Source organism: Mytilus californianus, unplaced genomic scaffold (assembly GCF_021869535.1).
Source record: "Mytilus californianus isolate M0D057914Y unplaced genomic scaffold, xbMytCali1.0.p SCAF_6, whole genome shotgun sequence".
NCBI lineage: Eukaryota > Metazoa > Mollusca > Bivalvia > Mytilida > Mytilidae > Mytilus > Mytilus californianus.
Window position 1 is genome coordinate 35,338,157 of NW_026262712.1, and position 72,089 is coordinate 35,410,245.

Genomic DNA, 72,089 nt, shown 5'->3' on the forward strand with positions numbered 1-72,089 from the left:
GAAATCATTCATATACAGGTAGAGCGATGATTTACATTAAAAAAAAGATAGATGCCATGAACTCAAACAGACCTAGGAAATCGTTATTACACACATATTATGTCCTTCTCTTTCTGGTTATATTTATATTATATTTGTGTTTATATCGGGCCAAATGACTATCGGCGGTCTTCAGATGTAATCATATGGTTGATTAGACAACATGTAGTCTAAAATATGCCCGAAATGCTGATATATTATAACGAGTCTATGCATTGTTATTTGTTTCTTTAGGATTGTTTTGTAATTTCGATCTCCGTTTTAACATGTTATGAATCAAATATGTGAATCTTAGTCATATCGGTGATTACAAATTCGACATACAATGCCATTTTAATAAGTAATGATACAATAAGAATTGATTGAATTGAGTCACATGTCCATGTTATTCAGACCCTAGTCAATTCGTTTTTTTTAATTCATAAAACATAAAAGAACCATTGCGTACAGGTACATGCTGACAGTTAGACCCAAACAGTTACCATGGAATTGATAATATCTGTCGTATTTCAATCAAACTCAACGGTCGAAAGACTTCGTGTCCATAAAGTTTATGGGTAAAATGCCGACTATATATATCTGTAACTTTACAATTCTCATTATCATTATACTATATAATATAAACATGAAATCAATGTAATACACTTTCAGAATGATTTTTAACGGTTGTTTTAATGTTTGGTGTTACGCCGCTGTTCCAGATGTAGGGAAGGTTGCGCGCTTACAAGCATGTTAAAATCGTCACAGTTTGTAATAAAGTATGCGCACAGGATCGTGTGATTCAGTAGATTTCGTTAGTTGCTATTTGTCAGATTTTCTTTTCGTTTATTGGTTTATAGTGAATCAGAATTTGTTTTTTATTGAATAGTAAGTTATATTGCCATTTAGGGCCTATCATAGCTTACCGACAGTATTGAAAGCTCTTGTTGTAGGCCGTACATATATTGTGTGTATTTGTCTTACTGGAGTCATCTTCTTTTCCGAAGGAACACATAGGGAATTTCAATATCACCAACATAACTTTGAATTTAGGATAGGGTTCAATAGCAAACATTTAATGCACTTTCAGGACGAGACAACATTAACATAGTTTACAATAAATAGATACGTTCTAAAAGGTAAATCGTCCAGAATGAAGGGTGATACATTTTTTGATGCCACCGGAAAAAGACTTCAATTAAGAATGGTTCTTTAGTGTACAAAGAGCGTAGAGCGCATACTACTGAACATCGAATCTAATATCCCTATTCCTAACAAACGTGGTTCTGTATTGATACATCTTCAGTGTTATGTTCATGTTGATGATGATTGTAAAGTCTGACATTCGCGTTAATACATCCGTAAATTAGCTTTTTGCTTACAGCAGATCACTAAGACTTACATTTAAATTTGATTTTCTTTAAATTAATACACGAGTAGTTTCTATCTCAGACACTATAAGTAGAAGGATAAGCTCAACGTGTTTTCTACCTTAAAAGGATAACAGGAGTTAACAAAAATATTTGACTGCAAACCATACCAACAACCGGCCGCCTTATAAATAGGTACAAACTACACATAATCCAGATAACCAGACTTGGTGCAGGGAAAACAAATGGGAGGATAAAACAAGTGTTAATGTGTACGCACAGCTGCCCATTTTCCGTTGTTGTATTCAATATGTAAGTAATCTTTGGAATACAGCAAAGATCTGATCACTAACACATATTGTCCCAGGTTAGGGAGAAGGTTGGGCACCAGCTAACATGCATATCCCCGCCACATTCTGTATGTGGCTGTCCCAAGTCAGGAGCCTGTAATCAGTGGTTGTCGTATATCATATTTGTAGTTCGTTCATCAATTTTTCACATTAATCAGGCCGTTGGTTTTCTCGTTTGAACTGTTTTACATTTGTCATCTGGAGGGAATTTAAAGCTGACTATGCGGTATGGATTTGCTCATTGTTGAAGGCCAATAGTTGTAATCTTCTTTGTGATACAGTCTCTGGTGGAGAGTTGTCACATTCGCAATTATACCACAGCTTTTTTTTTGTATGTTTTGTTTCATTGACTTTGGTCAATTTTAATAAATTAAGTCAGCATTTGTTTAGTAGCATCAAAGTAGCTAACTCACGAAGAAGGTTAATCGATGCAATAATCTGTCAAAACTATTTTATATACAACTTATAAACTAAGATGTCGGGAATAAACATCTCTGTACTTTAAAACATGTTGTGGAAACTTCGAGAGAATGTTAACAAAAGAGCCAAAGCAGGATCTGGCGGGGTAATATAAAAAAAGAAGAATTGGTGTTATTGCCAGTGAGACAACTCTCCACTAAAGACCAAATAACAGAGAATTCGTCAACTATACGTCACCATACGGCCTTCAATAGTGAGTAAAACTCCTACGGCATAGTTAGCTATAAAAGGCTCCGAAACGAAAAATGCAAAACAATTCTAACAAGAAAACTAACATTCTGATTTATGAAAAAAAAAACAATGAACCAAAAACAAATTTGATATATATAGCAACAAACGACATCCACTGAATTACAGGCTCCTCACTTGACAGGCACATACAGAATGTGTCGAAGGTAAAGCATGTTTGTTAGCACTTATTCCTATTAATAATTGGAGACAAGGGTGTACAAACTTCACGTCATGAGAAAACTCTTAAATGAATTGTCGAAAAATGCTTGACTTGTTAGTTTTACACGAAACAACTATATCAGAAAAAAAAAAACAACAATCACAAAGTATCGATATAAACCGACAAAGATGAATGTAAACCGGTACAATATCCTGTCCGAACTTTTTTATATAGATGGGTTTGCTTGTTATCTAACTTTGAAATACAAAACCACAAAGCAAAGTTATGCTGATATCAATTATATGTGCTTTGAAACGTTAAACTGGTACTGCTACATTTATCAAAGCATATTGTATTGCAATGGATTGGACACTAGTACACAGTACAACTTTATTATGTGCATGCAACAAATTTAAAATATACAATATTTTACGAGTCTAAATCTATTAATAAAAGATGACAAAAGTAGATACTGAAAAATCGGAAATGATGATGTTGTGAAAATTCCGCAGATACATTTTTTCAAAATTACACTACATTTACCAATTGGTCCTAGGGTAAACGTTGAATATTTTGTTTCTTCTGCTGAAATATATATGATATATGTCGCAGTATTATAATATGTCCAGACAGATATTGTTTCCTGCCTTACCAACGGCAAAAGAAGGTAGAGTAATCGCGTCTCTTCAATCCTCCGTTGGTCCGTTCGTCCGTCCATAATACCTTGAGAGTCGAACTTAAATTTATATTTGGCTCTAAAGAAGGGAATGAATGAATATTTGGTATGTAGCTTTATAATGTTGAGTTGTAGCATGTAACGGGGTTTAAAATCTGTTGTGTGTCCATCCCCTGTATGCCGATAGTTTGAAATTAAACAATGACAATTTTCGTCAATTTTTTTCTAAGCTTCAATGGAAGGAAATGATTTTATATTTTGTATGTAGCTTTATCATGTTCATTGTCTTAAGTTTAACGCATACAATTCATAAAGTGTTATTTTCCTTTTTATGTTGTTCTGTTACGCCACTAGACATGTCCCAGGTTAATGAGATGGTTAAGTGTGATAGGCATGTTCAGCCCGCCATGTCCTAGGTTATGGAGATGGTTAAGTGTATATAGGCATGTTTAGCCTACCATGGCCCAGGTTAATGAGAAGGTTAAGTGTTGATAGGAATGGTCAGCCCGCCATATTCTGAAAGCTCTTGTACCATGTCAAGAGCGGTGTCGTTGATTGCTGCCATAATTTTGATTGTTAATTCCTTTTATGGTTGTCTCTTGTGATTTTGTCATGGATTCTAAAGCTTAATAAAAGGCATGAGTTTTGCTCATTGATAAAAGTCATGCGGTAGATAGATACATACTTTATTCTCTTTAAACTAAGTTTACAGAAAAACTATATCAATATAAAAATTAAAATACAGTTCGATGACCTATAATTGTTTACAAATTCGGTCACTGATTGAATATTGTCTCATTGACAGTTATTCCTTATCGCTAATATTTTTTTTAAATTTCATTAATATGCATGTAGCTACAAATATGAATAAAATTTCAATTTCATTGTGCAAATATTTTTTTATATCCCCTTTTAACATTTTTCCAAAGTGAATCGATATCATGTTAAACCCTTAATGTATTGGTATGCAGCAGCCAATTATCGAATATATATCGTAGTCGTTCATTAATAATTTCCGATTACTATTAACTGTACATGTGTACATGTTTGGTCTATCATATATGAGTCTGTCTATGTTTTTGTGAAAGAAGAAAACATTTTGCAAAATCGGTAAACTTTTAAATCTCAATATGAATGTTAAGTTCACCATGCAGTGATTATCCAAACATTTTTATATTGACTACCATCCTACATATCATGAAATTATTATTGCTGTGTTCATACTGTAACCTAACTAATTTTTGCGCGCAATTTATTTTCACGACTTTCGCGAGTAGAAAAATATCGCGAATATAAATCGTTGCGAATATGTATAACTTTGATTTTCCTTACTTAACTACATCAAGTAAATTTGAGAATCGCAACATTGAATCGCTGCAAAATGGGCTAGAAAGAATAAAACGCGAAAAAAGTATCCGCGAAAATAAGTTGGTTTACAGTATTTACGTCACAGTGTTTATTCATCGACCTATACGATTCAAGGTATCATTTATTCTGTACATAGTACTATCTGATATTTGAATAAGGGGCGATAATCCTAGCGTTACTCCCATTACAATGCTAAATGTGGATTAACTACCTAAAGTCTGCTTCGAAAAAGCATATAACCCCACCAGTGCAATCTCGAAAATCAGATTAGCACTAAGAAAGAATATTAGCACCTTCTTTCGCAATAACTTGAATCCCATTTCCCTGTCTTTGATTGATATTCCCTTTGATACAGATGATCCTATAACGTTGGAGACCAGTTCTTCCCAGAATTTAAATTCAATTTGGTTGAAGTCACTAAAACTAAAATATGATGCACTCAAATTTTAAAGAAAGGTTTTGTCAACTGAAAAAAAAAAAAAAAAAAAAGATTTCGCTAAAATTTTACCAACTGCTAAACGAAGTTTGAAAAAAAACTCAGCAAAGTCCTGTCTTATTAAAAAAAAAAAACAAGTGATAGTTTAGTAAGTGTAAAATATTCTAATTACATTACACTCACATTCTTTTATTTAGTACTGCAAGTAGATTAAATGCATCTCATATCGATTACATTCTTTACAACCGTTTCGTCACTCTTTATTTGGGCTATAAATCAAAGCTCCGATTTATTCGTTATCGAATTGATATATCGCTGAAACGATTTTCATCAAACGCCCAGTAAATAAATATCAATATCATATATTTAGTTGTTAATGATACTTAAGTAGTAAATTTTTGGGAGCCAAATAATATTAGAAAAGACGCGCATTTGTATTTTTCAATTAACTATCATCAACTCTACCTGTATGCGTGACAAGATTAGTGAAACTAATATGAGATGAGTTTTATTCATTGTTTAAGGCAAAACGACAATCTATAGTTGCTTAAATCGAATCTGTTATGCAGTTTTGTCATTGACAATTATACCACATCTCGTTATTTGAAATACGAGTAAGAAAAACTACAATTGTTACAGCAGACACGTGCGACAAATTCTTGATATGGTCACTAATGATGCATGTAATGAATCATCAGTACTGATTAGAGGCCCTTCAAGGGGATATCAGAGTAATCACACTATCACAATATAATCATATAATCATTAATTATTTTTTTTAAAACAAGATAATCAAGTAATCAAACATACAGTCCTAGATTATCAAATAATCAAATAGTCATGAAATATTAATATTTGGTCTGGTTATCAAATATTCACTATAAAAATGACCAAGTAATCACATAATCAAAAAACCCATGAGGAGGGTCTGATTTGTCTCCGTATTCGAATCGTCATAGAATCTGAGCTAACATGCTGGATATTATAAAGGATGAAACAATAGTCTATTCTTATCAATATCGGCGTTTGCTGTGCTTTTTTTACTGTTCCATTTCTTCTTTATTACTTACGAACATATGTAATTAAATTGAAAATAACACATGCATCAAATGCACTTCCTGGCTATACCTTCAACAGAAACTATCCAACCCAAACATTTAAAAAAAGGACGTATAAGGCATAAACATGTAAATAGTTATATGACCATGAACATACCGAACCCCTCCCCCTAAATAAAATAGCCGAATACATCTAAAATCAATTTTGCATGAAATAGTTGGAATCGGCAAAATGGATTTAAATATCAAAATGGTCTTCGGTATGAATTGACAAGTTTTTAAGTGGTAAAGATATTTAAAACGGTTACTGTACATGTGTATTTGTTGGGTCTATTATATATAAATCTGTCTATCTTTTGTGAAAGAAAAAAAAATGTTTGCACAGTTGGTAAACTTATAAATCTCAATACGAATGTTAAGATCAACATGCAGTAACATCCCAACCGTTGTTATATCGACTTCCGCCATACATATCATGACATTATTACTGCTATATTTACGTTTACTTTACAGGTTTATCATTCGACCGATACGATTCAAGGTATTATTAATTCTGTACACAGTACCATCGGATATTAGAATAAGGGGTGATAATCCTAGCGTTACTCCCATCACATAAAAAAAAACCATGTTGAGCTTATGTACCTTGTTGCAGTTCCAGTCCTTTCTTTATTTCCCCTTACTGTTTGGTAGCTGCAAAAACATATTACATGAATACGTATTTGCATTTAATATCATTGTTGTACATTTGAAACAGCACAAGCACTCCATACAAGTAACCGCGTAAACATCCAAAATAAACAGTTAATCAGGAGGAAGAAATAACACAATTTCTAATACATGTTTCATTTGCAAAGTTTGAATGTTTTATCTTTAGTATTTTTAATGGAAACACTATACTTTATGAAAAATTCACAGTTTAATTTTGTATATTACAATGCCAGTGAAATCATCTGACTTTAATTACTAATGTTCGTGAAAGAAACACGCTACTGGGAAAGTTATTATTTTTATCTTTTTAATACTTTTTCGACGCTGATTTATGATATCTATTTGGATGTGTGTCAGATGGGCAGAATACACATTTTCACTTACAGTACCTTATAATTGTACTCAATTATCGTGAACGGTGTGCTGTTTGTAGCTTTATAACGTATCTGTCTACTAACGGACACACGGAGAAAATGTGAAAGTTCAGTTCGCGTAAATCTAGTGCTCAACTCTTCTGCATTCTTATGACTGGTGTAAAGCTGTGTAATTCAGACTGCTTCTACTATTTAAATCACATTTTTTTTCAAATCATGCAATAGTTTTTGTATTATAACAAATAAGTTTTAAATCTCTAGACAAAATTACTGCAATGCACTAACATTCAGGGAGGAACTGATCAATTTAAATTCATTTATTGTTGCTGGCCTAATGTTTAGATCCAAATGTTGCATGTATGTTCAGGACGTAAAAAAGATATTTATCTTTTAAAAGGTAGGTCTTACATTAGAAAGTCGACATCGCCGAAGGGTGTGGCACTAGCAGATGAGGATATATTAGATAGGGGCAACATTGTAGTTTTGTAGTTTTGTAACAGGCCAACTACGGACCCCTCAAGCAATTATCAAACACGTTCCTAAAGTGCAGAGTGAGTGGCCATTTCTTTTCACGAGGCATCTAATTCAATGTTCTCATTCTGACCAGTCGTGGTTTAAATTTATACATCATGCACAGTAAAACAGACTTGGTGAGGGCTTTACTGACTGTCGAAAAAAAACGAAGCGATAACCATATTTATTAACCCAAGTCAAGCCTCTGCGTGTCTAAGAAAAAAATAAATTGTTTAGTATCAATTGAATTGTAAGTAAAATATATACACTAAATCCGTTGGATGTGGATATTTTAATCCGGGGAAAACATAATTATTTTGTTTAATGTTATAGGCAATTAAAAGTACTTTTTTATTCAGTCCTTTTAATGTCGTTTAATTTTGCCATCATCTATGTCATTTGATCACTGGTAGAAAATTGTGTCACTTGCAATCATGACGGATATATTTTTATATTTGTAAACTCGTGCCGATTTAATGCGTCAAGTCTTTGACAGTTTGTTCCTATTTTGTGCTGTTACGCCAATGACCAAACTTATGATACAATGTAGCGCTCAAAAACACGTTTCACCCAACCAAACTCTTTATGTGTTTGTCCCAAGAGAGGAGACTGTAATTCAGTAGTTGTGGTTGGTTTCTCAATGTCTTTTTAAATTTATCATTTAAGCAAAAATCAGGTTATTTCATTTCATGTATTAAAAAGAAGATGTGTTAAGGATGTCATGAGACAACTCTGCACAAGAGACCAAATGACAAAGAAATTAACAACTATAGGTCATCGTGCGGCATTCAACAATGAGCAAAGTCAGCTATAAAAGGCCCCGAAATGACAAATGTAAAATAATTCAAACGAGAAAACTAACGGTCTAATTAATGTACAAAAAAAATTGAACGAAGTATAAATATGTAACACAGCAACAAACGATAACCACTGAATAACAGATGTGTCTTGTTTGTATTGTTTGCACTTTGTCATATTGGGGCCTTCCATAGCAATATAGCAAACAATAGCAATATAAGGCACATATATGTAGACTGTTCCTGCCCCGAAGACAATGATTAACATTTTTGTGATGACTAATTGTATTGTTGAAGAAACTTGGCTGAGTAACATCAAGCAGTAGGCAAACACTAATGCAACGACCGCAGGAGCTACAACGATGAAAGGTGCACCAGTCGCCATTTCGAAACCGAGCTGATCTCGAATATCTCAATTTCCATTCCTTCAACATCATCAACGTACACATCCATCTGTCTTCACCTGTATATATAATTGAAAGTAACTAAATAGTTGGTATGGGCTTTGTTCATTGTTGAAGGCTGTACAGTGACCTGTAGCTGTTAATTTCTGTGTCATTTGGTCTCTTGTGGAGAGTTGTCTCATTGGCAATCATTGCACATCTTCTTTTTTATATAGAAAGTTTAGTTATGTTTAACACTTAGTACAAGCATTACATTGATGTTATCATATTTATCATGTATATATGTATTTCATTTCTGTAATTGACTACGGAAATATTTTACTGTCTGCGTGAAATTAGTTCCAAATGTATGTAATATAAAAATCTACAGCTGAAGATTTCAAAAAAAATAATATGATTTGAAGGTTAATTAGCGTAAACGTGAAAGTTAATGGAAATTTATATAGAGGAATGATTTTGAAGAATTTCGAAACGTTAAATATTGCAATTATATCCTCCAAAAACTTAATAGATTTTAATACCGTTGTCTTTTGTAAAAACATCTTCAATGTTTCCCACTGGTACCGAATATTCTGCAACCACTTCTTTGACAGCTTCCAGTGTGTACATACTAAATCACCCAGGACAACACATAACTGAACCAATAATATTCTGTGATCTTTTAATTATCCATAAATCTAAAAGTACAATATTTCGAATTTTTAACTACTCTGTTATTGAACTTAATATAATGAAAACTGCCTATCTTATACACAAGTGTAAAGTCTGCCAATACAGAATAACTCGGCTAATATTTTTTGCTTTGCTTTGGACTAGTTCTGATTCGACCAATACGGAATTTCGGAACGTCTCTAGTTTTTAGATCGAAAGTCATGATGAACACCAAGTTTAAACTTAATGTAAACTGTTGTTTGGAAGACGCTGATTTATTTGAACACCATAAACATGCCGAAACGTTCAGTTTGGCAAATATTGCAGGTTGAAGATCTAAACGGTCAAATTTATTCATAGAAGCCTTTTGTAGTCAGAAATTATTATTATTTTAGCCAAAAACAGAAAAAAATAAATGAACAAATTGCTTTCAAATCGTATTCAAATCTCTTTGAAATCGTGATTTTGTGATATGTTAGTACCATTTGCTTGCGATTCATTAAACGTGTTAAACAAATTATAAACAAATCAGAATTCGCCAAATTCCCTAAAGCTTATTTCTTTGTGATTTCTTTTAATTGTATGATTTGTAAACAATTTGTTTCTGTTTTTGCGTGATTTCTTTATGATTTGTTTACTTAGAATATCGTATGAAATGATTTGAAAAAATGTGTTAACTTTGTTAGCTAAAATGATGTGATTTCATTATGATTTGTTTACTTAGAATATCATATGAAATAACCTGAAAATGATTTGTTAACTTTTGTTGCTATCATGGTGTGATTCATTGATGATTTGTTACAATGAATACAATGTTGTTGCATTAGGATTTTCTGGGTTTATCTATATCTCTGACATCCGGTTGATATCAAATTCAAATTTCAAATACTGTTCTATATTAACTCAACAAAGAAGGTTGCAAGATGCAAAGTAAAATATACCATCAATGATGATATTCCGTGGTAAATATCTCAGTCATTAACTTATTTTTACACACATTCAAATAGTACTATTCAAACATATTAAAGTTGTTAACCTCTCAAATTCAGAAACAGTGCATTTCAGTATCTCGTTATAATTTTGTACTGTCAGGATTAATTTTCAAAATAAAAATGTGCCAAAGACGTGTAAATTTAACAGATAGAGACATGCAAATAAAGACTAGCTTCCCGAGTCAGCAGCCAAAATTCACGGGCAAGTTTTATGTTTTAATTGTTCATGATGTTTACTGGCCAGGTCCATGGCAGTAGGGGCAAATCTACATTAGCAGATTTGGACCCAGACTAAGATCTATCGCCTACTCGACATCCTTCTTGTGAACGTGGTTGCCCATGTGTTTGTCAAATCTCGTTAGCGTCAAATTCGGGAGAAGTAACAGAAACCTTTCACAGAGGGAACAATTCGTCCCTCATGGCAACCAGAGATAGTAATCCCTTAACATTAATAATAATCAGAGGAGAAGCTAAGGTAAAATGAAGACAAGTGCACTTGAAAGTTTGGGGGTCTGAAGGGCAGAAAATATTTTTGATCTAGATGTAAATGATTGAATCTGTGAATATATGATTGATGCAAATTAATTGACGATTTGATTGCGATTTGTTTGAGGTAGGAATATGATTAACTGCTGATTTGTTAATGATTTGTTAACAATTTTTTATAATTTCTTCATAATTTGAAAACAATTTGTTTGTGATTTGCTTGAGGTAGGAATATGATTTTCGTCTGATTTGTTAAAGATTTGATAACAATTTGTTTATAGTTTCTTTACGATTTGAAAACAATTAGTTTGTGATTTGCTTGAAGTAGGAAAGCAATGACCTCTGATTTGTTAATGATTTCAAAACAAGTTCTTGACATTTTGTTTGTGATTTGCTTGAGAATTGGAGGCAATTTGTTCGTGATTTGTTGTTGTAATTTGTTAGCTCATTTGCATGTGAAATTTTATCACTTTCAAATCATAAAGAAATCGTACAATATGGTTATCATTTGTTACCATGATTTGTCCCTCAATTTTTTGTTTGTTTGGGAGGTCTGGGCAACAAGTCTATCAAAAAGCTCTTTTCTTGTCGCCGCCTCTTAATTATTTAAAATATTTTATCAGTTCAATGGGTGCAAATCGATTTACTGTTTACTTTCCTTTCTCCTTTTTTATCAGGTGCCATTTATTTTTCAACCCGAATTAGGCGTATTAATTGTTGAAGGGTGACCTGTAATGGTTCAAGTCTTTGTTCTTTGGTCATGGTCTATATATGCGTCCTTGGCAATCATATTTAACTCCTTGTTTTATTTAATCTTTTTGTTTCTGCATCTCTTGTTCCTTTCCAATTACTATTCATGTGTTGCGTCTATATATGAATTGTAACACTTTATAGTGACTGAAAAGATGTTAAAGACACTTCAAAACAGCACCAGATCATTTGACATTGCAGCTTATAAAAGTTAACTCAGATTTGGATAGTTCAATTTCAGGGTAAAACTAATAAAAATCTTGTGAAAAGAAATAAAAGACAAAAAAAAAAAAAAATAAGAAAAAAACAGGTAAACACTGTAGTTATTTAATAAAGATATCATTACGTGATTATTAATTTATTGGCCTTGTTATATATCCTCGATCGGCCAGCTGTATTGGCCTTCGGCTTTGCCTCATACGAACATTTTTCAGTTGAGCTCGCATCGCCTACAAATATTTTGACGTCAGGCACTACTGTCGCTTTTGTGTCAACAATGGTTTACAAAGTACTTGCATTTGTAGTTTAGAACTGTCTAATCATGTAGAGTGGTTTCGTGTATCTCTTCTGACGAGTTTATTGAATCTATAGAAAGCAGACTGGCGTAGGATGAGCTTTTCGACATATTTTCAGAGGACCTCCGAAAGTTAGACGAACGGTAGTTTAAAAGATATTCCATATACATTATTTGACAACAACGCTTTTTGCCTTGACCTTTGAGACATCTTTCAAGTGAACAAATAATTGTATTCCATTGTCAACCTTCAAAAAAAGCTGTATTCCGTATGGCGTAAATAGCATTATTCCTTGGTTAGTGTCTGTTATAATATTGTCTTCAATCAAGCTAAGTAACTGAAGACCAAACTGCTTAATATTGTGTCCATCAGCACAATTATCTAAGAATATATGAGATTCCAAAACAATGTGTTCCTTTTTCAAAAGCTTTGAAGCTGAAACCTTTCTTATACTAACCAGTAATCTGTCCATTTCTATTTGTGACTCCTGGTGCATTGTAGTACAGACAAATATTCTCCTGATGTTTCATTTATTATTAGCTGACATGTTGCATGTTAATATCTCCGATGTATTGAAAGTTCTACTGACTAAATATTGCAATGTCAATATGGCTTCATGCACACTTAAATCATTACACCTTATAATTTTGTCATTCCACATATCCATATATATATAATATAATATTGGATACCGGCATTATATAAGATTATTGCACTTATTGTTGATAGAAAATGGACGATGAAATACATCATTGTGAATTAGCTTACACTTACTATTTGTTACAGCATAATTTGTGTTTAGCATTTATTATAAAAAAAAAAAGAAGCATCAATTGTAAATAAAAAAGCATGCACCAATAAGGGTTGCACTAACAATATTCTCATTATCATTTTCGATTATCAATTATTTTAACTACTGCAAGGAAAACGTTTTCGAATTATAAAAAAAATCCAGATACATTTCTATTTAAAGCATCGACAATTAGCAATATATATATTCCTTAAAAACGACTTGAAAGATAAAGACTACAATACACTAAGCTCCACCTACTAACGTGACCTACTTTTTAGAAGCAAAAGTCTTACATAATGCATTATTATGTGTTATATAGTACCATATATTGCGGTATAATTCTAGTTTAAAATCTATAGAAGATGTATGACGAGGCCACTCCGCGTTATATTCCGAAAGACATAAAGTATAATAAATCTATCAAGTTATATCCTTAAGATGTTGATAGTATATCAGTGTATTCAATACAAGTACATGAGGTAATTGTTCTTTGCAATTGAATCTTACATGATTGCTTTTCGGCTCCAAACTCTCACATTGTGAACTGCATAAAAAGGCTCAGTGTATGTAAATTATCTGTTGGATTGACGCCTTGGTTCAAAATTTGTATGCCAAAAATTAAATGTAATTTGGCCTTTTTAGGGGTAGTACTTTGTCAATTTTCACATATTTATGACATCATATTGACATTTCTGTGTCCAGACTATGTCAACCTGTTCATTTATCAATGAAATAAATATAAATTTTTTCATTGATAAAGATACATTAATTATCGAAATACGAATCTGGTAGAGTTTTGTTGGAACTTGTAATATTATTTATACAACAAGGTGAATACTTCTGCTGGTGGGCTGTTAATCCCCGAAGTTATGCAAATTGCTTTCATAAATGTTGTAAATATTTTTTTTAACAAAGAATGTATTCCTTTCATGCAGAACTCTATCTACTTGTCCGGGTTTGGCTCTTCTTTGTGTCGTTTTTTTGCGTATCAGCTCTTTAACATTTGAATCAGGATTTAGATTTTCAAATACTTTGTCCTCGAGCAGCGATAAATAGAAAGCAATTGCCGAAATACTCACCAAGTTAATTAGAGTTTGTACTGTTAATGATATATAGACACATGCATGTCGTTATTACATCCTAACTGTTCAGCTAGTGACTGTTCCTATTAGTCATTTGTAAATATTGCCAAATACTTCATTTTGATTTTCTTCAACTTATGTGTTTTGATTGTCCCGTTTGTGCTGATTTGGATTGTTTGATGTATTCGTTTTTATTCTGTAGTTAGTCACCACATCGGTGTTAATATGTATATCTATTATATAGTCATGTTTATAAATTTACAGTTTGCAAAAGTATGAATTATTCTAAATACTAAGGATGTTCTTATCCCAGGCATATAACCTTAGCCGTATTTGGCACAACTTTTTGGAACTTTTGATCCGGAATGCTCTCTAACTATGTACTTGTTTTGGCTTTCGAACTTTTTTGATGTGAGCGTCACTGATGGGTCTTATGTAGACGAAACGCGCGTCTGCGTATTAAATTATAAGCCTGGTACCTTTTGATAGCTATTATTTGTGGGTGTCTCTGTCCTGTATGTTCTCCCATTTATTTGTTTTGTAGTCCTGTCATGTAATCTTGTCATTTTAATGTTATATTTAACATTGCCATAAAAGCGGGAGGTTTGGCTAGCCCCAAAACCAGGTTCAACCCACCATTTTTTCTTAAAATGTCCTGTACTAAGTCAGGAAAATGGCCATTGTTATATTATAGTTCGTTTCTGTGTGTGTTGCATTTTAGTGTTGAGTTTCTGTTGTGTCGTTGTTCTCCTCTTATATTTGATGTGTTTCCCTCCGTTTTAGTTTGTAACCCGGATTTGTTTTTTTTTTCTCAATCGATTTATGAATTTCGAATAGCGGTATACTACTGTTGCCTTTATTATACATGTTGCCTTTTTTTGCTAATTTCGAAAATTGATATAGATGCAACTGTATAAGCACATCCCATTGTATATTTCATTTTTTTTTTGTATTTTGAAAAGTTTTGTACATAATAAAAGTATTTGATATATATTTCTGAGAGATTTCTTTAAAAAAAATTACGATCAACAAATTTAACATTTAAGAAATCAAAAAAAGTGTAAAAATAAGATTTAGTAATTTAGTCTAGAATATGAATCACCGAAGGAGACCTATCACCGACCTGTTAGTTTTTAATATCCCTTTGGTGCATTCCGTCTTTTTTTTGTAAATGATAAATGAAGATAAGATATGTAAATCGATTCTAAAACATGAAGAGAACGATTTATTATAATACTATAATGTCGATGAGCCAATATTCCAGTTTTAATACACGTATTTTACCTTAAACATATTCAAACATCTACAGCCAGACAATAGGACGACAATGAACTCCAGTAGGGAACTATTTCAGTCATAGATACGTTCTATAATCCTTTATGTTACTGGTTTAATAAGAAATATGTCAAATTTACTGGTTACTCGTGTGATGATTAGAACATTGAACAATATAGATATTTCACCTCGGTTACCATTTAGTCGAAGTTTTCTTTTTTTTTTTAATATAAATTAATAACATTAAATAATTTCATTAGGAATCGAACAATACTAATCTACATGTACACAGGTCTTGTTAAAACTTATCTCGTGATTAGGTGCCATGTTTGTTTTCTTTTATCAAGTGGATGACTTAATATCTACTTAATCTAGCTATGTCCTTGGGCACTGTAAATTCGGATATTATTGCGATGTTTCTATCATTGCGAAAAATGCGACAGGGTTATAATCGCAATAATTTAAACTCGCATTTAAAAAAAAAAAATACTCTCAATATCGCAAAAATTAAAATCGCATTTAAGTCTAAAATGACGAAATCGCAATAATAAATGCACGCAACTACTGAATTCACAGTATTAGTAAAGTGACAATAACGTGTCATACTTAATTGCAATATGACAGTGAAATCAAATTGAATTATTTGCATGGGTAAAATTAGTGTCGATTATCGTCTACGTTTGAAAACTATTTGGTCGCCATTTTTTACTTCGAAATTTTATCAAAACAAACAGCATGTATCTACTTTTACAAAGAAGCAAAATGTTTGATTCTATGCTGCTTTAAGGTAAGACAATTACTGAAAACGCATGCATCCAACATTTATTCGATTTTCATCGTAAAAATCTTATAAAATATATCTTCACAATTCGGCCATAGCTGTCAATGTAAACGGTAAATACATATAAATCTTTATTTTGAGTGCGAGAGACTGTTTCTAATAAACATATTAAAGAAAAGGTGAAATAAGATATTTCTTGAATACATTAAAACACACTTCAAGAAATATTTGAAATATAACTTTTTTATTTATAACTAAATGAATACCGGCATGTCGTGTCGTTGTTTACTTCCAACAGCGGTCGTAATTTTTGAAATATTGCTAACGAATGCCAAAATGTGAATTTCTCAATCAAATTCTGAAGCAAAAGTTTTGATACCTAAACAGATATGGTTTTCGATTTCATTTATATGAATATGTTGTCGATCTGTTTAGGGGTTAGGAGGATATAAGCAACAATAAATACGATGAGAAAATAAATAATATAAGAAGGTCCCTTTGCTATTTATCAAGTTTTAACGAAGAATTCAACTATGAGGTTGTGTCACCTCAATTTTCAAACTTATTTTTTAAGCAAGAAATCATATATCTGAACTGAAACTTAAAACATTTTTAATTGTAAAAATGAATATACTGTAAAATGCGGACTGGGAGGTAAAATACACAATGTAACAAAAACGTTATGACCGTTTATTATATATGTACCCCGTTCTTTTTCATTGATAATCACTTGGCAATTAATGATATAAAACTGAAGTGTAAAAGTCACATGATGACGGAGATAGTTGGATATGGTTGTGCCCCCCCCCCCTCTCTCTCTCTCTCTCTCGAAAGTATACTTCTACAGGCAAATATAAATATTCAATTACAAAATCAAAATTCAATTTCTATGTTAAAACTGAGAGTTTAAGAATAAACGTAAATGAAAGTGTAGTAATTATGAAAATCTCCTATAACTATAAGCACTGTAATGAAATTACAAAAATGTATATATATATATAAGGACATTTTGTATGATTTCAAACCATCCGCCAGCTACCAAATGATATGGATGTGAACCATGTAGTTCACTGTATAGCCTCCATGAAAGAGCAAAGTCAATTAATATGTATCGTTTGGAATTAAAGTAAGTTGTTTTTTAGAGACACCAAACATAGTTAGTTGTGTACTCTTAGAAAATTGTGTCAGAAAGGTTATAAATTTCAGAAAGGTCATAATTGTAAAAAATAATATACATGTCGGAAATGCCATACATTTTAAGGAAGATTGTACATTTCATTGACATATAAATTTTAGAAAATACTTTCTATATATGTGATTGACTTAAACTAGGAAGTTGGGCATATAGTATGAAATCATGACAATACTACAAAATCCCCAGCAAACTTTCCTGACCTTTTTTAAGATGTAATCTGTGGAAAATTTTATAAAAAAAAGTAAACAACAAATTAAATATAGATATGATTGGTTTACCTTTTAGTTATCTTACGAATGTTCTATGAATTAAGATATTTAAAAAAATACTTAGATAATATATATATATTTAATATACATGTGTAATTCATATCGCATGCATTAGAAAATTATGTTTTAGTAAAACTTAAAATATATCTTTAGTATTGATTTAATATCCCATATATATATATATATATATATATATATATATATATATATATATATATATATACATATCTTGATTAATAAAGAGATTTATAAACGTTACTAAGAAACTTACTAATGGTCCAACTCCCTCAGGCAAATTTGACCTACAATGAACTTATATTTTCTTTTTAGGTTCATTTTGATCATATAGCGCCTAACATTTCTACTTATTCTACATCCTGGCATTCGAACGTTTGGGTTTGAGCGTTCCTTATCAAGGTAAAACCAGAAAAAAGCTTCGGACGCATGGAATTTGTAGTTTTTTTTTGATTTACCAAGAATAAAAAGACATACGAATGATAACTTACACAATGAGAGGTTTATAAATTCAATACAGAAAGGTCCTCCATAGCACGAACAGACTCACGCTTCTTACAAACATTAATGAAAAATAACCATAACGAAAAACCTCAATCGAACAAAACAAACATAATAGATAATTTGCATCATGAACAGAATGATGATAGATAACTGTTCATTTGTAAATTATGAGAAAATATGCAGTGAGCACACACACATCTCCAATCGTAGGTTCAATATTAGGAAACAAGACACATATATGTCATCGAAACCTCCAATACTAACTGCGGACACTTACATACATACTTGTCAATACAAGCGATGGTTTCAGTTTTTGTCGTCGATATGCATTTTCTCTTTGAGACTGGTGTGCATTTTACCAGATAAAACATATACATATTAGCAGAATAGGTCACTGTGTCAGTCAAAAGCAAATTGAATGTTAGTTCATAACAGGAATTGTTTTGAACTACATATTTCGCATTAAACTGTTCTTGTATTAATTCAGATGTAAAATGTCTAAATTCTCTTCATATACAACACAACATGGTAATGTCTCAATTAATTTAAAAAAAGATATGTCAGCTGTCGGATATTAATCGTTACTATGAAAGACAAGTACAACTCTCTAGCGGCAAAGAAAATACTAAAAATGGTTCCTTTCCATGTTCACGTATTTTAAGCAATTTGATTGGTTGTTGATATAGATATCTGGATTACTGCGTGAAAACAACCACTTACCACAGCTCCTTCTCTGTAAGTTAATATCTATTACTATTACATTTTAAGCTCGGAAAACAAATAGATAGTTTTAGGTACTGTAATTTAAAATTTGACCACGCTGACATAAAAACTATTTTATTTTGTAACTTAAAGTCAAAATTACGAGTTCTTACATTATGTATATGATAATACCTGACTTTTATTGAGTTTCAAAATTTATTTCTTACACGATTACAATTGCCGTTGTTATTGTAAATCAAAATAAAAAGATAACGCATTTACTTTGAAAAAGTTTGAACTATATAAATTTCTCATCAGCAGTGCTCGAAACTCAAACATAACATAAATTCAAAGTATCATTTTATATTTTGATAAGAAAACAAGTTTTTTGTAGTAAAAAAAAAAGATTTCAAGTTTGACTTTTTTTGTTTATGTTTTTTACTAAAATATCGTTTCACGATTCGAGACATTAGAACAAATATTCATCAAATAAAACATGGTCCTATATGCAGTCAAAATCGCTGTTCAGATTTATACTCGAAGGAAATACACACAAATGGAAAATCTCGCTGTTAAAGTACAAACTCTTCACGTACAAAAGTTTAATAATTTATCTCTGAACTTGTCACTAGTTCAGTGTAGTAATGACATGTTCGAAAAAGTATATGCATGTGCCCATGCAGCAAATATTCGTCTACTAAATTAAGATACTTATCTTTTATCTTATGTTGCTGGGTTGTTCCTTGGTGTAAATTGCTTGTTGCTTCTATTGGAACAGTTTGTCCTCCAGTGTTCAAATTGGTGGCATTCATAACACATGTCATAGGAAGTCGCCTCTCGTCGACTATTCCTCCGAAAGAGCGGCTGGTTGTACTGTTGATGAGGCATATCTTCAGTATTAGTAGGAGGTCTGGAAACAGTAGCTGAAGGCTTAGTGTAAGGTTCAGTACGACTTTTCTTCTCCTTGATGGTTTTGAAAGCTCTGCTTTCAGCTTTGGAGAGTCTTTTCTCGTCAGCAGAACTTCGAATAATAACATTATAAATTACATTAACCACATTTAATTTTTATCAAACAACAAGCACGAGAAACACGAGCCAAAATCATACGATACATAGAATACCTGTTTAAATTAGCAATGCGACAAATTTCATCCAATGGAAAACCATTGTAACCATTACAGGTATTCTAAAACATGTGTTTATGAAAACAAACACACGTGTTTTACCAAAACAAACACATGTGCTTCCGTACTATTATTTAATATATTGAATCGCTCAAATAGAAAAAGAAAATTCGTCATTTCTATCACAATTGATCGTTTAAACTTTTCATATTACTTATGAATTTATTCTACTTTGTTTCCTAGGTACGAATGACAATGAACACGGAGATTCAATTGTGTGTTTGTGTTGCCCTGGCGGTAGTATGCATTGCCGGCGTAAGATCAGCAGGTAGTTATGGTGGAGGAAGTTATGGAAGAGGTGTTTATTGACGTACTGTATCATACGGCAGTGGATCCAACAGAGGATACAGCAAAGGATACGGCGGAGGTGGATACAGCGGTTACGGAAAAGGCTGTGGTTATCGTCCTACTAGGCGTGGGGCGGTACCTTGTATTACCCTTATAACTACCCGGTACCCTACTTTGTAGGTGGAAGTCGACAAGGATGAGGAAATGTGAGAGTTACTCCAGCCATAATTGCAAGAACAGGATGAAGGCGTATAGGAGGTGGAGGTGGTTGATTTGGAGGAGGTCTTTTCGGAGGTGGTGGAGGTGGATTCGGAGGCATTTTTAATTTGATCAGTAAGTTCCATTACACATATATATTTAATATTTATCCTATCCAAGGTTCTAGATAGGGTTTACAAAATAGAGAAAATGGACAAAATGAATAAAGAAAAGAGAAAATCGTCTTAAAAGTAATTAAACAAATAAAAGTAATGAAGAAACGACGCCCAATGGCCCATCCAGACCCTCATAACATTCAGGAATGAATAGACATTATATGTTTATAAAAACTGCTGTATATTATTACTACATAATATCACGACTGGTGCCGGCTTATGCTAACCCTTCCAGAGCACCTAATATCACACCCATTGTTGGTGGGGTCCGTGTTGCCATGGCATTGCTAGTTTGTTTCCGACTTATGAGTTTGAATATCTCTTTGGTACCTTTCACCTCTTTTTTACATACTAGGTATTATTCTAATTATTATTATCATTATTTTTGCATTATTTAAACAAAAATGTTCTTAGATTACTATTTTCAGACATAAATTATTCATGCTATTCAGTTAACGTTTTAGGCACACGACACAATTTTTATGAAGCTAAATATGCAAAAAAGTATTGATAACAGCAAGAACACTTTGAATTAGTGAAAATAGGTTAAAATATTTCAAAATAGTTACTTTAGAAAATAGATATTTAGAAAAAAGAGGACGGGGTCCATTCCCAAAGCGACGATGGTTCCTACGTGACGATTTTTGTTCTCTGTATTCATATATATCTAACTAAAAAATCTGTAGTATGGACTAGAACATTGTAGAAGTACAATTATCCAGGGAAAATGAAAACTATACATTGTATTTTTTTCTTTTTCAGTCATGCTTTTCTCCGTTCAATATATTCTTGGTCGCATAGGATAGACTGTATAAATCAGGTAAATTTTATCTTTCATATCCTTACATGTATATACATATATTCCGAAATGTATTGAAGCTTGTAGAATTTTCTATTTAAAGAATCACATTTAGAATAATATCATAGATTACCATGACATTCGTTTATTTTCCCGCTCATTTCCAATCACAATGCTTATGTAATAACCTCAATGTGATAATCGATTGTTGAATGACGTCATTTAATTGTAGACTGATTGATATTTTTTATGAATGAATACGACGGTTGGTCTAGAAGTCAATCGGTGTTTAGTAAGGCAATGCAAAAACAAGAAAAAGAGGGGCCACAGATACCAGAGGAACAGTCTGATTTTTGAGACCTGAGACACCGAACGAAATAAAAATTTATTTTCATATAAACAAGAAAAGGTGTGAAGAAACGAATGTTTTAACAAATATGAGGATGGTTAGAAAGTAAAAAAATAGATCAAGGATGTCAAATTGTTCACTGTTACGGTTAATACTCTTTTAAATATAATATTCAAAATTGAATCACACATTGAACTGATATAAAAAGACTGCGAAATATGAAATTCATATATTTCAACAATATTAAAATATTATAACTCAAACATATAATACAAGAACTCAACAAATGCAAACAAATTATGACCGGGAAAAGCAAGATTTAAAAAAAAAACGCTGCAAGTAAAAACACGCTAATATCCATATTTGTTTATTGAATTACTACAGTAATGATAAGATTTGTGTGTATCTAGTTTTACATAAATTTTATATTTTATTAATGCTTGTTAGATGTTGCAATCTAAGTTTGATCAATGTAGATGTTGATACTTTATAAGATATTGACATGTCTGAGCTTTTCATATTTGACAATGAACCAAATCTATGCAGTTATATATGTTTATCTTTTGTTTCTATTTACAGCCGGAAATAAATCTAAGGAAAGTAATCATGGTAATGATATACTAAGAGCACACAAAGCACAGTCGTTGTGTACACACCATATACTACTGATAAAATAGATCTAGCTTAAATACGAACAAATTGTTTTAATCATTTAGAAATGGCAATTATTATGAGGTCGGCTTAAAATAATACATTTCGTCATACTAAAACTTATTGCATGATTTCCAATACGATGTAAAGCAACACAACTGTTTACTTTTGTTATGTTTTAAATAATCCGGCAAATTAATCTGATACAATTTGGCTTTTTTTAATTTTTGTATTTCAGTCTTATAAGTGGAGGAAAGAGTATTTCTGTTTAAAAACCTTTTCAAGACTACACTATAGATTGATATTTTACATTTAACAACCAATTGGCCTCAACAAACGATGATTTTAAACAAATATAATGATTTAACAAACTATATACGTATATATCTATTTTATTATTTCAGAACGATATATTATTTTTGTGTGGGATCAAACTACCACAATTTGTTAAAACAAAATGTGATAGTAATCGGGTGTTGTTGTGAATCGGGATTTTTTTTTATACCATTGCAATCTTAAATATTCAAAGGATCCTTTTATTTAAAAAATATATTTTTCTTGACATTTTGTATTTTAACATCAAACTTCCTGTAACATAGTCGTTCATCCTTCTATATCATTTTGTACATACTTTAACAAATTGTCATACATGATTTGTAGGAACAATAAATCGTTACACATATTGATTGTATCATAAAATCTGATTTAAATGTATGTTTATTTACAGTTAAATATTAAAACCTACAGTGTTTTTAATCGCTACACACGGGTATTGAAATTGAATTGATCCTAAGGTATCTTACAAATTCCTTAGTCAGCAGTCAGTCAGGTCAGGATCACTATATTTCCTGACGTCAGTACATATTTGCATTGTACTTCTACAAAAAGAAGGTAAACATAGCCTGTGAAAACGGACAACAATGCATTGTGGGCAACTTCGAGTTTACTTATACTTAAATACGTCAAATTAGAGTTACAACTGTCTTGTATATAATGTGTGGGGTTCTCATAATACATAATTTTGTTCAGCAAATGTATTAAATGTAAAATATATAAAATAATCTTCAATTTGTATTCACAGATTGAAAAAAAAAAGTTTACTGGCTACTAGATTCTATTACCTTTTTCGCTCTGTACATGTTGGACAACTTTTTTCCCGTTTTGATGCATTGTATCTGTGCAATTATTTAATATAAAACAAATAAGTGTCTATTGAAATGACCTCTGTCCAGTATAAAACATCTTTGAGCTCTCTCTCTCTCTCTCTCTGTATGCTGTTGTATATCTGGTGTAAAAACAGTATAAAATGCAGAAAAAAAACTATAAATTAAGATACTCTTTACTGAGAAAATCACCTTCCCTCAAAACATTAACTCCTTACTTGAAGGAATCGAATATACGAATTAACCGAGACAAATACATGAATTCAAATCTGAAAGGAACTTGTTTTGAACAGAAGTAAGAAAACCATCATGATTGAATTTAATAAATGAAAGAAATATAATAGGTTTAGGTCCGACGCTGCAAATTTCATAAATCTTATCAAGGTTCACGTCCTTGTGGCACATACACATGGATAGCATTTTCAATTGAATTAAGATTGACAAATAACCGAGACTTTCAAACATCTACAATAAAAGAAAACGAACTCGTCAAAACTGAAAGACAAAACCAAACAACAGCTTCTTGCAATGATTGAATAAAAACAAATAGTAAGCAATATTCTCTAGGTCTGTTTAATCTCATATTATAGATTAAAAGTATAGGTTAATCATCGCTTTTACCTGTATAAGAATGTTTTTTGTGGATCGAATCAGTCAATCAAATGATTTACCTTTGTTCCACTTTCAATGTTGACATTCTTTACCTTTAAATAACCAAACACGCACAATGCATGCGTTATCCATCTGTAGCTAATTGGATATATTGAAGTGCACATGAATACGGAATCAATGAGGTAGAATTATTTACTTGCAAGTGAATAATACATTAGCAATGTTTCTTAGCTTAATTTGACAAAATTGAACCATACTGGCTGTTAAAAGGGAATTATCATTTTATTATTTCACTATTGATTGAAAACAAAATCATACTGTAGATTTATTATATATCTCGTAGCTAGTAACTCTATAAATATGTTGCAATGAGTATGTATATGTTTTATAAATCATTTGAATAAAAGATAAAAATGTTGGAATTTTTTCAAATTTCAAACATGGACTGAAATGATCATAAACGTGTCTCTTGGAGATATTGTATAAATGACAGAAAATAGTATATATTCATGGATATATGACTTTCTAGACCTTAAACATAGTTTTAATAGTTGCTCAGCAACTAAAACAACCATAATGACACACTAATGAAAGAAGTACATTGTACGTAGAAATTTATACAATGCCTACAAAATAACGTAAGTTCAACATCACACATTCTAATTCTTCCATTTTTAACAAAGCAGTATCCCTTAGTTTTAACTACCCGAATTCGATTTTATCCTACACGTAATTGTATTTCTTTTTTCATTTCGTTTCGTTGCTGTCTTGTTGACGAATATCTGAAATCTTCGATAAAATATAGTGGCTTTATTTTAGATTAATCAAACACTCGTTTCTTCCTATAAATTTACTATTCTATATCTGAGCATAGAAAAATCATTTCTTTTATGGACTATAAATGACACAGAATATGAAAAACTCAGAGAAATTGGTAATGCCGCAATGCATGCAACGTTTCACCAAATAGCACGTGTTTTCGAATGGTTGTGTACTTCAAGTAGTCCTTCATGCATTGTTACTTATTAAATAGATTGTTTAAAAACCCAGGTAAAATAAATTGGGTCGTATATGAATAAACAATTATTAACGTGCTGACATTAGTTCGCTAATTTAAGCATTTTCATATATAATTAGTGTTCCCGACCTTTTAAAAATGATCTGAAAAGTGATTTATCACAGGAGGTGCCATATTCTTCTTATTTCTATGTTAACTTAGTACTTAAAGAAAATAATCATGGACGTTCTACTGTTGTGTAGCATGTGTTTAATATTTTATCATTTGCCAGTTGCAGATTGTAAGTATATATAAATATATGTAAACAATACTCAACTTATATTGTAATAGAAACTTAACCTAAGCTTTTGGTGACAATAATGTCAAAAATGTAACTTTAAGTTTACTGCTATTCTCAACGGCTTTGTTATTTTTTTCGCTATTTGACATTTGTTAGTGGATATTTAATATGAGTACGGAATGTACGCCGCAAACTTTTTGTACGACAAATACAATGTCTTGATTTTAATTTTGTGTGGACAATTAATAATGAAATTGGCAAGGTTTTTTTTACAACCATGTATCTCGCCTATGATTGCTGCAATCAGTGTAAAACTGTAATGTTGATTTAGAACATTAGTCTATTTATCACAGTGTGAGTAATAAGATACAGAAAAAAAATCATATGTAGGCATTGTTTAAGTTCTAGAATGTTGTTTGATACTTCGTCATCAAACAACCATAAACAACACTGGTAGGCAAAATTATTATCGATTTTAAGTAGCGATGTAGATCGTAATCAAGGGTCATTCTGATTGATAGAATAATATAAATTATCTGAAAGGTCACAACAATGAAATGACCTTACAGTGAGGGTCATATATTTGAGTGACATATTATAGGTCTAACTTGGGAGTTTATTATTCTGGCTCTGCTTTTTCTTTAATAATGAGTTATGAAATATATTTTTTTCCGATTCATTTGAAAAGTTATATTTTGACATTGAGAAAATGGTCGTTTTTTTGTTCACTTTCCTTTTGCACCACAACAAAATGTAACCATTGGTAACAGGACATTATTGTAAAACAATCCAACGCAAACATTACACATATTCATCGTATCATTACATTACTTTTAATTTAAATGTTTGTTATAAAGTTTCATACAAAGGAGGAGTTTAAATCATATTGTTTACTCGGTCTGTTAAACATTCCTCAGTTAAAGTATATTTGAAAACTGGTTTGCCACAAAACACGATCTTGTTGACCTCCGTTTCTTGGCATATTTTTTATTAAAAAATAACAGGATCTAGAGAACTATATGGAAATGAAAAATGTCTGGTGCGAGTCCTTGTTGGTTATGCCACCTTATAGACAACTGAACATTTTGTCAAAATACTAGTCGTTGAAGATTGCACTTTGTAACAGTCGGTTTAGAAATAACTCATTTCATGGAGAACAATTTACTGCTCATTGCTATTTTGTTTTGCTCACTTACTGGTTTCCATATGATCTTGATGTTGCATATCATAGAGACAAAACTTGGGAAGTTTACTAGTATATGTAATGTAAGACATCGGACACATTGATTTCGCAGGAAGATTTAAAGAAAAAGGAGGAAAAATACAGAATTTTAGTATTAGTTTAAAATAAAGTTCGCGGCATATACATGCTGAACATATTTCGCAAAACCCTGTGTTTTCAACTTTACAAAATAAGTAGTGCTTACGAACTATACATTACAGGGTTTATATTTTTCTACATAACCTCACAGTGCTACATATTTAGCCTTTAAATGTTTTTAGTTAGGAAAATTACATTTTTTACATTTATCCAAGTGCCACCTTTAACATGTTTAAGTTGCAAATACATAATTGATGCGTATTCCAATGTGTATTAGAAACATGCACATTGCATGATAAAAAGTACAAAGTAAAACAGTATTATTAGGATTTTCCACTTTTCTGTGGAAAGACCTATTGTATTTGTTCAGCTTATTAGGTCTTTCCACTTTTCGGTTGAAAGACCTATTGTATTTGTTCTGAGTATTATTATTAGGTCTTTCAACTTTTCCGTGGAAAGACCTATTGCTTTTGTTCTGAGTTTTTTCTTTTTTCTACCGCCACATTTTGTTCTTGCGCAGTATTGTGGTTTCGCAAGATGTCGCTTTGATTTTGTCGCATATGGTATCGAAAAAATATTGCGCTTTTGAAACTGACACCGTTTAACCGTATACTTTACGTTGTAAGAGTTATCTCCCCAAATACTGTTTTTTTCTTGTGTCCACTACTCCTTTGCAACTGTAAAAGTTTATAACAAAATTATTTCAATAATTTGCTCGTTATATCCTCAGGATCTGACTAAAGTTTATCCGGAGACTCCATATGAGAGTTATTTCCCCTTATGCAGTTGATGTAAATGATATGCATATGAACTCATGAACCGTAAGCCGTATGATCCTAAAGTCGTTTTATTTCAGGCCCTTGGGTCCCAAATTAAAAAATGAGGTCAAGGTCAAAGGCCAAGGTCATGTTCTAAATTTTGACATTCACTTCATGCTGCTTTTACTCAGAAAAAAGTAAGGGGTCACATGAAAAAAAGTGTGATTAAAATGTTAGTCGCGACATGATTTAGCTGGGAGAGTTTTTGTCGAAATGGTACGCGTCAGTTTTAGGGGGGTTCCATGCCACTGAAATGGAAAAATGAACAAATTAACCAAATATAGCGTCAAAATTTACAGCTATCATGATGCGTACATGCAATTTATCTTTGTTAATCACCCAAGGCCCATAACCACCCCTCTAGCTCCCTCCCCTCTCACAATCTTTTTTTAAGAATCCCATTTCAATTTTATTATAATGCTAATCCTTCTTTTTTATGAATAAACTTCTTTCTGAAATACAAATCCATTCCTGCAAAAGTCTGCTCCAATTCATGTATTTCTGAAAATTAATCGATAAACGTTTTGTTAAAGTACTATAACATCAGCATTATTTTTATGTGCATGCAATGCATGTAGTCCAGTGGTCAGCGATTGGACAATATTTTACCTGTTAAATGAATAGAGAAAAATATATTTCCTTTAGCAGTATAAATCACGTGCAGTCCACTTGACGTTCCAATCTGGATTGAGAAATCAAAACCAATGACGTAGAAACCTCTCCAAAGCTCGAGAATATTAGAAAAATCCTACAATCAAATTTCTAAACATGCATTAAAATACAATTCTGTGTTCCCGTAAATATGTGTACGAAAAAAAGCACGCATGATCCGACATCAATGACCTGTAACATTGTTACATCCTCGGGAATTTTAGGCTAAATTGAATCTAAGTGATCCAGAGAAATCTTATAGGAGTTATCTATCTTAACCAAAAAAATTTGTCAATATGCTTTTGTAACACATAAACCGTAAGACGTATAAAAAGAAATTGACCAAAATTTTAGTCGCGACATAATATAACTGGAAAGTTTTGTTCGAAATGATACGCGTCATTGAATTAGGGGTTCCATGCCACTGAAACGGTAAAATGAACAAAATTAACTAAGTATAGCTTCAAATTGCAGCTATCATGATGTATACATGCATCTTATCTTAATTTATCAACCGAGGTCCATCATCCTCGACCCCCCCCCCCCCCCCTCTTTTTGTAGGAATCCAATTTCGCCAAGAAGTTTAGTCCCGTACATTTTACTGTAAAATTGCAATACCTCTTCTGTACAATGTTCTAAAATAGAAATCAATCCCTACAAAAATCTGCTCCAATTCATGTATTTTCTGAAATTAATCGATAAATTTTGTAAAAATACTATTATTAGACAATAGAATTAAGAAAATTCATGTTAGACACGTGCGGTCCAGTTGATTGAGAAATCAAAATCAATGACGTATTAATGGCTCCCAAGTTCCTCTATTTTACTGAAATCTTAAAATCAAATTTCTAAACAAGCATTAAAATACAAATATGTGCTCACGTGAACATGTGTACATAAGATGCATGCAGGCATAATCCGACATGAATGACCGATAAATACATGTAATAAAAACAATAGTGATCGTGTTTTATCCGATCAATACACATGTGCTCTGTTATGTCTGCCTTGAAAAGATATTAATAGGCATTTTCTACAACACTTTTAAAGATATATATAAAACAACAAGTGCAAACTGTTTGCTTAATTTTAACGAAAATTTGTTACATTTGGTCTGAAACAATCTAATGGCAACTTATAGGAGTTAGTGCCCTTGAAATGTCTAATTATAAGGTTAATTGATTATTACTTCAACTTGAATCATTATTAAGCCATATGACCTTTATAAAAGGTTAGGTGCCATATGACCTTGACAAATGACAACCGGAAGTGACCTTGAGAAAACAGGAAGTAGCCATTTTTGCACTTTCTTATGGACAATATATTTTTTAATATAAATACATAAATTTATCACTTAAGACGAGAAGTGACTTTCGATAAAACGGAAGTGGCCAATTATCTGCTGTTTTACAGGCAAAAGAATATAGAAACTATATTTTTTGGAATCAGTGTGATAAAAGCTATCATATGAGACCGGAAGTGACATTTTACTTCACCGGAAGTTGCACATTATCTCCCTTATTTCATTTATAAGTATATAGAAACCATTTATGTATGTCTTCAGTATGAAGAAACTTAGGATTGGATGCCAATTTTAACTTTGAGTAAATAGGAACTAGCCTTTTTTAAAAACTTAGAAAACTGATGTGGAAAGACCATCAATTGTTCTCTGAAGAATTGGTTTTTAATTATTTATTTTATTTTTTTTTCCCGCCAAATTTTGTTCTTGCCATAAATATTTGTTAAGCAATATGTCGCTTAGATATTTCTCATATTGTATTGTATAGTTTATGCGCTTTTACATTTCACTCTGCTAAGCCGAACAATTTTCTTTGTAAGAGTTTTCTCCCTATTCACTGTTTATCAAGTGTGTGCATCTCCTTCGTAACAAAAATAGATATCGACAAAGTTCTATTTCTGAATAATTATAAGGTTAATTGATTATTTCTTCAACTTAGTTCATTATAAAGCCACATGACCTTGAACAAAAGGTTGGGTGACATCTGACCTTGAAAAATGACAACTGGAAGTGACCTTGAGAAAACCGGAAGTAACATTTTTTGCTTTTTTTTCATGGAAAACTACTCGGAATCCATATATTTTGTAATTAAAATACATTAACTTATCAATAAAGACTAGACGTGACTTTCCATAAACCTGAAGTGGCCAATTATATCCTGGTTTACAGGCAAAAGTATATAAAAACTATATATTTTTGGAATCAGTGCGAAAGAAGCTACCATATGAGACCGGAAGTGACATTTACTTCACCGGAAGTAGCACATTATTTCCCTTATTTCGCTTTAAAGTATATAGAAACCACTTAGTTATTGCATCAGTATGAAGAAACTGATGATTGCATGCCAATTTTAACTTTGAGTAAACAGGATCCTTCCAATAACTTTGAAAATTGATGTGGATAGAACTTCAATTGTTCTCTAAACAATTGGGTTTTTAATTATCATTATTCTTTGTTCTAAGCCCTTGACCTACATATATACAAATGAGTTATCGATTATTCTCCAATTTTTAGCGTTGTATGAAGATATTGTCTAAATGGAAAAACAGGCAGAATACAAAACATCTTTATATTTAATATGTGATTGCGGTCAAAATAAGAAGCAATGTTCAAGTTATCGCTTTTATACATGAAGTGATGAAATATAAACATGAATTGTGCTATTGACATGCAAAAGATATGTTTTCGAAAATATTATAGTTTAGACTTATCAAACTTGTAAAGACTGTAAGTGTTTGTGTTGTCTAGACAAACGAGCATGTTTTTGCATGTCTTTATTTTCAAATTCTGTACGCTTCGTTATCTGTACATTTTTCTATACTGTACGAATCGGGACTAAAGATCTTTTGTATAGGACTTTTAGTACATTGTTATTGCAAAGATATATTGAAACTGGCTTCTTGGTTTCAGAGAAAATTGTGAAAATGTAAAATTTTAAGGACCACATATGGCCTTACAGGCCTGTATGAAAATGACAGTTACTGTTAAAAACTGGACTTTAAAAGGAAATCCATATCTACAGTGAGTGCTTTTAAATATATACCGCTTGATTTACCTCTGCAGGCTTCACTTATAAAATAAATTTATATCTGTGTGAGACTACAATGCCTTAGTTAACAACAAATTGATGCAGTTTTAATGTTCACTTAGAAACCCATATGACTAAAATACAGAGCGTGTGCGTCCAAGCTTTGCTTACAAGGATCTGAAAATGCTCCATTCTATTTTCTGTTTTTAAAACTTTTTGGAATTCAGAAAGTAAAATGGATTGTGTCAGATCCTTGTAATTAAAGCTTAGACACATGATCGGTATCTTAATAAGATTGGTTAGGCACCGACTATTACTTATTTATTGGCGGAATTATGTTTGTTTTCTTTGGCTCATGACAAACTTACTTTTCGATTTGATAGAAATGACACATTATTTTTTTTAATTTCATAATTGCAGTATTGTTTTATATTCGTCCTCATTTTCGATGGAAACAAATTATTTTTCGATTCCCTTCTGATATTTGAAATCAAACATTTGAAAAAGAAACATCCCACCAAAAAGATGAATGGTCGGTACCTAAGCCTTGTTTTCACATTGATTCCTTGAGTCTGAATATGTATATATGAGCGTCTTCCCACGAAATCTTGTATATTGCGGGTACCTGTCTAATTGAAGCTGGGTGTGTGTTTATTAAATTATAGTTCACGTGTACGTTTTTTGGGTTTAATGTGGCGTCAAATTTGTTGAACTAACATACATTCTCGTTTAGGTGCCAACTTAAGCCCATCGCTAATTGCGGGCTTTTATCGCTGCATTAAAGACCCATTGATGGCCTTCGGCTTTTTTCTGTCCTTTTCTTGTGTTGTCGTTTTGTCGCATTCCCCGTTTCAATTCGTTATTCTATTGTTCTCGATATACACTTAAATTGTAGTTTTTCTTATGTTCAGTAAAAATACACAACACTCTGAGTTATTAAAACCCATTGAGAAAATGAGTAGGTACATATTATCGTACACTCGACATCCGTATAGATGTTTACAGGGTATCAAACAAACAATACACCAAAAACGAACTTATGTGTGACATTGAAACAACAAAATGAATGGCTGATGCCAATCAATGTTATCAAAGGTGCAACCATGGGTTTACAGGTTATCGGATGCGTGTCCAAAAGTTCATAAACATAGATGTAACTATACTGAAGACAGCAAGATTAATCGAAATCGATCACCTTTCAGGTATATTGAATAGCTTTTCGTAATACTTTTATTTGTATCGCAAATAGTACAAATTATTTACCGACTTGTGAAAAGTGTAATATAACGATCGTTTTTTTTCATATCATCAAGTTGACGACAGGTTTAAATGAATATTTGAAGTCATTAGAATAGGCATCCATTACTTCCACATATATTGAAATAAATGTAGAATAGACAGGAATAAGGTTTTAGACTACCATAAAAATTAATGCACCTATTTCAAAACCTGTCCGGAAAATGCTGTAGAAAAAATATACCGGAGTTAAACAAATAAATCTGTTTTGTTAAACAGAAATCAAGATTTGATGTATTTGTTCTAAATCTTTATGATTAAGTTAACTTGAGTTGATTGGTGTATCGTTAAAGCACATCGTTGCAATTTCTGTGACGATAGGAGTATTGCAAAAAAATTTTGAAGTTTTGCTTGATTTTGAAAACGGTATCATGTTTACCTCAAACATGTCAAATGTGAGCAATATTCGTCCAACCTGCCTAATGCAATAATGCAAAATAAAGCAGAAACATTCAGTCACAACTGATAATTTTCAATTGTATGTATTAGAGAATTGACGAGAAGAAGTTGATTCGTAAACGACAATCAACGCGCGAATTTTCTCTAAATTAACCCCTTTCTGGTAAAATTGCTGTTTCTTTTACATTTTGACAAAAAAAAAGAGAAGAACATATATAAAAATAAACTCGTAATTCGTCCATTTCATTCACCAATGGTAAAAATGATTCTAAGCTAGGTGAAAATCACCAAAGATACCAGATTGATAATTTGGTACACCATGGTTGCATCTAGAAAAAAAAAAACAAAAACAAACGACAAAACTCGTCAGTAGTGAAACTCGAATCGAATATATTTTGTTGGCTAAATCAAATACTAAATTGCAGAACATTTTAACCCAAACCTTTATTTTTTTTTCCAATTACGGCTTTATGGTTATTCTATGAGTGAAAAAGAAAATTGGTATCATTTCAAACATTGAAGTGTTTGTAAACAGTAGTCAAACTTAAAATAATTAGAATGACAATATAAATGTTATTTCATGTCAAAACAAAAGTTCTGACCATTGGGCTGGCGACTTTCTCTCAACCAACAATTGCATCGACCCAGTTGTTTAATAAAACAGATAACAGATTTTGGGTTTATAATATACGATAAGAGTGTCACGAGACTCATAAAACAAGTTTTAATAAATTGAAGATATCTATTTGTTAATGTCGTACTTAGCAAAGACTAGTACCTCACACATGTTGAATGACGCAAAACCAAATTTCAAGGCAAGTTGAGAAATCTTTCCCTTCGATTAGGTCAAGGAGACTATGTTCCCAACAGGGGATGGTCATACGCGCACTACTAAAATAACTTCAGTCTGTAATGTCCATTTCAATCTTGCAAATTCATTGTAGTTTTTTTGGTATAGAATTTGTTTGCATTTTTGTTTGATGGCATCGATAGCCTTTCGGCTACAGGATATTTTCCTATTCAATGATTAGCGTTTTTATAGATTAACTACATTTTTTGTGCAGTTTTTTCCTGAATATGATATTCATTCTGTTCTTTTCATCGTATAATTTGAAATTGTGCCTGAAAGCAGTACTATCAAAATGACGTGCCATTTTTAGCTCACATTTTGTGATTTGTTTGTTACTCCCTATTGTTGATCTTAACTTTGGTTACAGTACTGGATTCACCGCAGTGAATATGGTACAAAACTGGCTAAACAACTAAACAATGATTTTGTTTGCCTAGGCTTTTAAGAGCTGGTCAGATCAAAATGGTAATTTCAGTTCAAATCGGTTCATCATTGTAAAATGGCATATTGATTGAGATACATGCTGTATAGTCATCATCGCATAATTTTTAAGCGCTTGCCAAAAAAATGACTGTGTACTTATTATTGATTAGCCAACTAACCCTTACCATGCAGTACGAAATACATACTAGGTATTGGTTTAAATAACATATTAAGACCCAACAAGTACTATACAATGTTAGCATACACCATTTCAGTGTGAAGCGTTTGAACTGGAACATCCAACCTATCGTGATGATTCAAAGGAATGAATCAGACACAGATGTATATAAAAAAAAATCATTTGCAGTCAGCCTTTAAAAAATTCAACCTACACATTTAAAATCAAGAGAAACAATAACTCAATAAAGGTAAGAACCAAAGGTTTCAATTTATATCAGATTGATCGTAGATCAATACGAACGAGGTTAGAAATAACCTTAAAGTAGACTATCCAAATATTTATTAAAAGTACCAAGCTTATAGTTTGACGCTCAAATCATAATAGTTAAAAGTCAAACAAGTATAAAATTAAAAAAACATTAGGGACCCTAAATTCCTAAAGGCTGTGCAAAATACGGCTAAGGTAATCTATGCCTGGGATAGGAAAATCCTTTGTATTTCGAATAATTTATAATTTTGCAATGCTTTTGCAATACTTATCAACACGCTTCATACAAATCTAGTTTTATTACAATTAATTCGGTTTCTAAACCTTCATCAAAATCCAGTCTTAAGTTCAATAAAGGGGCGCAACATCAACGAAACTTAAAATTAATTGGAAAAATATACATGAAATGGTTAAGTATCATACACTATCACAACTGGCTATTTGGATATATTGCAATCAAACGTATCTTGTTTTTTTAGATTTAAATAGTAGTTTTGTTTTTCAGCTGTTAGTAGAAAAGTTCTGTTTGCAAATGGCCATTCAATTATTGAAGTAGATGCTGATACACGCAATGTGACTGTACTTGTTTGGCATGGAGACAGTATTGGAGTGTTTTCTTTGGACTACAATTACCAAAACGGATACGTTTATTTTCCAAGATTTCGTTTAGGGAACATTGTGCGGTAAGTTTACTTTATATATTGATAGAACTCCTAACAGGCTTATCAAAAATTTAATGAGATAAAATTGCAGGTTTATAGTGTTGCCATAAATAAAATAAATTTCCGAAATGAAAATTGTAAAAAACAGCGCAATTACAAGCTTGGGCCTATTTTTATATTTTTAGATATTTTATCTGTATTAAATGTGGTAAATGAAAATTTTAAAGGTTTTTTTTACAGTTCCGTTAAGTCCCTTGACAAAGTGCAAACTTTATTTACAGACATTTACTTGAAGTATATTGAATGCAAGACGCAAACATTGTATTTCAGTTTATATTAAAGGATATTAAAACAATATGAATTGCATTTCAGTAGATTAAATTTCATTTGACCTCATATTTTAAATTGAAATTCATATCTGTATGTTCATGATGTTTTACAAGTGAGAGGTTTGGCGCTATAAAACCAGGTTCAATCTACCATTTTCTACATAAGAAAATGCCTGTACCAAGTCAGGAATAAGACAGTAGTTATCCATTCGTTTGATGTGTTTGAGATTTTGATTTTGCCATTTGTTAAGGGACTTTCCGTTTTGAATTTTTCTAGGAGTTCATTATTTTTGTGATTTTACTTTTAACTATCCATCTCATATAAAAAATATTAATAAGAATATGGTGTTTGAGCTTTTGATTTGCCATTTGACGATAATCTGTTAATAGAGAGTAAGATAGAAAATGAAACAGATGATCATTTAAATTAGGGCATGTAGGAAAAGGCGATGCAATTAAACTTTCAACAACCCATACTTCTTTTTTATGAAGTTCTAACACAGTTAAGATAAAAAAACTAATAATCATCATGGGATGAGACACTTTTGGGGTCCCAATGGGCAGGTATATTAAGAAGACGCTAAACAAAGCGGTATACATACATTTGTGTTGTAAAAAACTGAAGATTTGCCCTGCAACTAGTCGCGTAAATAGGCTCAATTTTTATGTGCATTTATTTTTTAGAATATTGTACATTCAAACTGCACGATACCCCCAAACACATTTGTATAACCAAGCTTCACTTTTATAAAGCTATGTATTATTATGTTTAGCCTTTTTCTATATGAACGAATCTTTTACGTCAGAGACAAATACGGCGACGTATAGCTGTTAACTTTTATGGTGGAGAGTTGTCTCAGCAGCAGTCATACTATATGTTCTTATTTTAATTCATTTGAAAGTATATTAACTTCCAACAAGTCAACTCTTTTTACTGAATATATTCAACTATTTTAACATTTTCACGATCGGTGTTTTTATGTAATTAAGCATAATTTCCTTTAACTAAATACTGTTTCATTTGTCGGTTACTGTAAAAGTATTTTTTAAACTTAAAAGATGAGTTATATTGATTGGACGAATAGAAAATAAGAAAGCAGACAAATAAAACAAAATAATATACGGGAATAGATAAATATGAAGCACAGAAAATTACACTACATGTGGTAAAATTAAAATCATATTCTCTATCTTTAAAATCTTATTTTAAACTTATTTATTTGTTTGCTGCATTTAAAAAACCTAGCACCAATAACTATAATTTACTTAGTTTGTATATGTATTGATTATTATTTCCTTTTGAATTGAAATATTTGTTGGAGGTTTACCTGTATATTATCTGACTGAAATCGTTTGAAACGGTTTGACGATAGATAAAAGTTTAAAAAAGACTTAATACCAGTTTGAATAGGTTTATCGGAGGCGTGGCTAATTAGTTTGTTGTATCTAAACCTTGTCTTAAAATAACTTAAATGACCACAAGGAAATCTTTTTGACTGTTATTACAGTGATTTGAAATGGATTAAAATAAATTGAGAAAAGGTTTTAATTTCTGTCAATCTTATTTAATTATTCAATAATATTTCTAAATATGTTTAATACCTTTTTTGCCGATAAATCTAAATTATGGTAACTAGTGTTAACATCCAACAAAGGTCATCACATATAACTATCCCTCTTAAGGGTTATCAAAGCATATCATAATTAAGCTTTTAATATGTTCCATGTACAAACAAATGAATTTTAATCTTTTTTGTTTCTTTTCCAAAAATAGATATTTTAACATCATTCCCTGTAAAACAATCTTTACTTTCTGTGTAACCTGAACATTGAATAATGATTCTGGACAGTGATAATTATTTTTCAATTTCCTATTTGTCTTCGAAAATTAATAAAAATATTTCCCTTTAGATCATTTTTAATTTTCATATGTCAGGGTCAACATGAACCTTGTTATAAGATTACAATATTTTGCTCACTTTTTCATGCGGATGGTTTTTTTTTTATGAAAACACATATATTTAATCGCTTCTTTGTCTTTTGTCATTCCGCGTTTCCATTCTCTAATCACTAGAAAAAAGTTGATATATATTCTAAAAAAAATACCAATAACAAGCAGAATTTATTTTTGTTCTGTTAAAAATTCTCTTATTAATTAAGATTTCAGACTTTTATTTAGATTTTACCACTTAATTCATTTAGAACAGGAAAAAACAACTCATATTGTTTTCAGTATTTTCAGTAAAATGAACAATGTTTATATTTATGAAAAATCAAACAAATACAAAATGTATATTGCATAAATATAATCTGTCTATTTTAGCTGTAATTTAAGATGTATTTTTGGAAACTATTGATCATGTTTGTCTTCTTATTTTGTTTAATTACATTTTTAAATGCATCATTTTGATAATGTGTCTTAATATTGTGATATAAAGCCATTGGGGTATGATGTTATGAGCAACTTAAATTATAATGTAAAAAAGAAAGACATACTTAGTGTATAACAGTATTAACTTTTAATTCTTTTCTAGATTTTCATATCCCTCACAGAGCATCATATTGCATCATGTTGTGAATACACGGCCATCTGCAGTAAGTTTAGCTGTTGATTCCGCCAATGATCATGTCTATTGGGGTTATGATGATGGAAGCTTACTTTCAAGATGCAAATCAGACGGAACAAATGTAGTTGTTGTATTCAGAAGTTTAATTAAAACTTCTATGATACGACTAGATGCTTCAAACAGGTATTGCACATCAATATATTTTTAATACTGTATTACGTAAATATCTTCCAAAGGCTCAAGCGAAAGTCACTATATGCGACCCTCATGTGCAAGCAAGACGGGCGCAACTAATGGTGAAAACAAATGCTTGCCTTTCTCAATTTCCTCCGCAAGGTTATTTTGGAAAGAATGACACAGATTTTTCTTGTAGAAGTTATTTTATTCATCTTTGAAATACAAAAAAGTATTTACAATTATTTGAGGATTGTTTTGTGGTACATATTATAAATGACTTCAAGTCTTAATTAAAAAACAAGCTCCAATCTATTTATATCTGTCTACCTTTAAGATTTAAAGGGAAATTGATATTTTAATTGTCCTAAGACATGTAAGAGACATATCTTTGACCCAGAAGCGTCGATATGAACTGTAAGTGCGCCAGAAAATCAATTAGCGTTTTAGGAGGAATTGTTTTTTATAATTCTTGGGAAAAATAATCCGATGTATGTAAAAATGTGCTAAGGCTAGTACAATCTGTATGAATAGACACTTACAAAATGGTATGTACAAACGTTATTTATATAAGTTATATTTAAAATAGCCTCGTTTTCAACATAACTTGTATAGGTAAATTTGAAAGGTACTTCTTTAAGTATATGCCCTGAGTGCTGACTGTAAGTATTCATTGAAATGTGCATATATGCATTTGGATAATTTCGGTTCATTTTATACTGTATACACTTCAAATGATGTTAAATTCTTTCCTATCAATTTGTTCCACGACTACTACGACAATGTACGACAGAGCTTGGAACTGGTCGAATTAACTATTTCTTGAGTAAAAATATGTTCATAGGTTAATAAAAATCGAGTTTTTAAATGAAATCTTCAATTTCATTGTGAGTTCCTCTATTAACACTTTATTCTTAAATATAAACCAGGTCACACTGGAGAATTCTACTTGACATAGTCGTTCGTATATTTATTACACACATTATCGCTGTAAACCATATAAAGCCTACACTTGCTATGAAAAATAGAAATAGCACAGATTATAAAATGTTCATTCAAAATCATTACAGTTTGGCAATAATATCAAAACTTGAGATTTTTCTGCATTGTGATCTTTTTCGTTTTTTGCCATGACATTGTCAGTTGGATTTTCGACTTATAACTTTGAATGTCCCTTTATTGTCTTTGTCATTACCCTTCCAATGATCATTGACAATATGTTTCTAATGAACAGAGCAACAAAAAAGGTCATTATGGTTCGTTGACATAGTAAATGCGATTGAGGTAAACAAACGAGTTCAAACTAAACACTTAATCTAACATAAATCCTGGACTCTTTGCTCGATAGCATATTTGTCGATTTATGTTTGTATATATTAAAAACATAAGTTAATCAAATTTGAAAAAGTGCACTCCTACTGATTGGATTTTTTTTTGTATTCGTATACAGCAGAATACGCACAATTTTGTCTCCTTAAAGAAGGAGAAAACATATCTATTTTTTTAGAATTTCACGTAGATATATTGATGATGTCCTTTCACTTAAGTGTGCGTTCTAAGCACCAACGGAATCTGTTCTAGCGAATATAAGAAGAAAAGCACTATAAGAACGACTGAAATGAACACTACATATATACAAGTTTCAAGGTCGGTCATTCCCTGGAATTGGTTAACCGATACGATGTCTAAACCTAGGGAAAATATGTTAACATAAATTTATGTTTAAAATGTATAATGCTGCAATACAATAACATTTGTTTCCTGTTCCTGTTTTTGCTATTTCAAGATATCATTTGGTTGAAATGCGCTAGAAATTTACAATATAGGGGAGCTTACTTCGATTTATATTATCATTAATGCCAGAAGTAATCTAGAGACTACTCGAATTACTAGACACACACAAACAGACCAACCTACAATTTCTTACTCAGGATGAGGGTAACATTAAAAAAAAGTAATATAGGTCAGCGAGTTTGTTGTTTTTTTAATTTTCGGCAATGTTTCGATATTTTTCTTAATTGACCGATTCTTACAAAGACTGGCACTTAAATATTTTGCTTAATCGACTAGGAAACAAAATGACATAGTAACCTCTTTTTTTTCTATTTATATATATACTTCCCGTTAGTACCAATACAGAAGGTTATAACAGACATACAAAGACAAACAAACACACACACACACACACACACACACACACACACACACACACATGTTTGACCTATTATATGGATCTCTATTATCTTTCAGATGGATGTATATAGGTTCCGCCTTTACAGGAATATACAGGTCCAGATTCGATTTAACTGACATTAGTATGATTGCAAACTTCACACAATGGTGTAGCTGTATGAATATAGGTATTTGTCATGAATAATTGTCTTGCGTGTACATTGATTGTTAGCTATTTTAATCTTTGCATTGGCCTTCCTTTGTGTCACTGGTATGTATGTCAATGTATGAAAGGGCCTATGAATATCAACAAATAACATACAAATGTATTCAAATGTAAACTAATCAACGCAAATATAACATAAAAACGTAATTAATACTACAGATTCCCAACAATGTATCTTGATATAAATGTAAATATAAAGTAAAATATTTACAATGTGATGACTAATCAAACGCAATTAAATTCATATAAACAAAGTCACACACGAATGCTTGGAAATATACATCTTTTGTTAGCTACATTGGGGTGTTCAACATTTTAAACCAACAATATTCTATAAACCTATCCTCGAATTCAACAATAAATATGATTTACTCGAAAAAGGTTATATAGATATAAGAAGATGTGGTATGATATGTCTAGTTGTGATTTTGTGCTAAATAATGTTCACCATGAAAGGAATAATAATTGTTCTCATACGACTTGATCAGATTTGAAAATTGACTTGATAGTTTCAAAAATATATTGTAGTTTATGAAGTTATTTCACTTTTCAGCCTTTTTATACTGTATTCGTATATAATTATATTTCCAATGACCATGGCCAAAGTAGAAAGAATGAAAACTAAAAATATTTATTCAAAACGAAATATATAAATGTCTATATTGTAGAAAAATGTTGGTCAGCCCGGTTGTTAAATTACGGATTGAAATTATGAATATCTGATTTGCTAATGGATGGTAGGACATTTGAAAACGTGATATTTGAGAGAAGACCTTGTTTACGAATGATTTACGAGTTTATACTAATACTTAGCAAACAAATAATCTACAGCTGCCAATGACTACCAAATTCCGTTTTTTCGATTTTTGATAGGTTGTAGTCAAATCATAAGTTGCCTTAACGGAATTGAGTAACGGATTTTGCGTACAGTCATATTAAAAGAAACACTTTTTTGTCTTGGAAACTTACTAATCTGCATGGCAATATCAATTTTGTTAGAAAACAGAAAACTAACCAGAAAAGAAACGGGCCTGTATTGTGTAGGACATTGCGTGCAAATCAAATAATGTAAAATCATATTAAAATTTTTATTATCACAAAACAAGTAAGCAAAGTAAGCTAGGGACAAGGACAAGAGGTATAAATGCAAAAAATATATAACAAGAGGCAAATTCAAAAAGGGAATGTCCATAAGAACTGATAAATTCAAACGTTATCTATCAACAGAACATGTGAAAAACTACTTTCATATTCCTAACTTGGTACAAACGTTTTCCGAAGAAAATGATGGGTTGCACCTGGTTTTATAGCTAGCTTAACCTTCCAATGGCCTTTCAATATTAAAGGCGACAACGTTTAGTTATGTTTTCGTTGTTTAGATGTACATGCACGGTAATAGCATCGACATATTAATTAATAATATAATAATGTGTCAAAGTATGTCCCTTTTCATGGCGATTCTGATTATTTTTCTTTCTGATTATTAGAAGAAACCTAAATTTATCATTAAGGTACAAATGTAGTTCAGGGGTATAGAAAAAAAAATGACAGAATGTTCTTATACTTTGCCAAAATGGAGATTTTACTATGCTTATTTCAAAAATATGATAAAAAGTATGGGTCACCGCGCTATTTTTCAAGGTACGAGTCGTTCAAAATTGCCAAAATTTGCTTTGATTGTTCATGGAAAAACACATTTTTGTGCATAAAAAAGAAATCTATGAGACATAATTTTGAAATAAAATATGAGAAGATAGGTTTTATAATATATTTTAAGAACATAAAAAGAAAAAATGGTGTCACCGAACTTTTTTTTTTTGCTACAAGGAAAAAATGAAAATTTCCCTATATGTCCAGTATAAATTTTGTGCTAAAAGAGTTATCTCACCTTAAATGGCTTATTTGAAAAATTAATTCTAAAAGCACAAATATTTGGTATTTGTTAATACATTTTCGATAATGCAATGAATTACTAAGTTTTCTTTATTTGAATAAACAGTGAAACCTATAAATTTCAAATCTGTCCCCAAATTTGCAGATTTGGACAAAGAACTAGACCGATTATTTACTGTGATTGTACAATTCAAGATGGCGGTATACCCCTGAACTACCCTAATTTAACTTTTCTTATGCTTACAGAATTATATGATTATTTATTTTGTCAAAATATTAACATATCAAATTCAATGATATATGCATGTTCCGATAATTTCAGCAATTTTGTAAATTGTGCTTAAAAATATTTGAAATTGTGACTCTACTTTTCATATCATTTGAACATCCATGCATATTACATAGTTTTAAAGGGCGTATCACTAGAACATTTTCGAATGAGATTTGACAGTTAAGGTAAATACAAAGAGAACAACTAACCATAAACAAATGGAGGTCAGACATTTTAAAGATGGTCAGGTTTCTAACATCGGTAACCTTTTTAATCTTACATATGTCATTAAGTTGAAATTGAAAAAAAAAACAAGACTTTATAAACTATGTGCGTCCGAAGTGTTTTTTTTTTTTAATTATTATCGGTATTCATTCTGAAAACTCAATCTGACATATTTGAAAAGCAATAATTTAAAATACAAAAAGGATTTATTTGACCATAATGCGCATCAAGGTAGTGCATATTCTAGGGCTGACATTTTCTATTATGATATCCTTGGTAGAACATTAATGCTTGCAATGAAAGAAGGATTTATTTTCTTGCTCTTCTATATCAATAAGAAGATGTGGTACGAGTGCCAACGAGACAACTGTCTATCCAAGTCACAATGTATAAAAAGTTACCAATTATAGGTCAAGTACGGCCTTCAACACGGGGCCTTTGCTCACACAGAACAGCAAGCTATAAATGGCCCAAAAATGACTAGTGTAAAATGATTCAAAAAGGGAAATCACTGGTCTAATCTATAAAATAGAAGGGAAAAGAGCAACACTTATGAACCACACAAAAAATGAAAACCATTGAATAATAGGCTCCTGACTTAAGACAGGTGCATTAAAATGCAGTGGGTTCTAGCATTCATAAATACATAAATCCTCTGTATAAATCTAACCTGTGTTTATTTTCTTCAAAAAACACTGCTGGAAAATATCATGTTGTGTCGTTTGCACTTCAAAATGCCCCAAATATCACTGCACATGCTAGGACAAAATTTCAAAATAAATATCAGGTGTTTCCCAGAAAAAATCTAAAACAAGATAAGTTGTTGTTCTTTGTTTTATCAGTATTGATAAGTAATAAACATGATCGTAAATGAAATGAGAATGACACTTTTTTAGATCACCACCGGTTTTTAGTTTTTTTATGAAATGTTTAAAAACTGTTGCTAGTGTTTTCGTCGTTTTTCCTCTTGTCTCATAGCGTTTTTTTACTTATAAATTTAGAATATCCCTATCTTAGCATCCATATTATTAACCTTTCCAAAAGTGCTTATAAACGGCATATACTTAGTAGTAATACATGAATTATTTGGTGTTATCTATCACGATAATGGTTTAAGTATTAACACATCATAAAACAGTTTTCCATATTAGATCAACTCTTATTAAGCAAATCAAAGCAACCCTATGTATGAACAAGCTGAATGTAAAATCTTACGGACGTCTACAAGCATGAAACCTAACAAGATTTTTTCCCTTCGGACGTCGTACATAAACCGTTAGTATAGCGTTCGGACATCAACCGTGTGGTATCCTGTACAAGGTTTAGTCATCGCCATTACATCATTCGTCAACACGTTCTTAAAATATGGAGCGGAATTGTTTTTTTTTTAATATATAAGTTGAAAAACATGTGCGTTTCGTTGGTATACAATAACCCTTATGAACATTTTTGGTCTGTTGATATCAAGAAAAAAAACTTATCAGGCTTTTTTAAAGATCTTCTTAAAAACGGTCAACGTAATGGTGTGAAATATAATTGGTATATAGCAAAGTTAAAAAAAAAAAAATAAAATAAAACCAGAACTATCATTAAACGATTTTACCACTTGTCTACAATAATCGCATGTCAACACCTTAGGTCAACCAATTTACCTAAGGTTCTAAAGGGTTATTTATTGGTTCAAAATAATAATATTGTTTAAAATTTAATAGTTATCAGTTAAATTGATCGTGCTGAGATGACGTTAACAAGCAATCAATCAATTAATCTAATTCAAGTATGACCAGGCATTACAATCAAGTATTTTACAAACCGCTTTGCACCCCTCTTTTGGTAATGAGTTAATAATAATGGTTTATCCACCTTTTTCAATATATTTCAGACATGACTGAAAAAAGACTGTATTGGATGAATTCCGACAGTGACATAAAATCAGTTAATTTGGATGGTTCTGATGTTAAAACAATCATTTCAACAAATTATCGTGCAACCCATTATGCTATAGGTGTATCGGGTAGTTACATTTACTATGCTGATAATAACAATCAATTAGTTATGAGGAATAAATCACAAGGATCCACACCGACTGTTCTATATGCCGATTCCAACACCATTTTTAGCATTTATGTGTTTAATTCAACAGGTATGTAAATAACATTGACAAAAGACTTACAACAAATAGCAATATCAGAAGTTGACACATGCATGCCTTTGTAGATAACATTGATAATTTTATATTAAAAAAAAACACCACAACAATCTTAATAATGAGCAAATTGATTAAACGACGCATACAAAAAAGTGAGGTAAAAGAAAGACATGCATAACCGAGAGTCAAAAAGCTGTAAAAATACATCGATTAAGACAAATAGATTATATTCTTACAAAAACAAGGTGGTCAAGTGGTATTGCGAGTCGGGCACAGTGTAAGGCAATTTGGTGCCACGATACTCAGTAGCATGAGTTCGAATCCCGGCCAGGAAAGAACAAACAATTTGCTAACGAAAATTTACAGATCTGACAGTGTTGGGCTGTTAGTTGGACAAAATATATATATATATATAAATATATATACAAGCCTGAATTGAAAACAACGTTCAAACCTATGATTGAGTTGGATAAAAACCGCAATTTTTATACGTGTGCATGCAAAACAAATTTTTTGTTAGAGGGGTCTAAATACAGCACAAACAACATTTTCAAAGACCAAAAATGTGAAAAAGTATATTTTAACAAAACGCATTTGACTAACAGGTCGAACAACAAATGTTCTTAAACCCTGCTGACTGCCATTGGCGATTGCCAAATAAACGGATCACCGATGTAATAAATGGATCTTAATTATAAATTTAATACTAAACAGAAAACAATAAACTTGCGGAAAAGATGGTATACCGCAAACAAAAGGTGCAAAGGTTTTTGTACACCATATCCGGATTTCGACAATTAATGTCTCTTCAGTGATGTTAGGAATCGAACGGTATTTGGAAAGCCATACAATTTAACTCAATTTAGGATTGACTCTTGAATTTTGAGGAGTCAAAATAGGATGAACGGATCATATAAACCCGAAGGCAAATATATATATATATATATATGTACGTCTAAACAAATGACAACTCGATCCATTGTATAACCAGTGAAGGTGATACACGGCTGAAAACACATTTTATAATCACAATAACTCTAAATATCAGCACAGCAATCTTAAATCTATTTTTGTTTTTCCCTCGCCGGGATTCGAACTAATGGTATTGGGATATCGTGACAACACAACTTGCACTGTGTCTAGCGATCTACTACTCAGCCACTTAGACTTAACGAAAAATTATCAGTCAGTAGAATCTACAGTTGTAACACAGTGCATGATATATTTGTCAAGAAGATAGAATTGATAGCAGATTAGCTAACTTATATGTCGTAAAGGATCGTCTGATGCAATTACACAAATGATCATTTGATAATAACGTCGAAACAAGTGACAACTCTACGACAAATCCATCCATTGGATCACCGAGGTGGTGATACACAGATGAAAAAATATATAATATTCATATTTACTCTAAATATCAGCACAACGATTTTAATTCTGCAATATATATATACACCTAAGATACTAATTAGAAAATGTTTTGGAAGAAAATGTTTCTGATATTATGAGCTCTGAAAGTAAGAGTGTCATAACTGCACAGAGGAATTATAACCTTCACGTGGCTGCAATTACGTTACTCGTCAACAATGTGGTTGTATTACAGAATAAAACCATTCAGCCAGCACCGATGCATTAGTTATAAGAGATAACACATGTTAAGAATACTATATATTTATTGGCGAAGTAAGATCACGGCTTCTGTCGGTAACCAACCCATGAACAAAGGGTCTTTGGGTAACCGTAAACTAAAATTGCAAATCAAATCTTTAAAATAGAATAGATAATTAAAATTGAAATAAAACTAAAATGTAATGAAATTATGAATTAATAGTGTGCTGAATTGAACCCTTGCAACAGATGTCCAAATCAACATGAGAAACTACGTTTGAAGTGAAAATGAAGATTAAATGGATTAATGTTTTAAATTAAATAATGATAAATCTAGTTTATCGGTACTGGTGCAGCCTATAAAGTCCGCCGTCCATGACCTCTGGCAACAGATGGTCATAACATCATCTTTGATCATTGCATTATTATTGTCAATACATTATCACTTCACCATATGGAGGTCATAGTTCGGTTAATTGTGTTTACATAAACACAAACAGATCCAGAAGCCGTGACAGGTTTTCTTTAAAGTTGAAGTATATGTACAGACAACACACATAAATCTGTAAAATAAAAACAAAAACAGCAGTATCGAAAATAAAGGGAGAAGCCGGGTGGGTATCAAGTAATCATGTGTATACTAAATTAACTCAATAATCTGACCTTAAATCAATATAAATCCTTGAAGATAGCGTTTGTAAAATTTGTGATGAGGAGTGCAAGAGCAGTTAATTTAAATGTAGTGTAATAAATTTAGACATGCGCGTCTGCTTTGATCCGCTAATGAACTAGTGCTGGTCTTCCTCTGATAACGCGATTTATTGGTCGAGCCCTTTAAATCGAATTATAAGAGATAACACATGTAAAGAATGATATATATTTATTGGCGAAGTAAAATCACGGCTTCTGTCGGTTACCAACCCATGTACAAAGGGTCTTTGGGTAACCGTAAATTAAAATTGCAAATCAAATCTTTAAAATAGAATAGATAATTAAAATTGAAATAAAACTAAAATGTAATGAAATTATGAATTAATAGTGTGCTGAATTGAACCCTGGCAACAGGTGTCCAAATCAAAATGAGAAACTACGTTTGAAGTGTAAATGAAGATTTAATAGATTAATGTTCTAAATTAAATAATAATAAATCAAGTTTATCGGTACTGGTGCAGCCTATAAAGTCCGCCACTAAATACATTCGAAAATTTCTGTCATAACAGAATGTTTCGAAAATTGTTACCGCAAACCAGTACTATGAAGGTGATTTATTTAAAAATAAAAAAAACCTGTATGTTAAGGAATCTGACCGCCGTAACTACAAGCTAACAGATTCCCGAAGCCATGGAACTTCTTCGCCGTTTTGTGGACAAATTGTATGTGAAAATTTTATAATGTCAAATAAACCTTGCTGTAACCTATACAAAAACAAATCATTTCCGATATCTGATAAATGAACACCGTCTAAAAATAAATCTGGATTGTCTTCGGATATTTCTTGATATCTAATATAAGCACCGCCATGTTTGATGATATATGTTGCTGCTAAACTATTTAATCTAACTCTAGTTCTGTTAAAAGAGCTGTGTACAATCTCATTCCTGTATTTCAATCTGGGTAAAATTTGAGACCAAACAAATTTTGACTGTGATAGTAAGACCCGAAGGCAATCAAATACTTTTAAAATATCGTGTCCTAATACACATGACACTTTCTGTCCGATATCATTTCCACCACAGTGAAATTCTAATACTTGCAGGGGTTCTTCAAATGTAAGCAAATGTTTGACTTTGGGTATTATCTCACAAATCCTCATTCCACTTTTGCCTTGCCACCATATTGTAGTTTTTATTCGTTCCAAACCAAAATTTACACCATCGACAGACCTTCTAGCATGTACAAATGCATGTTTGATGATTGAAGAAACCACCAACCAAACACTCTTTTGTTGACCTGAAAGTCTTAAAGTGACGATCAGGCGAGTATTCAAATTTCAAATTAATAATGTACAATATATACAAACAAATAAATGATGACACATATTAAATTTGACTTGCTAATTTAAGCGTTGGTATTCTGATATATCTTTTATAAGCTTTCAATTCCCAACGACCAACATCATGAATTTTATCATCAGAAAACCCCATTTTCGAAGACTGAGATGCAGCTCCGATCCTTAAACTATGACTTTGAAAATTATCCGATGTAATATTCGCCACATTCAGAGCTTTCTTTAGAACAGCGTTAAACTGATAACGTGTAACATGGTTTCCACCGAAGTGTATGAATGCAGGACCAATACTTTTGGGCCTGGCAATAAAATATCTCTTTAATAAATGAACAGGACATACATGAGAATTAATTGAAGGTATAATTTTTAAACTACCTTTGCCTAACTGATCAGTTTTTGAAAATTTTAGGTTGATACAAACGTTATTTTCCGAAAAACTAAAATCATCTAACGACAAAGTGTGAGAATGTGCCAGTGATTTATTGACTACTAATTCCCCTATCCTGAAAAAGCCGAAATAGGCCAAACTAAACAACCCCGAAACAATAAGGTCTCATACTGTGAGAGACATACAGATGGTAATTGTGAAATAAATTTATCTAAAATCTGTGGCGTAATTGGCAATTTTGAATCCGCTCGTTTGTCAAGCCTTTCCATTCCAATTAACATTTTCTTAATTATAAAATTTTGAGTGTTATCAGTAATATTTAACATTGTACATTTAAAGGCTATACCAAAAATATAAGACTTGACAGTAGACGGAGAATAACCTCGCACAGATAAATATGTTATAAAGTTACAGATAAAATTAAGTGAGGGTGGCCAAACAATGGCATGTCCGTGTGAAGATGTAAATTGATCAAATGACCTGACAGCAGTTTCATAAGTGTCACTTGTGTTTGGTGAGATTGACGCCGTTAACAACTTGTTGGATCAAATTTGAGATCACTTGTATAAAAGACTGTGGGACCTTTTCTGGTTCTTGTAGAGCTTCTAGAGACATGCGACGAAAACCGTGGCCACTGTTGACGAGAAATTGCATCAGCAATACAGTTTTTGTTTGATGTAATATGCATTGCTTTGAACTGAATATTGTAAACCATAGCTTTTAAGACTAAAGGACGAAGAATATGCATTACCCTTCTTGATCTAGACGTTTTAGAATTCAAGATATGAGCAAGTGCTTTATTGTCAACGTGTAAGATAATTTTTTTATTCGCAATGGTCTCATACCACAAACAAAAGGCTAGTACAATAGGTAATAACTCTAAAAATGTAATGTCCTTTAATATATCGCAATCTAATCAAAATGACGGCCAAGGAAAGAAATCCAAATTAGGATGTAAATACGAAGCACATCCACCAAATGCACTCCCAGCACTATCAGTAAATAACTCTATATCAACATTTGGTATCCAATCGGAATCGGGAAAATAAAATTTGTCATTAAAACAATCTAAAAATAACGACCACAGCCTTATGTCTTCCTTAATTGACGCAGTGGGCCTTATATGGTGCCGAGGATTTGATATTCCTGACATTGCATCATAAAAACGTCTGTTGAATGCCCTACCCGTAGGGATCACTCGCGAACAAAAACTCAAAATGCCTGTAAAAGACTGGAGAACACGTAATGTTGTTCTTTCTTCGCCTAACAAGTTTGAAATTATTGTTTTCAATTTCAGCAATTTCTCTTGGGGAATTTTTACTGACATTTCAATTGTATTAATTTCAAGCCCAAAAAAAGAAAGAACATGAGTTGGACCGACGGTCTTGTCATGTGCCAAAGGAACTCCTAAGTGATCACATAAACAATCAAATTCACTCATCAGGTTAAGGCAAGTTGAATTAGCCCCCGGGCCTGCAAACAAAAAATCATCTAAGTAGTGTATAACACTATCCGATCCCGTTTTTTCCTTAAAGATACATTCTAAAAATGTAGGGAATTTCTCAAATGTTGCACAAGATAAATTAAAACCTTGAGGCAAACAGCGGTCCACGAAGTAAAAGTTCAAAAATTTGAAACCCAATAACTCGAAATCATCCGGGTTTACTGGTAAAAGCCTAAATGCCGAGCTGATATCTTTTTTTCCAATTAGGGCGAACTTTCCTTGGCTACCCACCATATCTAGTGCGTGGTCAAACGGCGTATAAGTCACAGAACACAAACCCTTATCAATATAATCATTTACGCTTAAACCGTGTGGAAACGATAAATGCTGTATAAGCCTCCAAGAACCATCCTTTTTAGGACATAAGCCAATCGGAGACAATCTTAGATTAAAAAGAGGTATATTGTTAAAGGGGCCAGCTAATTATACCCAAATAATTTCTTTCAATAATTTTTTTGCAACTTCAACTTCATTGCCAAAAACAGACACTAGATTTCTACAATCAGTAGTCATCCTAGGTCCAGTATAATTTAGACGAAAACCTTCAAAAAATCCCAAATATAATTCCGAAACGACTATTTTATTACTATAATTTCCCAAAAACTTGCAAAGAACATCAAATTTAATTGGCGTATTAGCGATTGAATGAACCGTGGAAATCTGGTCGCTGGAATCTGACAGCTGCCCTTGGATTAGCAATCGAGCCTCGTTGCGAACTGTTATTTGGTTGTCCAGCAGCGAATCTAGGACCATGCCTAAAATTTTTCTGAGCACCATAAAATCGTGTACAGTTTACCGATAGGTGAATACCTGTACAACGTAAACAGCTATGTGAAAAACGACAGTTAGGCCTAGTACAGGAGCCATTGTTATAATCATAACATTTATACACATTAGTTACATGGTTTTGGTTATTGTGTGTGTTATCATCATACATGAAGAGTAACCAAAGCTCTAAATCAACTGTTCCCCAGTTACAAGACGGCATTCTAATTTTTTTTAAACGAAATTGCTCGTCGTACCTCTTCCAGCCTAAACCGGAAACCCTACTAGCTCCCAGTCGTATGTTACTCATGTATTTCAGAAGTCCTCTTGCCTCTCCCAAATGACTTGACAAATAAATATCAATAACAATCAGAAATGCACCAGTCCACTGACTAATATTATTAATCTTTACTGTTGATGCTTTTGGTTTAGATTGTAGAACACCATATTTTATTATTAAAGTATTAGAATTATCATCAATAGGTACTGGGTTCGACAATAAACAACCCAGATCAATATATTCACCATTTAAGATTTTTTGTATGATATTGCTCGAAACATTATTACCCAAATCATTGCTGATGCTGGGAATTTCATGTACAGAATTGACATTAGATTCAAAATTTTGAAATGTAGCTTGTTCATTGATGTTTTGTGAATACATTACGGACTCTTCATTATTCGGCAAATCCACTGAACTGTTAGACATGGTAGATGGTCCTGGTGTATTAGATGTTTGAATTTGCATCCGGGGCGGCACTACATCATGTTCTGTGTGGGACGGTGCAGCTGTCCTGTCATTCTCAGTAACACGGGCTGTTCTCCTTCTTTTAACTCCTTTTCCCCTCGCGACAGTTTTTCCCCTAGGCATCACTAACCTTCCAATAAATGAACACAGTATAAATAAAAATAATAATAGTTGTTAATCTTAAAATAAATGTATAACTAAATACAAAATTAAACATGAAATGAACAACGCAATATCTATGACGGAAAAGAATTGATAATAAATCAATTAATCAAATGCCAATTTAAAGCATTTACCGAATATTTCTTAACGGAAGCCTAGTTAAATATAGTTCACTGAAATAATTCACAACATCAAATAACATTTAGGTGTACCATGGATAATTGTATTGTCTAGCGATATTAGATGACTCTCAGCGCGCATCGAATATTTAGTATAAATTACATACCTGATGATAGGAAGCTACCAGAATAATCTGCATAACAAAATGTAATTAGCATAGATAGCATCAACATTAGATGCCTCAATAAAAGACAAAGCAATAATATGAATGAAACTAAAAATTCAATTAGATTAAACATCATAATTCGTTATATAGGCATATAATAAACATAAACAAATAAAATCGATTGAATGTATTAAAATTAAATATCAAGTAATCATGTGTATACTAAATTAACTCAATAATCTTACCTTAAAACAATATAAATCCTTGAAGATAGCGTTTGCAAAATTTGTGATGAGGAGTGCAAGAGCAGTTAATCTATATGTAGTGTAATAAATTTAGACACACGCGTCTGCTTTGACCCGTTAATGAACTATTGCTGGTCTTCCTCTGATAACGCGATTTAATGGTCGAGCCCTTTAAATCGAATTATTGGTGAATGGTAACAACGAAAATGATATTCAGAAGCATCGTTAACGAGCTTATATTAGAATTATTTTTTTTTGATACCACTAGAATAACCTTAATCTTGTAAATAAATTTAACTGAAGTAAAAAATTATAAAAAAAAAAGGTAAGGGAACATATTTTTTTAACCGCAAGAAAAAGCTAAACGGAAAAAATCATATTGTCAAATTTGAAAGTATTCGACATATACAAATTCATAATTAGTTCACGAACATTGATAGCTTGATTGTTTCTCACTACTAAAAACGAGGTGTGGACAACCTGCAAGTTTCAATATCCCGTAAACTAATCGTTATAAAACACTAACCTTAAACACTGAATTCGTTATATGTTTGAAATAAAGCTATGCTTACATGATTTATATTTAAGTCGAATACAGGTAACATGTATGTCATCAATACCGACGCATCTTATAAGTGTAAAAATACTAGATGTTTCTTTAACACAAGTACAGCATTGGTGAACGAGTAGTTTAAGTAGTTCGTCTACACTGACAACTACCATGTCAACACTGATATTGTGAGCTTGTGGTAGGAACGTTTGACTTCTATCATAGTAACTAGCTTGGTTAGTATTCCTGTCGAAGGTCGGTTGGTCTCTCTTGATACTTTGGATTCCTCCATCAAAGCAAAATAATAATACTAGTGGCCAAATTATAGCATAAACGCAAGAGTGGCGTTTATAACCAGCCATTTTTTCACAAGTCATTATATGAAACATGCTTACTCATCTGTTTATAGGTTTTCATTTACAAATACTATGATTTTATAGATAAATGTGATCCAAACCCATGTCAGAATAATGGAAGTTGTACAGATGTCAGAGACGGATACAACTGCACATGTGCTATTGGTTGGAAAGGAGAAAATTGTACTAAAAGTAAAATATTGTAAAAGAATGTTTACGCTCTAGTACTGAGTTACACATTTTATACATTTATACATCTAATTAAATAATCGGTTTTCAACATAAGGCATTAATTATTTGAAACTAATATGTATACCATGCTGAATATAGATCGATTACGCTTAGAAAACCAATACATGACATCGTGCTTCTTAATTTGATTTCTGAACTAAGCGTGAAAAGAGATAGACCATTGTCAAACAAACAATAATGTTTGGAAAATTTTGTTCTATAATCCGACTTCGTATGCATACAGTTTCTAAAAGACACGAGACACGTGACAGATTTACCAAATTGTAAGCCATGAATCTCTGATGAGCTTTTACTGTAAACTGTAGATGCTGTTCAATACAATTGTTCATGCGCAGCAAGAGTGTCTTACAATCTCATGCAAAGAAGATTAGCTAATGCAGGTTTACATTTAAAATAACCTGTATATAGTGTATGATAAAAACTTTATATCACATCTGCAATGATATGTATGAAATCCTTCTTTTTATTTTACAAACTCAAACAGCTTTACTTATTTAATTTATTGTTAAACAATGTAATATCACAATGAAACTATTCCAATACTAACAAAGAACGCATACATATACAATTAGATGTCCTGCATTAATATTAATTTCCGAAATGTCCATAAATCGAGTACACACTTGCATGCTCGATCAATTGAACACTTTTGATACATGCTGACTGTTGTTCACCTAATTATGAACACCTTTATATTTATGTTCAAGTTTTTATAATATAATGTATTAAAACATATGGAATCCATACCACTTTAATGTACATATTAGATACAACTTGTATAACTGTGAACTCAAAAGACTGTTCATATATATTAAGGGTCTTTTGATTTGAAATTAATAGCTAATAACCTTCATATCAATGTCAAAGTTGAAGGTCAGTTTAATTTGATATTTAAACTGTTACCACTTTTTATCTACCATCGTAATTCACTATTTGCTAGTTGTATAAGTACATGATAATGCAAAGATATTATTAGCATAAGAGTGTGGAGCATTTCACCATTAAAAGTAAAACGGACAAGATGTATTGCATAAAAGGAGAAGCCATCGCTTGCACTGGTTTCAAGAAAAGAACATGTACCTTTAACATGTAATGATATATTCAAGTTATTCAGAAGAAAGCTACTACATGTACTAGTGGTTTATGTATTTATGAACTGGAAACTATACATATTTAGAACCAGTAAGCTACTGTATAGTACCATTTATCTATAATCGTGGTTGTATTGATTTAATATATGTGTACACCTCTATTTCCATACAATAACACATAATAAGCATATATCTAAGAAACAAATATGTATGCAAACGAATCAGACTTCTTTACATAAAGTTGTATTATTCGAAAATTAGCGTTTTTCTAACCCGGCCATAAATAGCCGTAGCCGTCTTTGCCAGAACGTTTCAGAATTTTCGGTATTGAATGATCTTCAACTGTTGATTCTTGTGCTACTCAGGAGTTTAATGCAGACGAAAATTATAAGGCAATCTAGTTTTTCGCTGGTTTATTAATGAATTGAGAATAATTGAGAATGATATGTTGAAAAATTTTCAAGTGTTGGTATTCAATCGACCATACTGCATTTCATAGTTCTTATCAGAAACCTACTGTACAGACAAAAAATCTTCTTTTATTTAGTATTTGAATGTTTCAAAATCAATCAAAGTCTTATACACGTATTTTTCGATTTGTAGTTATCACTTGGTATAGTACAACGAACCAAAGCGGTATGGAAAATGTAATCAAAATCTGTGACAAAGCATATACACTGTAACTTGAACTTAATCTCTATTTGATTTTTTTTATCTCTTCCAGGTTTAATAATTGACATCAACGTACACAAATCAAGACCAACAGATGCAATTGGTAAGTATAACATAATGTGAAAATACAACAAAATGCGTTTACCATGATAATCATGTTATGCCATTTAATCCAAAAATAATTAAACTCGAAAAAAAACTAATTAACCGAACAAAAACCACACAGAAAAATAATAATTTAGTAAATCAAACTCTGCCAAAAACCTTTGATTGAACTGAATTACAAGTTGAAGGGGACGCAATTCATGTTATGTCGATATTCGATGATGTAATACGCGAATATGGACGAAATGTTTGCTTAATCTAATAGTATGAATTATTGATTATTGTGCAACAGATATACAAAACGGTCCTCCAAGATTTTTTTTCTGGAAATGTTTGATAACTTAAGAATCTAAAATTTACAAAAATCATGAATAAGTATCCTTTTTGGATTCTAAATGCAGATTCATATTTTCAAAACTATCGATACGGTGGTGTTTTATAACAAATCAAAATGATTTGGAAAACCTAGCTGCGGAACCGTAGCTCCTATGTCCTTATGTTATTTTTTTTTACTATATGCGGACCATAGAGCTACGGATTTTTTCTTGCTTTCGTGACGTCAACGTTAGTTTCAATATGGCTGAACAAAAAAGGCGGAGAATGTATACAAATGGAAATAATTAGTTAATAGTGTTAAGGAAATGGATATTTCAACATAAATAGGTACGTCATATTCTAGAAAAATATCTAACGAAACAAACTGTATATATTGACAAGCTTTGCATGGACGATAAACAAGATTTTTTTGGGAAATAAGTGCGATCTGAACCTGGGTCGCAATTCCGAACGTTTAGAAAGAGGACAAATCCGTAGCTCTATGGTCCGCAAATAGAAAAAAATGACATAAGGACATCAGAGCTACGGTTCTGCAGCTATAGAATACCAAGATGCATCGCAAAATATAAAAAAAGCGATACACAAATTGAGCATAAAGAAAATGAAATGTTTATTTACATGTATTCAACGAAACACGAACCATGAAGCTTTTTTTGTTCATGCTGGTACGAATCAGGCTTTTTGTAGATAAGTTAATGTTTTGCCTCGTCAGATATATTATAGTGACCATAACCAATATTGTATACTCATACACTTAACACTCCCTATGTGATATGTCATTTATATTATTGACATAAACTACAAAATGTATGTATATGATACTTGTAAAAAAGATATATTTAGTAAACAGAATCACATTAAAAAGCAGATATTCAATAACCATACTTCTGAAGTAGTGCTTTGTAGAAAAATTAGTAAGAAATTATACATTTTATGAATTAATTTATCAGCTCCTTCCGAATACTGCGGATTCATTTATATTAGTTGGTACTACTGTTCGTGGATTGCGAAAAAGAGTAAGTTCGGTAAGACCGATAGTTGGCCACGATTATGAAGTTCAATAGTACAAGATAAAAACATGTTTTAAGCTGTCTTAAAGAGATGTGATAAAGTTAAATAGAACTATTTCCGTCAAAGTTTTATTCGAAAGCGTTGATTTTTACATCCAAAATAAGTCAAAATAAGAGATTTTGACGAAATTTTACAAAATTGGCTGGATTTCAACAAAATTTAGGACCATGAAACATAGAGAGCAGGCGCCGACAAACTAAATATTCAAGTGAAACATGTAAAATATCATAACAAACATTGTTTTCAAAGATCCTGTTTGTCTACGTATGCGCTCTTTGTTTCCCGTCCAATAACAAATGGATATTTCCCAAGTTTCATTGATTTTTTCATGGAAAATAAAATACGTACTGTTTATGACGTCATCAGTAGAACGCAGGAACGTAACTTTTCAACCAAAAGGCTTATTTACTGTCTTGTCACTGTATTAGCTATGATTCATTGTGATATGAGTCAACAATTCCAATTTGAAATTAAAGCTAAAAAAGAGGACCATTTTAGGGCCTTAGCGAACCTACTCCTTTGTACATTTGATTTCTTGGTCTTGCCTTAGACCATATACAGGTCTTTGCAAAATGTCATAAAACATGTAAATTCGTGGTTCATAAATTGAGAATGTTTAACCATTAAATCTACCAAATACATCAATATTGGAATTCGACGAATGATGATGAATCCACAGTATAGTATTTAACAAGTATTTCGTGTAAGAAAGATCATGCGATCGGATTTATATGTATTACAGATGCTTTGCTTGTTCTTTGTAAATTCAGACCCTTCTTTCAAGTTTCCAATCTGGCTTTTGTAAAATTCATGCAGTCTAAGCGTGTAATACCCTATTTTTAATCTGTCGATGTACATGTTTTCACTATGAATTTCGTATCATTGTGTAAATATTACATTCAAAACCAGCGGATTCAATAAAAATTAAAAAAAAACAACGAAATCAAACTAACGAATAAACCCAAAAATAATAATTTTACCGGCAGAACAATACATGAGGATAAAAAAGCATCACTATTAAAAGGATTCAAATGTGCACCGTTACCTTATTCGAATATAACAGATCTAAAAGTTGTTGAACAAAATGTTTCCAGGCGATTGTTACTTCGGGATGATGTTGGAAATGATATTGAAAACGATAAATCACTAGAAGTGAATAGATCATCTTATAATCCTGATCCAGGAAGGGATGAATATTTGGACACCAATATCGACAAGATTATTTCTAAACGTTTCAACTTTAGTAAAGTACTGTTAAATTTGTACTTCTGGTGCTGATTGAAGATAAGTACTGCATGTGAGGCAGGAATTAGATCTTTAATAAATGCGAACTATAGTTAGATCGCAATATGTCAAGTTGACAATATCAATTCCAATTATATTGCAAACCGAATTATGTTAAACTTGTAAAACACTAGCATAACCCTATGATAAATAATGCATTAAATTCGTCTCTTAAAAAGAGAAATGTTACTTTGGAAGTCGGAAAAAAACATTGGCCATGTAATGCGTGCCATGGTAAACACGATAAAGGGTAAGAATATCTTGCTTGGTAGTATGTTTGTTCCTTATGTCAAACTTGTATATCTTTCAACTATCGGATTTGCAATAGTTATTATCTGCACACCTCCAATTGCAGATATTGTTTTCTTACCTATAATATGTATTATTAATACGCTATCGTGGAAATATTCATTAAGATAACATAAAACAGTGTAAAATAGAATGATTAACAGGGTGCGATGTGCTAACAAGATCCGTTACAATTATATTTTATTTTGGTAGTTTGAAGCCTTCAATATTTTGCTGGTCTATCACAATAACTGAAGAATGCAATTAACATGATTAAAGAGATGGAATCAGTTTTCCAAGTTTTTCTTTTAATCACATTATTGACATTTGCTAGGTTTTTTTCTAATCCGACAGGCAATTTAGATTGAAAGATTCTATATCATAACCATACATTTTTCTTCTTATATACATGGTTAATAAAATGTTAATCATCACAACATGTTGTTGCTGCAGGCATTTTTATACACGGATTACAATTGTGAACGCTATATACGCGTTTCGTCTACAAAAGACTCATCAGTGACGCTCTTGATTGCCAATTAAACGGTTCGTGTTGAAATTGTTTTACCAAATAAATGATGAAACACATAGATGATGTGCGGCAAACTTTAACACTTTCGATGATATCAGATTGTTTTTAAATTATCAAATAGTTAAGTAATTGTTATGTAAACTGTAAAAAAAATGCAGACTTAATGAATAAAAATTATGATTTCGAAAAATCATATTACAGATGTAAAAATATAAATAACAATATATAATGAAATAAACATTACAGTCAATAAAAATGTATAACACAGATAGTTTTACCTTTTTCAGGAGCAATTGTTGGAATTGTGATTGGCATTGTACTATCTGTATGCATAGTCTTTATTAGTATTTACATCGGAAGAAGGTAATGTGCGTTTTGTTTTAATACTTAAACTTTGGATTGAACATTAACATAAACGGTACTAATTGGTATTGCACCGGATGCACATTTCGACAATTATGATCTCGTCAGTGATGTCCGAGGCACATATATTTGCAAAACTAAACATTAATACACATGTTAAAGAGCAAATCAAATTAAAAAATAGACCTTACGTGTGGCAAAATCCTAGCAAGGAATCAGAGCTCTGCACGAGTTATATATATTCTTTTAAATAATTTCCAAACTGTTATAACGGCGCATTTCGATTAGACAACATATCCATACTTGCATACCAGTACCGAAATACTGGCTTACTTGTATGTGTAAATATTTTTCAACACTGGTGTATATTGCACTTATTTTATATTGTTACATTTATTGTAGAGTATTTCGTGGATCTATTTGTTTGTATCAAATTGGAATACCTACATTTTGCTTTGATTATAGGTGTTCGTTTTGCGCTAAAACCAAGGACAATATGAGAAACAATCCGAAAACAAATGACCATATAGGGACTAAAGAAGTAGCTTTGTCACAACCAGTAAGCAATCCGCCTCATGTGCAGTATGCAAATTTGCAAACACAATCTGGAGATAGAAGTACTAATAATAATTTAAGTACAAACATTCATCAGCAAAACAGCAGCGATCATGAATATGATTACCCCGACATGGTAAATTATGGCTATGAAACCTTAAGCGACATGACAAGTACGCCAGAATATATTGTGCGTCAGGATGCTACTTTTAACCACAACCCATATGCAAATGACAATACAGCTGACAAGAGATATGTTTAAAGAAAAAGTTTTACAAGTCTAACACTGGTTACTCTTATAAGGACAGAACCTTGCGTATTAGCGTAGTGAAGGCACATTTGTATATAAAAACTTAAAGTTATTCTATTTCCGACAGAACCTTTTTTAATGTAGGAAGTACTGCTGGTAATTGATTTAATAGAATGGTCAGAATATTTAGGGATTACCAAAACTTCATATTTAGACATATGTATTTAAGAACCTTTCAATACAAAAATTCGTAATCATACCTACTATAACTACCCGTCCAAAATGAAATCAAAAATACCAAGCTGTATACTTTTTGTAACGTTTTTTTTTTAAAAACCATTGGACAACTTTTTGTAAAGGCCCAATAACTTTTCAGTTTCGGGATTCATTTTCAAACATTGTAAAACTTTTAACATGTTGAAGTGAAAATTGTTCTAAGTCAGGAGAACATATTTGTTAGTTGTAAACATAAAAGTTTATAATCGAATCTGAACTACAACGAATTACATAAGATTATATTAGCATATTTGGGATGTGTTTTAGCCTTTGATTTCGCGATTTGATTAGGAACGTTATGTTTTGAATTTTCCTTGTTATCGGTATTTTTGTTATCATATATATAAATATCTTGGTGGCCGAGTGGTCTTGAGCGCTTAAAAAAAGTGCAGGTTGTGTTGTCAAGATATCCAAAATATCATGACTTCAAATCCCGGCGAGGGAAGAACACACATTTGCTTCCGCATTTGCAGATTTAACATTGTTGGGCGGACATTTCGAGTATTTATATTTATGATATTGTAAACTAAATGAACGAAAACAAAATACTGTCGAGTTAAAAAATAAAATATAGAGGTGCAACATTATTGAATCTTATATTGCAAAGAAGATGAAAAAGTCCAATAGTATTAACATTTTAACTTCTTTACATGTAATATTTAAGTAAACATTGTATTATATATGTATTTTTTATTTTTCGTAAATTAATGTTAAATATAATTGTATATGCCTTGAGCAACGTAATATTTATCTTTACCTTGTATAAAAATAATTGTGAAAAAATAGCTATGATACACAGTATAGCACAACAGATGAGTGAAAAGATAAGTACTGTATTGGTATAAGAGAGAGAGAGAAAATAATTTATACGTAAACTTAAATACTCACATTGAAAACAAAATTATAAGCCAGTAATTGATAGTGTCTACTGATACATGTCTTTATGCTTCCCCTGATACAAGTACAACATGTTTTGTGATTTGAGCAAATATAATCATTGTTATTAAAAACAAAAACAAAACAACATTACCACACATTTAGAAAAAGCGTCAAGTTTCTTGTGGTATGTGTCTTATGCAATACGGTTACACATATATTAGGCAAAAACTCAACTTTCAACTTACATATCTTGAAATACATACATATTTTTAATTTTTCGAATTGTCGTTTGTGAAAACACAATCAGTTAGTAATTAACAGTACAGATGGGCACAGTCTTAACTTTAACAGCAAGTTAACTAGATAACTAGTCGTTTTGAATGGTCATGGTTAACCAGCGACATGTCTTTTGACTGCTCCGACCAGTAATATGACCACAATCAAATTAGATTTAAAAGCAGACGTAGGCCTAGGACTGTTATTACTACCGAAAAAGTAAACTTGATAAAAGTTCGCTAGTTACGTGAATTTCGAAACAAGTTCTGATATAATTCAAAACTTCTCCGATTAGACCAAAACTGATCAAAGTTAACATTTGACTAGTTTGCACATCACTGAGTCAACTTGTGACCACCGATTGAGAAAACATGCTTAATGTCTTAGTTTTTTGATACAGACAATACAGACTGGACATACTTGAAAATAAAGTCCAAATAACTTTTGTTGTTGTACAGATTGTGCGTGATCTTCCTTGTTTAAAAAGAATGAAACAAGCTTGATTTGTATACGGGGCAGAATGCTGGAGAATTATCCTATCACACATGAAAATGCTTTCCTCATTTCATAACACCTGCTTGAGGAAAATCTGTAAGATATTCTGGCCAAATACGATAACCAACAAAGACTTGTACCACCAAACTAATCAGTGTTGTATGGAGACGGATATTAAAAGGAAGACATTGCGTTGGATTGGTCATGTATTGATGAAAGGAAATGAGGATATCACCATGATTGCGATGGAAACCTGATGGTACAGAAAAAAGGAAGGCCAAAAAGAGACCTATCGTAGAATGGTAGAAACTGAGATGAAAGACCTTGGAAAATCCTGGAAAGAGATTGAGAAGAAGGCAACAGACAGGCAAATGTTGCGAGTACTGGTTTAGGCCTTATGTGCTGACAGGCACGAAGCGCATGAGTGAGTGACCTATTTTGATATATTTAATGTTAGCAGGACATGTTTGTATCAATACTGAAATATGTTTTAGAATAGAACACCTTTTTCGAATTAACACCAGTAATTTGCTGCGACGTCTTGAATGTTATTTGTACATGTTGTAGTCCTGTTATTTTGCGTGGATAATTGATCAATTTGTATTGGTAAATAATATGACTGAAACATTTCGGGAATACACTTTTAATATTTCCGTGATTCCCATCACAAATACAAGGAGTAGCGCTAATAACAGACCAAATATATGGAATGTTTATTACATGCAAATTTAAAAAAACAAGGTTTTGGATAACTCAGTATATATGGTCGATACATAATTTATCTACCTGAAAAAAAAAATATTGACTGAAATAAACGTTAGGGGTCAATATACTTCTCTAGGTGGTTGTATCTTCAGTTTGACCGCAATATATAGGCTACACTTGTTATATTATTGTCAATACACCAGAAATATAATAAATTTATTTATTGGTTGTTACACTTGTGCCACAATGTATAAGATTTATTAGAATCAACTGTGCAATATCTCTTTTCTATCTGCTGTTTTAGCCTACCTTTAAATTTATAGTAAACGACAGTATTTTTCTTGAATCAAATATCACATTTCACGCGTTACCATGGCAACACAATATTACAAACTGGATGTATTTTGTAAAAATGATTGATTTTCGTTGTTTTACATCACAGCTAAAGTATATAATATATATTAGAGAAGTATGTGAACTGTACATAAACAGCATTATATCTGATGAGTTTTTGATAGAGCATAGAAGCTTGTATGGAAGATAAAACTTGGATGTGTACAAATATGTTAAAGTTAAACCAAAATAAGACCAAATTGATTGTGTTTGCTCCAAAACACAAAGTCAAAAGTCTTAGTAAGTTACAACTGAATTTTGATGAAACTATACTAAGTGAATCTACCTGTGTTCGAAATCTAGGAGTTTTTTTCGATCAAACCCTCAGTATGCAGCAACAGACCAATCCAATTACCAAATCCTGTTTCCATCAGATTCGTAACATAGGACGGATTCGATCACATTTAACGGAGGACGCTTGCAAAACTCTTTTATGCTCTCTTGTTACGTCGCGACTCGATTATGGTAATGCTTTAATGTATGGTATGAATGCCTCGGGTCTATCCAAACTTTATAGTGTTCAGAACACCGCTGCCAGGCTAGTAACCCGCGAAAAGAAGTTTGAACATATAACTCCAACACTTATGACTCTTCATTACCATTTAAATTCCGATGCCAGTACAAACTGATTTACGCATTCAAAGCCTTGCATGGACTTGCACCTTCGTATCTGAGTGAACTCATACATTTTTACAAACCAGCACGATCGTTGCGATCTGAAAATGCTGCTTTAATCGAAATGCCATAAAAAGCACGGACCAAAGTGTATGGTGAACGGAGGTTTGATGTGGCGGCCGGAATAGCCTTCCAAGAAATCTTCGAAATAAACAATCGCTAGAACTATTTAAGAAAGGAATAAGACGCATTTATTCAAAGTTGCATTTGTGGATCGCTTATAGTTAAGACTTGATACGTATTTGATTGATGTTGATTTTTAATCTTTTGTACATTTTAGTCTGATTTGATGTGTTTCTGTATAATTTGATATAACATTTTATTATAAGCCGATATCTTTTAATAACTTATTTTTAAATACAAAACAGTAGTAGCATTCAACAATTTTAGAAATATTTAGTTTAGATAACAAGTATTGAAATTTTGACTTATTCATTAATTATTCGTCTAATTCATTTTTAATCAAGTTTTTAGAGCCTTAACTTTTTATAGTTGATTTGATGTTTTATGCTTATAAACATATTTAGGTCTATTTTTAACTTTGTAGATTCGTGTATGTACGAACTTGTGTATATTTGTTTTAACATTTAAAGCTCTTAGAGTAATTGTAGTGTTATGCAATGCGCTATAAAAATGCCTTGTAATAATAAATAATAATAATAATATAGATCTTCTCTTGTATTATTTTGTTGTTTCTTGGATGTACACGATATTTCCATATTCTGCAGTTTTCTTCGTTTAATGACTTAAAAAACAAGTACAAAAATTCCGAGCTTCAGGCCAAATTTAAAAAAGGTAAGTATATAAAAACATGAAAAATGGACAAAATCAAAGGCCATCAATTAACGGAATTAGTGAAAAACAAATGCCATTTTCCTAACTTTATAATTTATTATTTTATGCATTCCTAAGCATTATGCGAAAACCTGAATTAGTTTAAAAAATCTATATTTTCTTGGGCCAAAACCCCGAATTAATGCCCCTAATCCTTTTAATTTCATAACTGGTGATATTTGTGACGCAATTGAAATCTACTTTGAATTGAGGTCGCTGCAAATGCGTATTTTATAAAATAAATCATAAGATGTGAGATTGACAACAGAATATATAAATAAACCTTAACTACAAGTTATTTTCTCTTGTAAGAAACAAACAGGATCTTCAAATACATAGTTATTAAATAAAACTCGTGATTTATATAATTAAAAAAAAAAAAATCAGTTGTTTGTGGTCTGTATTCGTACAACTCCGTGTTACTCTAAAGATATGGTACTACAATAAGTCGGAACTGATATCATTAATACAATACTTTTATTTGAATGTTTAAATAAAGAAAAAAGTATTTTGCTTTTTTAACAATTAAATAGCAGTTATTATCAGATTGGAATTAGACTAAAAACCTACATTTTTTATAATCAAGATTATTTTGAATAATTTTTGCCCAGTACTTTATTGGAAGAAGTACTTTTCTACAAACTGAGGAATTTTGGGAAAAAAATATATGTGCATGCTATTGGAGAAATCCAAAACCACAATCAGACAAAAACGCAACATCATTATCTAAAGGTAAACGACGAAAAGAAAATAAGAACTGTCCTCGTAATTATACAAAGGATTGAAATCCTATTTACGAACAATTTGTATAACCATGTTTTATCTGCCTGTACCAGGAAGCTGACAGTTGTTATCTATTTGTGTGATGTGTTTGAACTTTTGATTTTGCCATTTGATTTGAGGACATTCAGTATTGGATTTTCCTCGGAGTTCGGTATTATTGTATTTCTACCTTTTTGTACGTTTAGGATTTGGGAATGCTACAAAAACAGTTATAGAAACAAAAACACAATGAAATAATGGGTAATTTTGAGGTTCTTTTATTTAAAAAACATCAAAACAAATAAACCCCATAAAACAAATGAATACAATGTTGCGCTTTTATTAATTAATTCTATACCGATAAACATTTTTTTTGACTCGGTCGAATATTAAAGATCTTACAAAATTATGTTCTGTTTACGAAAATTAAATAGATAATTTGTGAGTATATCAGTTTAAAATTCACAAAATGTGTGTTGGGTGCATTTAAACGGAAATATTTATTCGTGTCAGTTCCAAGTATTTGTTATCAATCATTTAATATTATTTCCTTGTGTTATTTGCACAGGAGTTTTTAAGACACATACTTTTAATAGTGCCTAATCGGTTGAAAATCAAGCAAATGTGAAGTACAAACCTTATAACGATTACGACTGTGATCATAATTCAATATGACATGTTTATGCCTTGTCGAGATCAGGATCAATTGACTTACAAAATAAAACAAATAACATGAATTTAAATAGAATAATAAATATGTCATCTACTGATAATATCCTTAATCTAAAAACCCACAGTATCATAAAGTGTTTCATATCAAATACTAAAAAAAAGTCCAAAAAATCAACAGGTGTATGTTTGAAAATACCAACAAGGAAACATTTGTGTGATTTATAGTCACACTCGATGATACATTTCAAATTTTCTTTTCCCCCTCCCCCAAGTTCCCTAAAATATCAAAGGTTAAATCGGGCGACGAAATGCTTTTTCAGCCAGTCAGTGAGTCAGTGTCCAATAAATAATACGCGATAGGGTTAAACTTTATTACAACAATCAACAAACGACACAAAAATAAAACCTCAGAAGACATCATTTTTTTTGTCATCATTTTCTGGGATCAAACAGCATTTAATCGACTTAAAGTGTTAAACATGTGTTTACGATTAACCACATCACACAAATTTTAACATGTTTCGTTGCAGTTTTAAAGAGTTCGCTTGCGTTTTTTCTTTCAAACACCCCCATTTATTCAAACTACAAACTTTTTAATATTTTTACATGAACCAATAGTTAATACATCAAGTAATACATTAATGTAAATAAGGGGTTTTGACTTGTCCACTCAATTGTTGTCTACTCGGCTCAATTCCAACTTTGATCTGACATAACTGTTGAAGATGCATGTAGATTTTCAGTAGTTTTCGTTTGTTGATGTGGTTCATAAGTGTTTTCTCGTTTCTTGTTTTTTTATAGATTAGACCGTTGGTTTTCCCGTTTGAATGGTTTTACACTAGTCATTTTTGGGACCCTTTATAGCTTGTTGTTCGGTGTGAGCCAAAGCTCCGTGTCGAAGACCGTACTTTGACCTATAATGATTTACTTTTACAAATTGTTACTTGGATAGAGAGTTGCCTCATTGGCACTCATACTACATTTTCTTATATTTATACACTTTTGTGACGTTTTTACCTTTTATGTCTGTTTGATTTACTCACACATTGTTGTCATTATAATGGAATTATATGCGACTGTTAAACAACTGAGAGGTTTAGCTAGCTTTAAAACCTGTTGCAATCCACCTTTTTCTACATAAGAACATGCCTGTACCAAGTTAGAAATATGACAGTTTTTTTCCATTCGTTTGATGAGTTTGAGCTTTTGATTTGCCATTTTATAAAGGACTTTCAATTTGAATTTCCCTTAGAGGTCTGATTTTTTTTAAATTTGATGTTTTACAATAATCATGATAATAGATGATCATTGTATCATGTAAATAAGAGTACTCCGCCTCGAAGATTTTGAGCAATTTCTTAATCGAAATTAAATGTTGAAAAATATTTTTTTGAAAACATGCGATTATAAACTAGAATAATGTGTGTACTCTTTGGTACTTTTTCTTTCGTATCTTGCCACTAGATGCATTCATTTGTTGGTCATGTTTTTTTTTTTAAACTGAAATGACCCAAAACTCTCTTCGGTTTAAATGTTCATGTTATCAACTGATTAAACACATCGAAATACAAACCCGTTGAAAGAAAGGGGACCAGACTCATGATTTATTAATTTCTGTGTCAATTGGTCTCATGTGGAGGGTTGTCTCACTTGCAATCATACCACATCTTCTTTTTTTATATCTAATGAGTAATCAAACTCTATTTTGTATACCAACATAAGAACAAGTGAATCAACTGCATGCAATAGTTTTCATAAACTGTAAGTACGTTAATGTATTTAAAAGTTACTCATAATCTGTTACCGTTAAGCAGTGAAAAAAAACCCAAAAAAATACAACAACAACTTACTATCAATAATCGCATGTTTGTATTTAACGATGTTACTAGATAGTTAATGTGTTTCACAGACACTAATGACATACACAAAGTAGTGTTCATTTAAGTAAAGTTTCTAGTTACAATGTTTTGGTAAATTATACTTATAACGACACATCAGTGACACTAATTTAATAATTAGGGATGCGTCATAGATTGGTTGGATAATTTCTATTAAGATTTTGTGCCAATATCTTTCTGAAAACTTCAAGATTTCTCTTCTCTTGCATAAACATACATGAAGTTTTCCTTATCTGTCTCAGTGAGATATCCAGTGAACGAAAACAAAAGAAAATTCACTCTTCTTATGATAGAATCGAGAAATACAATAATAAAACAATGGCGGTGACGATACTGATCATAAATATTTTCTAAATAATAATTGTACATTTGAAAGAAATTATTTGTGATACTGTGTTTATAAACATGTGGTTAACATGTCATAATGTACTATTGTATTATTCTATATAGTTCTTTGTGTTGAGTGTTCTTGCATTGATTTGTACTGTATTCCCGTCATGTAATGTTGTCATTTTAGCGGTATACTTTACATTGCATTAAAGCGCGAGGCTTGACTAGCCACAAAACCAGGTTCCACCCATCAATTTTTCTTAAAATGTACTGTAACAAGTCAGGAACATGGCAGTGGATATCTAATAGTTCATTTCTAAGTATGTTTCATTGTCGTTTTTTTGTTGTTGCACTTCAGTGTTTCTGTTGTTTCGTTGTTTTCCTCTCATAGTGTTTCCCTTGGTTTCAGTTTGAAACCTGGATTTGTTTTCTCTTAATCAATTTATGACTTTTGAACAGCGGTATACTACCGTTACCTTTATTTATTAGAAATACATATGCAAATACACGATGTTTTATGTTCAGTATTCATCGAGATAATTGCATTATAAGCTTGTGAAACTGAAATCTAAAAAAAATACAAATCTTTGCTGCATATTGATAAAATAAATTAGAAAAAATCATGTAGATACAAAATCTAAAGATCTTTCGGGTCACCAATTTTTGAAGTGTTCTAAAAAGTTAAATATTACAATATGAAAGTCTGTCTGTGCAGGTTGAAACATTAAAGATAAATATTATCATAAAGTTGGCATCTTTTTATTATTTTTATACAATTTTAAGAAAAGGTCGTCCCGATTTTTGTACATGTATTTGCAGTCTTTTCGATCTTTTCATCTTCAATGTTTACATTAGGATAAGGTCAGTTTGAATTTCCTAAGCAACTTAATTTCAAAAAGTGCCAATCTTTGCTGCTTATCAATCGTTTCCATAAGATTTTTTTCCAAGACTTTCTCTGATCTAGCTGCACTTATAAAAGGATGATTAGCATATTCCAGAAAGGTATATATCAATTTACGGGAAAATGCTTTGGTATATATTAAATATAGAAATAAATTGAAGTCAAAACGACACATCAACTATAAAAGGAAAACAACGAAACAACAAAAACACTGAAGTGCAGCAAAAAACAAAAGACAATGAAACATACATAGAAACGAACTATTAGATAACAACTGCCATATTCCTGACCTGGTACAGGACATTTTGCTCTTTTGTCTGGTTGATGTCTCTTTAACACATTCCCCATTTTCATTCTCAATTTTATACAGTCAGTAAAAAAATAATTGAAGTTGGTACGCAAGGAATTTATTCGCAAAGCAGCATTTTAGACCAATGTTACACAAAGCGCCTTTAGTCTACTGTACTCGTCTATTTCAGGAAGGATAATATTAAATGGAAGTTCTGTTTTGATTTCAACTTATTTCTATTTTTAATATTTACCGGAACGTTTTCCCATGAATTTACAATTGATAGCGTCCTTGCTAAAATAGGACAGACATTGAAAAGATATAGTTTTCAGTGTTTACAGGGTGTGTAATATTTTGTCACCAGATTTCCCACTGGTCTATGTAAAGTTGTGTTAAGATATTAATAAAATAAGAAAATAATCCATGTATAATTGACAAACTCTTAGAATTTAATGGGTGATTGCTCTGTATAAGCTGTAGGTTACCATTATATAGTGACCTATCATAGACATTATTTCGTGCAATTGATATTTATACCATGCACAACATATGCATTTGTTTTAGCCAAAATTTAAATACAGTCTACACATCTTTTCATTGTTATTCATCACTTCTGGAAACTATATAAAGTTTGGATAGTAAAACAATGTCACTGATGAGGATCATCATGGTGGCATTATTTTAAGACTCATACTTTTACTGTTTGTTTAGTTATATCTTCTGTCACGGTTTGACCATACTGTTTAGTTCTATAACTTCTTCAAAGTTTTTTTTAATATTTATTTAGACATTATTTATATATAGTTTAATGTATTTGGAGACTTTATGATTCATCTGTATTTATGTTATGGCATATATATGTATCATAGTATATATTATGCTAGTCCTGCTTAATTTTATAATGCGTTATGAAGTAAATTGGGATTAACCATCATATTGAATGTAAAATGGTCCTCCATCCTTTTTCTTTTTCTTTTTGAACATAGTTTCAATTGTCGTAAATCATTACAGTTCACTGTCATGTCTAAACAATAAAACGCTACACTTATAGATTTATTTTATTGCATCATAAAACTTCATTTTAATTCATGCTATAAACTTCAAAGGTTTAATGAGAAACAACACTGTAGTAATATCTGTATAGAACTTGTAAACTATAATTGGTAAAGTATTTTTGGAAAAACCTCATTTTCTTCGGTCAATTACAGCATATAGAGAACCATGGACGTAAGAATGTGGTTCAGCATATGTTCTATACCTTATCATATGCCAGATGCGGCATGTACGTTATTCGTTTTTGTCTCGCCTTGACGGAGTCAAAAAGCGAGACATAGGTATGCTGTTTCCGGCGGCGGCGGCGGCGGCGTCAACATACATTAGTTTGTGATTAGGTCTAGTTCATGGTGAACCACTAGTGGTAGGTCAATGATTGTTGGTATGCAGTTGTATTAGCATTGGCACATCTTATTACTATGGAGATTTTTTGGCCCCGCCCCCTCAGTCAAGGTCTATTGACTCTGAAAATTTTGCTAAGTTAACATGTATTAGTTTGTGATAACGTCAGTTCAAGGGGAACCATTAGTGGTAGGCCAATGTTAATTGGTGTTCAGTTGTATAAGCATTAGCACATCTCATTTCTATGAAGAATATTTGGCCCCGCCCCCCCATTCATGGTCTATTTACTTTG